The sequence below is a fragment of the Phodopus roborovskii genome, unplaced genomic scaffold (assembly GCF_943737965.1).
Source record: "Phodopus roborovskii unplaced genomic scaffold, PHOROB, whole genome shotgun sequence".
Taxonomy (NCBI): domain Eukaryota; kingdom Metazoa; phylum Chordata; class Mammalia; order Rodentia; family Cricetidae; genus Phodopus; species Phodopus roborovskii.
The window spans coordinates 3,558,565-3,630,653 of record NW_026126625.1 but is presented as its reverse complement, the minus strand read 5'-3'; positions in this window follow the sequence as shown (position 1 = coordinate 3,630,653).

The window sequence follows — 72,089 nt, the reverse complement described above, 5'->3', positions numbered from 1 at the left end:
TGATTAGTATGAATCAACTGCACATTGCTGTCCTCTTTGGAGGAAAATTTTTAAATACACTTTCACAGCCTTCTTCCACTGAGTCTCTTTCTTTATCTTATATATTTTGTAGCATGACTTCCATTAAAAGTGCAAGCAGAGACACAGGCAGTCATAATAACACCTTCCTGAATGCAGCGTTTTCTCTCAGCATCTGCCTTCCCCACATGCACCCTCACTTGGATGAGGATGACTCCTGGCAATGTACCTTTAATGCCTTACCTTATATTTGCACATTAACCTACTGAAATATATACTTCATTTATACTGTTTTGCCACTAAAATGAGCCTGCATTAAGTCCTACAGATTCCTGAACTTCTGTGCTCACTTGTGCTCTCTGCATTGCCTGGCATCTCACTTCTTACTCTCTTCACTGACCCTTGTTTCATACTACTCTCTTGCTTTTGCTTCTTATTCTCTGGTTGTTTCTTTTCCCAGATCCTCCTCCTCCTTCTCCTCCTTTTTCTTTGAGAATTTTCAAAACAGAGATTATTTTTTCATCATGGACCACCACTGAAGTCCTTGTGCCTCACTTAGTATCTGAAACCTCTGAACGTGATAACATCTTCAAAGTCATTCTTCCTGCATTTATTGACTTATCCAGAATTATGGATTTTTATAGCTCTGTGTGTGTGTGTGTGTGTGTGTGTGTGTGTGTGTGTGTGTGTTTTGGGGAGGGAACATTGAGTGACAATGACTCTTTCTAGTTCTCAGCATGGATTTCTTTAAGCCCACCTTTTTCGTTCCTCTGATTGACTTAAGCAGGGATTTATGATTTAATTGTGAGAAATCAAAATAGAATTTATAAGATTTTTCCAAGCAAAATGTTGAAGTATGTTGGCTTTTTACAGTTAGGGCTACAAACTACTATAAGCTAAGTGGCTTATGATAAAAAGGTTTCAGAGCCCCAAGCACTTGAAGTTCAAAGTCATGGATTGGTACTGTTGGTTTCTCTGAGAAATATGATTTCTCTCCTTTGTTTCAAGATAGCCATCTTCCTATTCATGTGACTCTCCAGATGCCTGCTTATCTATACTGAATTTCTTCTTTTTATGAGGGGACACCTAAGACCGAATTTTATCATGATTGCTTTCTTTCTTTTGTCTACATGCTTGTATATAAAGTGTATGTGAGTGAGTGTGTAGAGGGCATGTTTGTGCCAAAGCAATTAGCAAGCAGTATGGCCTTCTAACTTTCCCTTCTTCCTTCCTTCCTTCCTTCCTTCCTTCCTTCCTTCCTTCCTTCCTTCCTTCCTTCATTTTGGGGGAGGGAAGGCTCTATTGTTTGGCACCACATGCATCATGTTAGCTAGTTAGCAACTTTTCAGCAATTCTCTTGTCTTTACCTCCTATGTAACTAAGGGTTGTTACATTAATTCAGCAAGAGCTTTTCAGCTGATACACCTCTTCACCCCTTGATTGATTACTTTTATAAAGATCCCGTCTGAAGTACTGGGACTAGAACTTCATCCTAAAAATTTTGAGGGTCACTATTAATCTTCATGGAACAAGCAATCTTTTTTAGCATCGATGTTGCCTGGAGCAGCAGAAGCCTCATGGGAATCATGAAGAGATGCAGCAGTTACCCAGATCTATATCTCAAAAGTGATCAAACAGTAAGAAAACTCATCAACTACTTGACTCAAAATATTGTCTGAAGAAAAGAAATTGTCCTGTAACCAGTATTCCATCTGGACTGGAAGAGTGTGACTTCATGGACAGGAGACTGGTTATAGGAATATCAAAACATTCCTAGTAACAGCTTGAAGTAGGATAGTGAAAGAAAGGCATAGTCAAGAGTGAAAAGCATCTTACAGGAAGATATATGGTACCCAGAACTCTGCTTAGGACAGTCTCAATCTTCCTAGTGATCAGACCATCAATTCTAGTAGCTAGGGGCATTTCAAGAAGTGTTTCAAAAGCAACAGAGCCAGCTTCTACTAATTATTTTATGACTACAAGGTGCTTGTGAGTTAACTTTCCCTTCTTCCCTGTGGTGCAATTCTTGATATTACCTGACAGTCTAAAAATGGGCTATTACACTGGTGCTTTAAATCAGTGTGCTCAGGAAGTGCTAGGTCTCTGAGCTGTTAATATATCTTAAGACAATCAAAGTTAAGGAAGGAATTGTTCTATGTGGAAACATTAAAAAATTGTTTATAAAAGATCCTGCTGCAGAACTTCTCAGGGCCTTTAGCATTCTGATATAGAGTATGAATTGCTAACATAGGGGTGTAGTGGGCAATAATCTCAAAAATCTTAACTTATGATGTGTCAATAACCATCTTTCCCCTCAGAGTATCTTACAATATATTCTGTGGAACACACCAGGGACTCGCTGTTTTTAAACAACTATATCACTTTGGGCTTTATTGCATTTCCTCTGATACATCCCACCCCAGCTATCCAGCCCCCTTAATATTAAGAGCCCATTACAGATGGAATGGTCAATACCCTGGAGACCTGTAAGCTTCTGTGCAGGAGGATATTGGCATCTCTATAAGAAACACCTCAGTGAATGGAGACATTCCAGGAGTCAGGGAGAAGAAAAGAAAACCTATTCCATCTCAGGTAAGTAGCCCAATATTCAGTCAGCTAGATGTATGGGATGTTGCAAACCCATGCTTGTAGCTGAACTCACCTCCTAAAATGCTCTTTGCTAAAGGCACCAAAGAAGGGAACTATCAGGTGAGAAAATGCAGTGGCAACTTTCCCAGGGAGTCAGACTTTTTCCCAGATTTATATTTCCATATATGCCTTGATCCTTATTTCATGTCCTCAGGTATTGGTAGAGTCGGAACTCAGCAGTAATATATCTGTCCATACCTGAGAATGCCAATGCTTAAACCCCCACAGAAAGTGTGGTGTAAGGATTTTTAAACACATGCTCAACTTGGTTCCAATCTCTGAGCCTTAATTTGTTTATCTATAAAACAAGGATGATTGCAATAACTTCCCTAAAACAGTCCCATAAAAGGCATGTTCAAAAAGTGTAATAAATGATAAGAAATGGCTAATTCTTTATGTCTTCCAAAGTGGGCCTCAAGACTTCCAGATTAAATATTTTCCTAAATGTTCTTAAATAATATTTTTAGAGGAGATTAATATTTACATCATTGGACTTAATAAAGTGGCTTTCCCCTGTGTGGTGTTATTCTCCTGTTCAACTAAGACCTTAAGTAGAACAAAAGGCAGACCCAGGAAGAAGATCTGTCTTTGCTGCCTATGTGCTAGGTGGGAACATCTCTTCATCTCCTCTCACCTTCTGCTGGGATTGCCTCATTGGTTCTCAGGCCTGAATTACATAACTGACATTTCTAAGCCTTCCCTACCTTCATGATTACATGAGCCAGTTGCTCTTAATAAATCTTTCTTTCTCTGGAGTATCCTATAGAATAGAGGTTGGTTTATTTCATTGCATACTACAGTGGTTACTCTGGCAGAAACATAAGGCTGTATGTTTGAACAAAACTTTTACATATGACCTTCACCTTCAGTAACTTGTGTGGCAATTTAATGATGATCCTATACTTATTTACTACTAATATGTCATGGCTGACATAAAAACAACTGAAAATGGTATGTGCATGAGAATGACAATGAGTTAAAATAGTACCCATAAATTGATAGATTTTGTAAGAGAACTAGGGAATTGAATTATCTATTAATTTTTATTATTTTCAAGTAAATATGCTCTTAAAGAATATACCCACAAATCTTACAGCTCAGAAAACTTTTAGGAAGACTATTGTCTTCCTTTTACTATAATATGAACGGTATCTATATGACAATAGAGAAACTATAAACCATGCCTGAAGTTTGTAGGTTTCTATTTTTATATTTTTATATGTGAAAATCCACTTGGTCATATTTGTACTTCTGAATAGACATTGCACATCAGATTTCTTATATTGGCACTCCATATACCTGTAGATCCCATGGTACTTTTTGTCAAGGAATCTTTCCTGTATTCCCTAATGCAAGCATGGTTCTCATGGCTCTTACAAAAGTGAAGTATATTTCTGTTAAAATTACTTGATTTGTCATTGTACATGATCAGTACAATTAATTCCCAAGCTATTCTAACTCTCTCCATATGTCTCTATTATAGTTTTTCTTTGGAGTTCATAGAGGTACCTATCTTCTATGCTAAAGGGGCTCATTTACACCATTTCAGAATTCCCTATATGCCTTTGAGTCTATATCCCTTTGTTACCATTCAAACTAGGTTGCTATGTTAATTAGTCTTTACTATCAACTCAACACAGCCTAGAGTCACCTGAGAAGACATTTTACATTTGGTTACTTTAGATCAGGTTCGCTGGTGGGGATATCTGTGCCTTGGTTGTTAATTGATATAAAGACCTATACACTGATAATGGCACCATTCCTTAGTTGATGCCACCAACAGTATAGGGAGGAAAAAGCTATCTTGGAAGAAGAAAGCAAGCAAGCAAGGGCCAATGCATTCTCAAATATACATGTGATTCTTTAAAGTTCTATCTTGGCTTCCCCATAATAATAGACTATAACCCAGAATGGTGAGCTAAGCAAACCCTTGTTCTTCGTCAAATTGTTTTTTGTCAGGATATTTTCTCATAGCAACTGAAGTGAGACTAGAATGACTGCATCACAAAAAAATGTCTGTTTCTGTATGGATCCCTGTTGAGTCTGTATCTGAACATGTGGTGGGACTTAGCACTCATGGGGCAGGACAGGAGAAGAGAAGCTGCTTGGAATCAGAAATGTGTTAGGAAGAGGACTGACCTTTCAGGGAAAATGTGTTCAGCTGAACACATGCAAAGGGTAAACGGTACAGCGAGAGATTGTTCCAGCTTGAATATATGCCAGAGCCTTTGGGAATTGTGTGAGTCTGTGAACTTTTTATTTTCTACTTGGCAAAGTAAGGTAAGCAATTAAAAAAATAATAAAACCCCAATAAATTCCTGCTTCTCAGAGGGAAACTGTGAAAATTAAATCAATGAACTTACACAAAGCACTTAACACAGTGATTGATACATAATAAGCATCCAATAAATGATGAGTAATATTAGTATACTTTGTAAATGAGAGGTTACAATGAAGTGCTCCTGGATCTTAGAAATAAATTACCCTCCACAAGAGAAACTAGGAAAAAAATCAACATATAAAAAATGAGATTAACCATCTGTGGAATTATGCTCTCCTGTGATGGCTGCCTTCTGTGAGACTATGGAGTCTTGGGAAACACCCTAGTCCAATCAAGCTGGCTGAAGCATCATATTACAAAGGCCCAGCTGGAACATGATTGATGGAATAGAAGTCTGGAGCCCAATCAATTATATTAGCATAACAGAAGAAAGGGTGTCCTAGGAGAATTAATGGACTCCAGAAAAAGGAAGGGTCAAACATGAAGAGTTTGCTATTTTTCATTCAGTGTTGTGGGAGGCAAGAGAAATGAAGATGGACAGAGGCTGGAGATCAAGAAAGATGGGCTGTAAATGAAAGGCAGGATGGCAAGAAAACACAGAAGGTAAAAAAGAGGTAACAGTAGAGAGAGAAGTACAGAGCAAGCACAAGTTCAGGCAAGAGGGACTGCAGAGTGTTAGGGGAGCACAGCTATGGCGCTCTAATTGATTCTCCCTAAAGACAGCCACTCTTCATCCCCCCCTTCTGCCAAACTAGGGTTAAGGGTTATTTGTAATGGATGCTCTCAGAGCATGTGCCACTCAGTAGCTAAACCACAGCAGACCTCTACTGTAGGAGGAGTGAGACTCTTAGGAAAGGCTTGTCCTCCGCTTTCTGGCTCTGGAATAGAGCCTGCTAAGTTTACAAGAGTTCAGAAATGAGGCTGGTAATTGCTGGTCAGTATGTCCAGATTCCTTTGTCAGTATCCTACACCAGATATATAGAAACATATTTCTCTTGCCACAATGTCAACCAGTAATGAAAACCAGTAAATTCATAAGCTTTGGGTGTTTTGTTTGTTTTGTTGTTACTGTTTTGACTGCAGTTTACCAAGTACTTCCCCTTTCCCTTGTTAGCTGGCTGTTGGCAAGCACTGATATTTTATTCCAATCTTATGAATATTAACTCTTAGGCCACACGTTACAAATCACAGGAATTATACTCCCATGTGTCATTGTGGTGACATGTTGTTTATGATTTATTAAAGCCAGTGGAGATGAAAATAGCAAAGCAGTCATACTAGTTAGCTATAGAAGCTAGGTAGTGGAGGTACACACCTTTAATCCCAGGACTCAGGATTAAGAGGCATATGGATCTCTGTTAGTTCAAGACCATACTGACTACATGAAATCAATCAATTCTTAAAAGAAACAGCTCACACAAAGGTGATCTCAGCACCTGGGATCACAGGCCTTTAATCCCAATGCTAGGGAGGTAGAGACAGGATGATATGCCTGGGCAGAGAAAGAAATACAAGGAGGAGGAGACAATCTGAGAGCCTTTTGCCTCTGAGGATTCCTGAAGACAGGATTGCCATTTCAGATGGGTAGAGGTAAGATCTATTGGCTTGGCTGCTTTGCTTTTCTGATCTATAATGGCTTTAATAAATCATAAACAATATATTACCATATGTCATCATGGGTATATATCCATTATAATAAACCAACTAAATAAATAAATAAATAAATAAATAAAAGTGCAAAAAGATGCCTCTTAAAAAATAAAAGGAGGTCTATGTTGGTCAGAAGCCACAAAGGTGTCTGGGAGTTCTCTGTTGATTCCCTGAAACATACATCAGATAGAATATATATATATATATATATGTATATGTATATGTATATGTATATGTATATGTATATGTATATATATGGCTGAAAGCTGAAACAGGGTTAAAGAAGCTATCCCAGGGTTCAGGGAGTTCAGAGAGGCAGAAAGCTGCATATAGTTGGATACAGACATGAGAAGGCTCACTGCAGGTGGCTAAATAATATATGAAGGCATCAGTTGGAGAACTGCTGGAGGCACAGGGCTGACCTGCAAGGTCTCAGCGGCAAGGTCTCAGCATTAAGCACAATCTTCCAAGATATATAAGGTAGAAGATTGTGGAGGTGAGATAAAATATTGAGTCCAGACAGACACATGAGTAGATGTAAAGACAGACAGACAGCCATTTGTGTGAGCCGCATCAAGAAGGGAAGACCTGGTCCCAGCAAGGTGGCTTGATAAGTGAAAGGACATGCTACTAACCCTTAGGTCACGTAATGAGGCCTACACCATAGAGGGAGTAAAGACTCTCTAAAACAATCCTTTGATTTCCACGCACATGCATGGGCACACACATGAACACACACTAAATAAATAAATAAGTGTGCAAAAAATGCCTCTTAAAAAGTAAAAGGAGCTCTATATTAGTCGAAAGCTGCGTAGATATTTGGGAGTTTGCCACCTGTTGTTCCCCAGATACATTTGTTAGACAGACAGATTGTTAGATAATAAACATTACACGTGAGGTGGGCCCCTTGCCAGCCAAGTGTTAACCGTTTTTTACTTTATGGGTGTAATAAGATGAAGGTGTTTCACATCTTTTTTTTTTCCACTAAGTCCTCAGACGTGTTTTTTTTTTTAAATATGCTTTCAACATTCTCATCTTCCTTGAATTTATGTACCCTTCTACCTATAGAAACAGTAATTTTTTCAATTTATGCTTTGTGGTTGGTGCTGGACAGGTGACAGTATGTACATACATAATTAGAATTCATAATCATCCTACCTCTTTATTTGCACACAAAATGGAGTCACCCAGAGCCAAGTACAGCTATAAGTCATTATTTCACACATTATAGAGTAATTTACATAAGAACACAAATGTCCATCTATGCATTTCTTTGAATGTCCAATTACTACACAACACTGGGTCATTTGGAAAATGAGTGACAGATACTTTTCTATAATGTTCAGTTCCAGGGTCTTTAAATGTTTGTATACGAATCTTGAATAATTGATGCCAGTCTTTAGACACTAGCACAGTAGGCTGTATGCAGTAGAGTTCTGTAAAGAGCCACAACTGCTTTTAATTTTATGATTACAAATGAATCACTGGTAACTTTGTGAAGGGAAATGATAGCCCATTTTGTCACAAAGTATTCAGTGTCCTAAGATATGAAGCAAGACAATGACATATTTATTATGCCAGGTGTGACTCAATAATGTAAGGGGATGAAGCAGTCCTGCACCTATATATGGAAAATATATGAAGGAAATCACCATTTTTTTGAAAACTTCCAATGTACTACATACTTCAGTTCCATTACATAGAGCCTCCTAAACATATTTCTTCAACATAGATGCTCTTCTGTCTCTTCTGTTTTGGTTTTGGTTTGGGTTCCTCATTCTGAATTGGGCACCTTGTATATAAGCTGATCTCAGCTGGAGTCCTCTGGATGTGGTTGTTGGGAGGGTTAGAATGTTTGGCTCTACTTGCAGCCCTCTGCCACTGAGAAGAAGGTGTGGGCTGGAGAGAGCAGAGAACTCTGCATAGTATATCTTCTATTTGGCTTTCACTGAACTATTCTTTATGGCAAGCATAAACACAAGTTTCATGATAGTTCTAATGAATTATATAACATGAGGAAGGAATAGTAGGAACCCTCAACTTAGATTGAGTTAGGACGCAGAAATTTGTGGTTGCTATCTGTCAGGTGATGTGAAATGAAGCCATTTGTTGATGAAGTCTGCCTTAAGCCTCAGTAGTCATTATCAGGATTGAACAGTTGTATACTTATGTGGAATTAGAGTTATGGGAGAATATAATAATTAAGAAAGGTTAACACAGGCTCACATACAGAGTAGGTCTATAACAGATCAAGCAAATGCTAACAGAGGAAAACAACTAGACATACAGTCTGGACCTTTGCACACTAGGCAAAAAGTTTTAAAATTTAAATTTTGGTGGGAAAATATAATTTCAGACATTTGTATTTGGGAGAAAATTTTCATATATATTGAAAAACAGAGCTTTCTCTTCTCTCTCTCTCTCTCTCTCTCTCTCTCTCTCTCACACACACACACACACACACACACAGCTGGAGTAAAGGAAGAGATAAAGAACTAAATTTAAGATGAGTCAAATAATTGGATTATTTGAAAACAGCAGGGACTTATTTTGTAGAAAAGTTCTATCACTTATTTTCAAATTCACCATTTTTTTTTCTCAGAATCAAACATTTCTCCTTTGTGCAAATCCTTGCCATCGGGTCTATGTGGGAAGCACTTCTTGACAGAAAGCTGATTCTGGCACAAGTTAACAAGCAGACATATTACAATTAAAATAAACACTTGAGGAATTTCCCCTCCTGGGGAGCTTGAAGATTAAAGGTTTTAAGATGCTGCTTCTTAAAATAAGGAGATGAAGTAACTTTATCTCCTGATTTATAACTATCAATCATCAAACATGCACTGACTGCTTGCAACACAGGGGGCACCACTTCCAGTATGCGGAGGGCTAAGTGAGGGGTAATTCCTAATCTAAACAAGCTTCCTGGCTTTTTATGCCAATGAAAGATGCCCTGAGAGAGAATGTACAAAGCAATAAATTGTACATTTCTCTATCAGCTGGGCTCCATTAGAGCAAATAAAAACCACTCTAGTTATTTTAACATTCGGAACATAATGTAGACTTGGGGAAACAGGTATTGGATGAGCAAAAAGACAAAAGTGCTCCATGAGATTACACAAATATACTAACATAAGGAACCTGATGCTACCAAGTAGGAAATACAATGGAAGAATGAGGGAACATTAGAACCTAGGGCTTAGAAGTAGATCCCAGATCTACAAGGGGGATAATGGTCCAGTTGTTTGAAGGGTTCCACAGGTCTGAGCCTTCAAGTGGTTGAAAATAAGATTTACAAGATTTACATGAAATTCTCCATGGAAGCTTAAAGGTGTGGTGTGTGTGTGTGTGTGTGTGTGTGTGTGTGTGTGTGTGTGTGTTGGGGGGTCTACAAATGTGTGGAGGCAGGAGTGTGTATGGAGGAAGGTGTATGTATGTGTGTAGGTGTATGTGTAAAGATACATGTTCATATGTATAGAAGTGGGTGTATATGTGTATAAAAATGATACGTGGGCAGAGGGCACTGCATATGTTATTATTTGCTTCCACAAGGGAGAAGAACCATTTCTGGAGTATGCACCTAGGAGCAGGAAGCAAACCAAGACATTGTCTTCCAAATCTCCCTTCTTCTTTCTCCTCTAAGGTTCTCTATTGACAAAATAAGGAAGGAAATTGCTAAATTTGAAGTGGGGTTTTCAGAGTCCTGAGTTGACTTAGCACCTCAGAACAGAGTAAAAGAAAAGTATGCTAAGAGATCTAAGCAATACATTAGAAGAGGTTGAAAAAATATGCTTACGGAATGTTTAAATATGATTTAAAAAAAACAATCTATATTTGACTTTTAGGGAAAGTTTCATGGACAATCATGATCAAATAGATTTGCTAAAACTCAAGAACATTCCACTGAATTGCACTCATTCATTCATTCATTCATTCATTCATTCATTCATGTATTCATTGAACAAATATATAAAGCCTTCTAGGTTCCAGTCACATTTTAAACATTGAATAAAGAATGAACAGGATAAAATAAATATTTGTGTTCACAGAATTTTTATTAAAAGAAAGAGAAAAAATTGTGAACAACAACCCAAAGTACAGGTATTAACAAATCCATGCAGGAAATAAAACAGGATGAGGTCATCAAGAGACAGAGGAAGCACTGGAGGCCATGAGAAAAGGAATCTTAACCTAGAATCCAGTTGCAGAGAGGGAGGAGTAATGAGCAAAGGGGGCAAGGCCAGGCTGCAGAAACCCACAGAATCAGCTGACCTGAACAAGGGGGAGCTCATGGACCCTCAGACTGATAGCTGGGGAACCAGCATTGGATCGACCCAGACCCCCTAGACATGGGTCTTAGTTAGGAGGCCTGGGCAGTCTAAGGGACTTCTGACAGTGGAACTACCATGTGTACCTGCTTCATGACTTTGGGAGCACATTCCCCATGGAGGGATACACCACTAACCTAGAGACAGGAGGAAAGGGCTAGGCCCTACTCCAAATGATTTTGATGATCCCTCCTGGAAAGCCTCACCTTCCCTGTGGAGTGGGTGGGGAAAGCGATAGGAGAGGGGTCAGAGGCTTCAGTCTCCTAAGTAGCTGGAAATATAGGCTTGTGCCACCAGGCCTTGCAAATGTGTAACCCCAGTTGGCCTCCAACTCATGGTACTTCTGTGGCAGGGCATATCCTGTCTATATTCAGTACCACAAAGTTTCCCTTCTGAGGCTTTGGAGAAGTGAGATGGTCATGTCTGATGTTTTCTTTTAAAGTCTGCTGAAATAATGAGTTTTTTTTTTATTAAATTTTAAGGGGGCCTAAGTCAACACATAGATTACAATATTTTTGGTAGATTTGAAATTATCTCAAGAGGAAAAGTGAAGTCAGGGTATGTGTGGTAAGTGTATAGATTCGAGGTACCTTTTCTTCAAGTAGAGGAATTTAGTAGCATGTTGATTGTATGGCAAGCACACATTTTATGAGTGATAGAGGGCTGGATTTTGTTAGAAGAAAATATGGAAAGGATTAGCTCACAGATAGGTGGCATATTTGTGTTTATGGCTTCATTATTTATATTAGTCAGGATGTGGAATAAATGAGATGTTCATAATAGATGAACGGATGAAGAAAAAGTGGTACACACAGTCAGTGATGTTTTCTTCCTTCACAAAGAAAAATAAAGTTATAATATGTGTATAGTAATAGATGGAACCAGAGATTCTTATGTTAAGTGGAGAAGTCAGACTCAGAAGTATGAGTATTGCATGCTTAAATGTGGAACCAATTCAAATTACACACACCGATATGTAAACATATAATATACATACATATACAAATGTGTTTGTGTGTTTATAACATTGAAGTAGAAGGGGGTATTTGTAAGGAGGAAAGAGATATGAAGGGAGAAGAGAGGAGGACACCAGACATAATGGAATATATATGAAAAGAAGGCAGAAGGAAGAAGATTTGCGGGGTGGGTAGAATAGTTCAGAAAGGGGGTCATGGAAGGACAAATGAAAACTAAAGGGTTTAAACAAATACAAAACAAAAGGGGGGATTAGCTCTTAGCATCCTTAGTTTAATTTAGCAATAGGAAACTCTCCATCTGATTGGACCAGTGTGAACAAAGAGAGGTCTGGGTGCACTTTGACTTTGCCATTTTTACTGTTCTATGAGTGCAACATTGTGGTTACAGATAGCCAGGGTATTTTGTGCTTTGGTGGGGGGTGCTTAATGTAATTACCACTAAGCAATATAGGTAAATGAAGGAAGCATTTTTAGTGTGGAAAGCCCCTGAGCAGAAAATAAAACAGAAATTAATAAAAATATTCTGTGGAACAGAGATCATGCTGTATCTACACAAGAAACAGAGAAACGGGGTAACTCCTGAGCAACCTATTAATATTATAAAACTTCTTATAAGTAATTCCTTCCAACTTTACATATAGACATGAGGGGCTGAGGTTCTAATCAGTTAATACCCAAGTCAAGCTCACAGTTACTTAGTATCCAAGCAGTGATTCTAACTCCATCCTGTGTTCACCCTCCCGTTAGATCATGAATATTGTATAGTGTGTGCTGTGAAATTGCAGTTTTAACTTCCAGTAAGAGAAAATTAAAAAAGGCATTTAAACATGAAAATGGAACAAGGCTAGTGATGCTCTGTGCAAAATTAAGACTGAAAGTCAGGGAAACAATAAAGATCCAGGCAAACTAAGTGGCTGGCTTTGGTTTGGTCAGGACTCAGGGGAAAAAGCACAAATGAGCACAGCCCATAACCTTGTCAATCCAGGTGCATAGCTCTGAATTAGACCACATACAAGCAAACTGAATGCATGGTCAAATGTGCAATGCAGCTGTTCATCTTTATTGTCATTGTTAACAAATGGAATGCTTCTTTCTTTTGCCACTTATGCAAGAAGGGATGAGCAGATGGAGGAAGATAGGATGAGTTTGGAGAGGACGTAGGAACAGATAAATATCAGGAAGCCATCATGTTCATAGACTATCAACTGAATCTTAGAGTTCTTCCTTTCTAGTAACTTAGGAGAAGGGCTACATTAGTGTATTATCTTAGTTAGGGCTTCTATTACTGTAATAAAACACTGTAATAAAAATAACCAAAATCAACTTGGAAAGGTCGGGATTTGTTTTATCTTTGAGGTCCACAGCACAGCACATCACTGAGGGAAGTCAGGGTAGGGACTGAGGCAAGAATTGAGAGAGGTCATGGAGGAGTGCTGCTTACTGGCTTGTTCCTCTTGATCAGCCTGATTTCTTCTTTCCTTCCTTCCTTCCTTCCTTCCTTCCTTCCTTCCTTCCTTCCTTCCATCCTTCCTTTCTTTCTTTTTCCTTCTTTTCTCTCTTTCTTTCTTTCCTCCTTTCTTACCCTTTTCTTCTTATTTTTTTTTTTTACATGTTGATCCCAGTTCTCTCTCCCTCCCATCCTCCCATGCCCCCCCATCCCTCAGCCCTTTCCCATGTCCTATTCCCCACTCACTCCCCAGGGAGGGTGATGCCTTTCAGGAGGGATCATCAAAATCTGCCAAGTCATTTGGAGTAGGGCCTAGGCCCTCCCTCATGTTTCTAGGTTAAGGGAGCATCCCCCCCCCAATAGAGAATGGGCTCCAAAGTCATTTTGTGCACCAAGGACACATTCTGGTTCCACTATCAGAAGTCCCACCGACTGCCCAGGCCCTACAACTGAGATCCATGTTCAGGGGGTCTGGTTTCCCAGCTATGAGTCTGGGGGTCAATGAGCTCCCCCTTGTTCAGGTCAGCTGTCTCCGTGGGTTTCTGTAGCCTGGTCTTGACCCCTTTCCTTCACTCCTCTCTCTCTGCAACTGGACTCCTAGAGTTCAGCTCAGTGTTTAGCTGTGGGTGTCTGCTTCTGCTTCCATCAGCTACTAGATGAGGGCTCTAGGATGGCATATAAGTTAGTTATCAATCTCATTATTAGGGAGGAGCATTTAAGGTAGTCTCCACTATTGCTCAGATTGTTAGTTAGGGTCATCCTTGTAGGTCTCTGGACATTTCTCTACTGTCAGTTCTCTCTTCAAATCTATAACAGCTCCTTCTATTATGGTATCTCTTTCCTTGCTTTCATCTGTTTGTCCCTGAAATGTTTTTTCTTGAAACCTAGAGTTCATGTTTAGTAGTATGGATAGTTAACAGTTGTCACTAAATTTATAAAGTCCACATTTCTTTCCAGTTTTAGGACTATCATGAGAAAGCATTTTTTTAATAGAAGATTTTAGACTTTGGGATATAACAGACCTGCACACAAATCTCAACTTAGCAAGCAGATTCAGTAACTTTGCACAATCCATTTAAACCTATATAACCAAAAGCTCATCATCAAGTCATTCTTTACAAGGCTAATTTTTAAAACCTTACCTTGAGGGACCACCCTCCTTTCAGAAACTCCATGCTCTCACCCTGTTGTCTATGGCTTGAGTTTGATTAGTAGAGAATAATACCTACTTTCTGAGTTTTTGATGATGGTAAAAGAAAGGCTACATAAAGGGGATATTTTACTTCAATGTGAAATTGGGCTCTGGAGATGGCTCAGTGGGTAAAAGTGCTTGCTATGCAATTCTGATGAGTCAGCTTTGGACCCCAGGATCCACATAAGAGCTGTACAGTATCCAGGAGTGTTTTCCATCATATGGTGCTTTTGGGAAATGGGAGACAGAGAGAGAAGGATGTCAGCAGCTCACAGACCAGCTAGTTTTGTAGAGAAGAAACCCTGTCACAAACAAGAAACCGAAGACTGATATCCAAAAGTTGTTCTCTGACCTTCATACATGTGTTGTGATACTTGTACCCACATACTAGAGCACATTCACATATTTTGTTCAAACCAAGTGTATGCATCCTGAGTAAAAGCACTTAAATAACTAGAAGGAAAATACCAAACTGTCTATATACCTACCTAACTACCTATCTATGTATCAGTTATCTATCTATCTATCTATCTATCTATCTATCTATCTATCTATCTAATCTCTGTATTCATCTTTCTGTCCTTGATCTATCTTCTCATTTATCATTGGATTCATTCATCCATCTTTCCCTATAGGATCCCTATAGGATAAGTAATGCCATCCACGTGACTTTTTCATACATTACCAGTGTGGGCTCTATATAATTATTTCTCTTGAACCACTTTTTTGAGTGTGGAATATGACAGTTTAAAACACTAAAGGTGACAGTAACATTTCAATTAACAGTGACATTGCCCAATAAGATAATTACAATGTTGTTACATACCTACAATGATATTGTAGGTATTATGCACACACATAATAAAATCTGTGTAATTAAATCCACCACTGACTGTAGCAAATGCATTTTTTACCAGGTTTCTGAAATCCACACTTCTCTAGTACCTTAAGAAACATTGACCACATCACACATTCTCAGAGGAAGTCCAATTCTCCCTCTGTTTCTCTTTTTATCTTTGCTTCCTTTTCTTCAAATGCCCTAATATTTTGATGCCATTTTACAGTTCCCATGAATTTTTCCAGTTTACCATTATAGTTGTATATTTATTTTACATAGCAATTGAACTAGAGATCAGAAAGTTTCATAACTTGCTTAACATTTCTTAAGTTACTGACAACATATACCTTTTAGTCTAGGAATTGAAATCAGGAGTAATTTTGTGATATGCTCATCGTAGGGTATCAATGATCATGTATAATGCTAGATATCTTCTCTGATGTGTTGTCTTCTTTTATAAATTGCTTTCTCTTGCTCTCTGTTTTTCACCTTGTGCCAGACTCAGTAGGATTATGTACAGATATACTAGCACTGCCTACATCCTGGAGAACTCTGGACACCCAAATGCAAACATACCACTTCTCTGTTATATAAGTATGATACTTGGACTGATGCTAAAGTTAAAGCTGTCTTCTCTAGGTTTTCTCTTTAATTATTCAGTTATAGAGATGCTCTCTAATGTGAATTTGTCTAATTTAGTTTTCTTTTATTATCAGGTGATTTGAGTGGAGGGCTTAGCATAGATCCTTTTAGAGAAAATGTAGCATTGACCTCTCTGGGCCTCATGAAATATGAGGGTTAGACTACATTACTTTTAATTGCCTTCTGGATTCTGGAATTTGATTGTAAGCTTGCTTAACCTTTTCAGAAAGCAGCTGTGGAGAAGCTGGCTTTGGTCTAAGGCTTCAGAAGAACAGACTCATAGTTTCACCAAGGGCCATATAATCTAATGTTCGAAGTAAGGAATATGTAATCATTTTCTTCATTCTAAGTACTTTGCAGTCTACTAACTCCATTTCATATTGTGCTATCTGGCAGGTCACCCTTTTAGTCTGAAACGAGAACTTTCAGATGCATCACTTGAGCATGCATAGTACTTCCTATGAATTTCTCAGTAGAAGAGAGTGAGTATCACGTAACAATCTTGGGGTTCCTGGCTCTATTTAGCATTGTTTTCAATTATCTTCATATCAATTCACATACCATGGTAGCTTTCGTTTGTTTCTGTGGTTCTATAGCTCATGAAAGCATGAGACAAAGGAATACCAGTTTCCTTGAAGGAGATAACTGTGTTGATGCCCCTTTAATCAGCACAGAGGCTGTTTTGCACAGTCCTTAGCAGTCTGTGAATTGTTGAATGTTCACTTGTGCTCACAAGAGAAGATAGTCACAAATGACACCACCAAGCCTCTATGACACAGCAATCTAAAGATGGTGACTGTTCTGCTCCCCACTCACACCAACACCCCTCAGTCATCACCTCTCACTGCTAGAATACTGGCTAAACCATCCTGAATGAGGTAACCCAGTCACAAAAAGAGGAACATAGTATGTACTCACTCATATATGGATATTAGACCTAAAGCAAAGGATCACCAGCCTATAATTCACACCACCAGAGGAACTAGGATACAAGGTGGATTCTAAGAGATTCCACCTTGTATCCTACAGAACCGGGAAGGGACAAGTTCCCCAGAGCACAGGGGAAGTGGGGGGGGCAGCAAAAGGAGAAAGAAGTAGGAAAAAACGAGGGGGGGGAAGGAAAACACGTGCGACCAGGAAGATTGAGCCCGGTTAGGAATAGAAGATAGGAGAGAGAGAGGGGGGGACATAAAAGAGGGAGCCAATATTGGTTTGAAGATAAAATTGAACACAAAGAAAGGTCTAGAGAACTACAAGACTGCCGCCAACTAACAATTTGAGCTTCCGTGGAAAGGCTACCATAAATGCCCTTCCCGGATAGGGAGATCAACAACTAACTTATCCATGGAGCCCTCATCTAATGCCTGTTGGAAACAGGAGCAAACACCCATACATAAACACTGAGTTGAACTAGAACCCAGATGCAGAAGGAGAGGACAAGACCATGCGGCAGAAGCACATAGAGACAGCTTACCTGAACAAGGAGGAGCTAATGGGCCACCAGATTGATAGCTGGGAAGCCATCATGGGACTGACTCAAGCCCCCCTGAATATGGGTCTCAGCCAGAAGGACTGAGCAGTCTAAGGGACCTCAGACAGTGGAGCCAGGATGTATCCCTGGTGCACAAAATGACCTTGCTAACACATCCCCCATGGAGGGATAACTGTCTTAACCTGGAGACAGGAGAGAAGCCCTAGTCCCTACTTCACATGACCTGTCAGATCTACATGACCCCAACTGGATGGCATTCCCCTACATGTGGAATTGGGGTGGGGGGATGGGAGGGGAGGGTGGTTAGGGTGCATATGAGAGGGCAGAGAGGGTAAAAGGGAGGAAGGGAAGGAGGGAGGGAGGAAGGGAAGGAGGGAAGGAGAGAGGGAGAAGGAACTGGGATGGACATGTAAAGTAATAAATTAAATAAAAAAATGTTTTGACTCCAAAATTTAAGTTCAAGGACAAGTTACTGGGGAAAAGGATTTCTATTTTTGTTTCCACAGAAAATGAAAAGATGTGGATTCCTTCCAGACTAATGTGGTTTGATCAAGCCAGACTGCCTGAAACAGAGTACCAGGTGATCCTACATTCAAAACAGCTGGAAAAAGCAGCCTTGCAGACTACAGCCAGGATTTCTGCATCTTCTTGGAATCCCCCATGACAGCAACCCTTACCAGCAGGAAGTAGTTTGGAAAGAACGATGCACAAATTCCCAAATATTGTCTATAAATGTTTGTCTTCATTTAAATGGACTTGGTTATATAAAATAAATTAAAAAATAAAAAAAGAAAGGTATCTTAGCTACTTTTGTGATGCTTTGAGCAAAATTTTCTTGACCAAATCAACTTAAGGGAGAAAGGGTTCATTTTGACTCATAGTCTCAGAAGCCTCTGTCCCCATGGCAGAAATCCAGGGGGTCACATCTCAGTTCCAAGTGGAGGGATCTACAGTATCTGTTCACACTGTGGGCCAGGGATCAAAGAAAGAAAGACAAAAAGGAGGGCCATATTAAACTTCAAAGGCCCATTCCTATTAACCTACTTCAGATGGCCAGTGTCCCCTTCTGATGTCTCAGTAGACTTCTGAATGCACCTATCAGCTGAGAAATATGTACTGAACATGTGAGACTATGGAAGACATTTAGATCCAAGCCACAATAAAGAGTGTTAATAAATGCATTCAAAATAAACATAAATATTTAATAATAATAGTAATAATAATAGTAATAATAATAATAATAAAAAGATTTACAGTATTCCCAGCTTAGAGAAGACCTGTGCTGCAGCATAATAAAATGCCACTCACTGGGCCTTTGAGATGGAAATTTTAAGGACTTATTGGCTCTAAAATGTAGTTCATCCTTAGGAGTACAGTTGTCAGTCCAACCTGCTCACCACTTTGGCAATGATGGATTAGTGCAGTGGTAATAAGCTGGGTCTGGGAGACAGCTCCCCTGGGCTCTTCCTGACTCCTATTCTAGCAAACTTTCTTTTCCAACTCCATGAAAGGAAAGAACCGTATCATCATCCCACAGGTGAAAGGAAGGTCTAGAACTCTGTGTCTAAAATGTGTCTTTATACATTGCTTCCTCATTCATTTACTCAGTCATACTTCCTTGTAAGGAATTTCTGTGTACCAGGAAATTTCAGTGCCAAGTGTAATAAACCTTACTTTCATCATTGCTCCCATGCATAAGACACTCTGATGGAGAGGTCAACACAAACTATTTTCATTAATTGCAATATTTCAGGGTACATGTTCTGTGCAAAGCTTCTACGGCTTCTCCAGATAGTCAAGCGGGAAGAGACTCATCCTTTCTGTTGAAGTAGGGGCTTTTTCTAACAGAGGTAACCTTTGAACAGTAGCTGCTGTGAAGAACATTAGCTTTGAATAGCTAAGTCCTTTGTCTGTTGTTCCTAACCTACATGCAATTGCACCAATAATTTGACTTCTCCAAGATTCAGACTCCTCATCTAAAAGCTGGATATAGGAAACGTACTTGACACTTTGGGATGAACATGAATGTGAATGAGATATATAAAGCACTTAGCAAGGTGCCTGACACAAAGTTAACTTTTTCAATAATGTTATTTTAGCATCAAAGGACAAATGAATGAGAGAAAAAGGGAAGAACTTCATAGAATATAGAATGACACATTCAAGGGCATGAGGGATGATTATACTCATGCTATCCTTGAACTATCAGAGTTACAAGATCAAAGATCTGAGCAGGCATAGACTCAGAGGGGACTGTTTGGGTATTTACAACATAGCAGACTTACCACATCTGCTGTTCAAAAACCCTATTTTTTGCAGTTCTTACATTGACCTCCAAATTAAGGTATCTTTTCCTCCCTTCCTCATTGGACCATGTCATTCAAAGCCTAAGCTTTCTTCTACCAGAACACTTCCATTAGATTACAAATGGATCAACTGATTGCTATCTCAGTATTTGGAAATCATTATTGGCTTCCTGAAAATGACTTCTTTTTACAAAGCTGGATGTACTTATTCATTTCTGTGTCAAGGAACCTATTTTTCTTCACTCTGTAGAGATTTTCAATTTTGGCTCACAGCAATATTGAGAGAGACACATATAAACACACATACACACACACACACAGAGAGAGAGAGAGAGAGAGAGAGATTTGTATAGAATATAAGAGAAAGTTCCAATGTGCAGTCATAAAAGTAATAAAATCAAACATAACATATTCTGTTGATCATGGGGAAACACTAGGAACATTGATACAAGATTAACCATAGGCTCTTTGAAAGTGCCTACTGATTTTTAACATCCAGAGAGAGCTATATTGTCATCAGCTCCAAATCCTATGCTGCAGTGGATGTTCTGGACAAGAAAGGTTGGGGGAAGAAGAGAGGAGAACATATTTAAAGTGGACAGAGTTTCTCAACAGGAGGCAACCTGGAGTCATATGTCTGGGTACATGTTTTAACCAGCGCTAAGGATGGGATTGTTGAGGAGGACACATAGGTGATTTGTACCAGTGAGGAAAGTATATAATTTTGCACATTCCAGGCAGTTCCTTAATAGTTAAAAGTCAACATGATGTTGGGATAAGAAAAGGTTAATGCCACAAGCAGACAAAAAGAAGTTCTGGTATTATAACAAACCTCCTGAGGTCTAGTCCAGCACCTGGGGAAAGATTTGGGTTAATCTTCTTCAATTTGATTTTATTATGGGTTCCCTTTTTGTTTTTAGATGAGTTCAATTCCTCTTTGGTAGAGAAAGCCTCACTGTATCAAATGCCCTCTCTGGGCTTTAGAACTTTATTAATTAGCATCTTTTAAATGGTTGGGTAATATTCTCTTCTCTCTTTCCAAGCCATTTCCCCAAGCCCTAATTTTAATAAAGCTGCTGTTCATGAACATTTGAATTTTAAAGCCCTTGGTTATAAGAAAGACAGAGGATGCATTTTAAAAGAGAGTCAGTCATGGATGACTCAAATGGAGATCAGGAATTCTGTTTCTGTGAATCTGCTTTTCAAGATCCAATATTATCTTAAGACATTTCCTTCTTTTTCCCTTCTTGCACATACAATAGAGAACAACCTAAAAAAACCTAAAAGATCTGTAGGCTTGATTGGGAATAGGACTCTCCGAGAAAGAATTAGAAGAGTCACTCAGGCATATTTTGGTATCCATGATGATTCTACTTAAAATGAAACAATAACATATTTCTAAGTAGATAAGCACTGTATTTCAGGAGGCAAAGGTGATTTGTTAAAGAGGGGTTTGTGTGTGTGTGTGCGTGTGTGTGTGTGTGTGTGTGTGAGTGTGTGTGTGTGTGTGTTTTGAAAAGGAAATATGCTACTAACCACACTTTAAGATACCAGTTGTTCATAGAATGTATGTAATCTAGCAATGAAAGCATTTGTTTGTATAGATTGTTAGAGGCAGGATGGCTGAAAAACTGACTTCATGGTTACCCATTTACCTTGTTGTTTCCTCAGCAACTGGAATAACATCATAACCACTTACAGTGCTGCAAAGCCTGCAAACCTCCCCCTCCCCTCTGGGCAGCTTCAGGTAGTAGTGATGCTATCTGCTGTTGCTAGGGCAACACAAAACCTTGACCTTCTGAGATCTGCCAGGCAGAGTGGAGAAATACAGAATTTGAGTCTTCTTTAGAGTTCTGCTGTTGATTAAAGGGACAGAATTCTGTATCTAGCTACAACAGAATTATTGAACTCATACACACATGTAAATATATAGTATTAAAATATATACTTGTTTACCAGATGCCACCTTTCTATAGGTAAAGCGTATTCATACATTTATGAAAGTGATGAATTTTTAAAACATCTCCTCCATGGCATCTACCAGTTAGTAGTTGAGTGGGGCTTATTTCTCCTTATCCTGTAATGTCATCAATTCCTCAGGATTTGTTTCCTTTTGGTTCAAGAGGAGATAACTTTGCTGTCATACCTAAAACACTGAATTACACAAAACATTTAAGGTCTGAAGTGTGACAGGTTCTTCCCAAGGTCATAGAATTGGGGAAAGAGAGATGAGGCTGCCTATACCTCTCTTGTCAGTATCTCACCCCATTTCTCCCTATACTGGCAGCTATCTTGGGCTTGAATGAGTTTTTTGTTCTGGACCCCTTTTAATTGACTTATCTGCCGAAAAAAAAAATCCTGTGCTTTGGAGACACCAACTTTTCTGAAATCTTACTAGGTTATTTTTGCCTAATTCATTATTTCTTCTATCTTGTGTGCAGAAGAAGGGACAAGGTCTCTGGATGTATATCTATTGGCTTCTCGTGACCTTAAATGACTCTATATAGGTTTTGGAGGCAAAAGATCAAATTCATTCCCCCCAAAATCATGGTGTCCTTTTGTCACTATGGAAAATTCACAGTTGACTTCAAGAATAATCTCCATGTCTTTTAATATGCTGCTTATTAGAAAACCAGTTGGAGAGAGAGTCATTTAACCATGTCAATGTTCATCAGAGAAATAAATTTGCTGAAGGGTATTTGTAAGAAGTGGTTTAGGGATTGGAAAATCAACCTTTAATGGAGGCCCAATTTCCTATCTTTCAGCAATATACTAGGGGTAATATTTCCATCTATACACACATGCAAAGATACTCAATGACATGTTTATACTTTTTTGGAAAACTGTATTCCAACTCAGTTATTATTTCTCCTTTACAAATGTTATTTTTATTATTGTAGCAACTCTTTAACATAAAATAGGGAAGAAGAATATTGCAAAGCTCACTGCTCAGAACAAACAAATATTAATCATATTTATTTGCAATCACTCTTAGTACTGGTATAACAATATGGGGGTTGCCTAGGAGAAAGGGGTGTGGTGTGTCTCTCAATGCAAATGATAAGGTTCTTTTGCCCTCACTGCACACACAATAGAGAGAATTAGACCATTACTGGGCATCAAAGCAGGATAAACTGCATTTCAAGTGTACCTTGCTTATGGTGAAATATCCTTTTCATGATTCCATTCCTTACAAAAGAGACTGAATTTTTATTCCTCTCTTCTGGTAATTGCATTTTTGGGGCACAATTGCTAGCTATTTCTAGACATCCCACAGGTGGGGATATTGGATTCCATTGAGGATTTGGTATAGCAGCTCAGCTCTAGGCTTCTTTGTGGTGTAAAATGCCATTTTGCTGACTAATCAGCATGTTTTCTGAATGAATGCAGTCTGCCATCTGCAATTTGTTTACCTAACTTCCATGAGACCCATTCCTTCAAAGGTGAAGTATGGTGATTTTAAGCAGAGTTTTGAAATGATTTATCAGATTCTTGCTTGTTACTTACAGAGGCAGGGACTATCAAAAGGCAAAGAACTGGAAGAAAAAGAGAACTTTGTCACTTTGTTTCACTGACGATCATCCCTGAATTGATGTAATTTACTTAAATTGCTAAGTGGAACCTAGAGTTCCTGGTTTTGCATTTAGCTTATAACTATTTTTATGTTTCTGGCACTTAGACTCCCTCTAAAGCCACTGTTTGACTTTCAAAGGTGGATTTAGTGTAGCCTAATGAATGAAAATCCAAATTTTCAAAACAGGTCAATTAATAGACCAGAATTACCACTATAAAAAAATTCCCAGCATGGTTCTTTAAGTAAAATAATTCTTCCCTGGCAAGTTTGACATAGGATTTGATTGCCCCCTCCATTGAATAAGTGAAGAAACTGAGATTAGAACTGTCTCCCAATATAAAAATTTGATTCACACACAACCTTTTAGGCATGCATGCATTATGGAAAAGATGACATGCTTTGCACTGCAGAGAATGATGTCCGTGACACAAATTCTCAGTGGGAAAACTGTCATAGATTTGAGATTCTATTATAAAAATCCATGAGTTCCCCCAAAGTTACTGTTATAAGTGAAACAGACCATTAACATAAAACTGAAGACTGTGTCTCCAGTTTCCTCTTATATTAACACACTAAGAGAAGCCAAACTGCCATCTTCTGGAAATACATTAGTACATATTCACAAACCATAGATTCAATATAGGCAATTAATAATACATAAATTTTATACAGATTGCTACATTCTTGTTTGTTCTTCCTACCAAAACATATCACCATCCAAATTGTTCCCATTGTAATTGATTCCATTTTCTGAGCTTGAGTGTAATAGCCTAGGAGTAGACCTACTCCAATTAATTTATTTATATGTCCCCTTTATCAAATTTGTCTCAAATGGCATAGAAAAAAATCCAGCCATAGTGACTACTGGAACCAAAATATCATGGGGACTTGGAACTTTGAACTATTGTTAATATATACACCCTAATAAGAAATAGAGCTAATGTACAGATGTTTGGAAAGGATGCTTACAGATATGACGTCTAGCATCCATGTTACTGGGAGAGCTCCTGCTTATAAGTTTTCAGTACTTATATGATCATAACTCTACTTCAATGTAGTCATTTCAATTCATGTAGCTTCATGATGAACATTTTGCTGTGTTAGTCATTAAGGAGTTTGCTGTCTTGTGCAATTTAAGGAACATTGTGAATCCTTTATCTTGTACCTTGTTTATACAAAAATAAACTTCTTTATTAAACTTCCAGGGAGTTTTGTCATTAACACACATGTTAATTATAAAATCAGATTATAATGAATATTTTTCACTTGGAGCCCCCTAGATCTTATGAATTAACTTACTCTAGGGACTCTCAAACAATGACTTTGGAATCACCTAATCCTTCATTTTATTTTTTGAAAATACAATAGGACTTACAATTCCTTTAAGACTAATTTTAATGTAATTTAATTTTAATTGTGTGTGTGTGTGTGTGTGTGTGCTTGTTGTTCTGTGGTCCTGTGCACAGGTGCCCACAGAAGACAGAAAGAATTGGATTTCCCTGGAGATGGTGAGCCATGAACCATGGGTACTGGAAACTAGATTCATCCTTTGTAAGAGGACACTCCAGGACTAATGACCTCCCACCTCCTTCCCAGGTCTGGATGTGAAACTGAGCCCTTTGCACTTCCCAGAGATAATTTACTCACAGGAAAGTCCTTCTAAAGCAGATGTGTTCAGCAACTGGATCAAGGAAAGAGTTTCATCATGCAACACTTTAGAGGCCTGATATGCAAGTCTTCTAAATCCTTAAGAACACCATCAAGGATATCCTTGATTCATGAGCTGCCTTACAGACACTCTGCCACCATGATTTCAATTTTATTAGTAATTTTTATTTGTAGGTCTATTCCAGAGAAAGCCTGAATGCAGAGAGCAGTTGGACAACACTAACTGGAGACTGAGTGAAGGAAAAAAAAATACTCAGGTAGGTGTGGACGTATAGGTGAGAACATGGATATGTGAATTGGGGGAAAGAAAGAAAATAGATAAAAGTATATTGAATGACATCTCAGAGATTTAGTAAACCAATTATTGAAATTTATCTTCTTTTTCTTCTATATTTTTATTTAACTTCTTTCCACTCATCAATTCTTTCCCTTTCAAAAGGAATCTTCCCTGTCATTCAGATTGATCCTCTTTGAAAGCTTGACAATATCTGATGACTAGGTAATACTTCCTCAATGTGGATTTAATGGGTCCTTTCTCAAAACCAGTGCATCCCATAAGCAGAAGCTTAACACTAGTGGTTAAGATGACAGTGGTGGAGAAACTTTAGTTTTCCCATGGGAAACTCATGCCACTACTTTCATATGTCTGATAATGTCACTTAAAGTCCATGGTATCAGTTGTGCAACCAGTTCTTCAGAGTGCTAAGATTAAGAATGTGACTGTGTTCACCAGATGTCAGGGAAGACATGGTCCCCTCTCGTCTACCTCATCCAAAGTGTAAAGAGTGAGTTGCTTCACACAATAAAGACCTATGTAAGAATATTTTTGGAGACAAAGATCACACTGCTAAAAATAGCTTATATGCTCCTGGGGTAGGAGAAAAATAGAAGATGATACCAAAGAATTTTAAAGTGGGACAGGGACAAGATTTAGTCTACTGTACTTGGATTGAGAGGAAAGACCTTAGGGTTACAGCCTTTACATACAAGTTTGAGATAACAACCCAGTACGATAGTCAATTCTAAACCGTGGTGACATCTCTCAAGAAAAGAGGTCTGTTTCTTAGGAACAGTTTCTAGATTTAGAGGTCAATGTGACATTGAGATCAAAGTCATAGGACAACATGGCATATCTACATTTTTGAATTAGTGACTAGGAGGTTCTTGTAACCACAGATGATAAGCTGCTTCACACAATATAGCAGGGAACAAATAGGAGAAACTGACTTTGAAGTTTGGGCAGAATCTAAATTTGAATTGAAATATTTAAAAAATCATCTTAATTTCTGGGTAGGCCTCAAAAGATGTCCATCCTACAGCTCAACTTGTGGTCCTCTTGGGTAAGAGAGAGGTTGTATTAGAACCAAAGGTTTGAGATTCACTAAGGAGAAAAGCCATATTAAGAACAGTATAGGGTTTAGATGGGACTTACCCCTGAGAATTTGGGCTCATGAATATTTAGTGCCAGCACAAGAGGCAGAGAGGGAGCAGAGGAGCCAGTAAGACAAGAAGAGAAAACATAGGAAGGTTGGGATGGATAGGGGGGGATTCTAACATGAAGGTGTGTGAGTTGCTCTCTGTTACATGTTTGGAATTGGGCTGTAAAATGTGTTTGCTGCAGAAAACAGTTGAGTAGAAATGTGTCTAGGAGATTCCAAAATGGAAGAAGTGTGTGTGTGTGTGTGTGTGTGTGTGTGTGCGTAAGTATGAGTGCATATGTGTAGACTATGGGAGTTCTCAAAACATCCTTAGGAACATAAGAAAATCAGTGAAAAGAAACAAGATGAGTGAAGAGTGATGAACATGAGGTTAAACAGTTAAATTAACTGGGATTAGAAGAACCACCAAAGGAACTCAGCATAAAGAGGATTTACATATTGAGGAGACATTTGGGGATTTTTACCATGCTTTTCTTTCATTTGCACTCAGAATGTGTTGCTATTATTTAAATGTTTGTGTCTTCTTTATCACCAAATGTGTAAGTTCAAACTTATGTCCCCAATGTGATGGTCTTAAGAGGTAGGTCTTGGAAAATCAATCTTAAGAGCTCTGTCCTTTTTAAAGGGATAAGTCCTTTTGTAAAGGAGCTTGATGATCTGGGCATGTTGGATCATGCCTGTAATCTAAGAATTTCAGGAACTGAAGCAGGAAGATATATCAGGAGTTGGGGGCCAGCCTGAGCTTCATTGTGAGATGAGAGCAAATTCAAGTGTGAGTGGAGTGGGTAACAGAGAGATCTTTTTTGCCCTCTTTGTTATGGAGGACACAGAAGGCACCACCTTTGAGGCAGAGGAAACCCACACCAGTCCCTGAATCTTTAGACTCTTTTGGTGCCTTGTTCTTGGACTTTCTAGTCTCAGAATGATGAGAAACACATTTATACAGTTTGTGAGTTGTCTGGTTTGCTTTCATAGACCAATAGAACTAAAGTAAGTTATTTGAATAGACTCCTTTAAGACACATTGTTACAGACCTGAGTTTATGGCATAATTATGCAAAATAAGAAACTTATCGAAAGAAGCATGATGACCAAGACCTCAATATACCATCACAAGGAGGTGCTTGTGAGTACTTAACATTTTACCCAGCAGAAAAGCCACTCTTGATGGCATTATCCTAGCAACCTATGCAAGCTGAGTGGTCACCAAGAAGTTCAGTGCCAGTCTGGTCACCTGGCAGGTAGAATTTAATTGACTAAAAGAACAGGTCCCATTGCTAGGGTTTCTGAGATAGTTTCAGAAACCCTAACCCAATGGGAACAAATGAGAAATAAGGTTGAGGCTGAGGTGGAAGTCTAAATCAGTTTTTTAAGGGCTGTGGAAAGTGGCCCAAATTAAACACATTAGGGCATTTGTCTTCACTGTCCACACATCTAAAAATGGGTATCATGCAGAAATTGTCACTTTATTTTTATTTTGTATAGTGAGGGATGGCGGACAGAGTAGGGTTGAGAAGGTTTACTGAAGAGAATAGGGTGATCTGATAAAATGGTCCTCACAGAAGTTTAGCTTAGTGATGACAGCAGCACACAATAAGAGTCTCTCATTCTATTTTGCTTAGTCAGGGCAGCCACCATGAAACAACTGGGGATTTGCTTATGACTTCATAATCCACACAGTTATGTGCCTGCCCTTGGCATATCCAGGAATGCTAGAAGGTTTGCTTATTTGGTAGTTTTACAACCAAAATGCATCACACTATTAAAACAGCTAAGCAAAGATTAGTATAGAACATTGTGTTTAAAGAATATATGTGGACGAGGCTTAAGAAATTACACAGCGTGATTAGGTATTTTTAAATTTTGACTTACATTTATCAATACATCCTTCATTAGAATGATCAGCCACATAACCTAGTAATGCTCTTACATGACATTCTGATATTAGACATGATCCCTTGTGCATGCTTCACCTCTGCCAATACCTTCTTACTTCTTGCCCAATCCCAAGGAATGTCAATAAAAAGTCCAAATCCCTCCATGTGACTCCTGACCATTGGATTTTGGAATGCCATGTTCTAATTAACACTTAGAGAAAATGTTTCTACCCTCTTCGGGAAAATTGATCCCATGACCAAGGAACCCTAGTAACTGGTGGTAAACATGCTTCATTGATCAATGGCAGTGTGCTCAAGCAAACATTTGAAACCTAGACAATCAATGGCAGAGCTATGTTTCTGAAAATAGCCTTTTGGCAGTAGCTTCATTTTAGGGACCACCTTTATGAGTCAGTCAATCAGAGCCAGCCTAGTTTGCATGACCAAGCTGTGCCTCTGACATTCAGTCATTCTCTCTACACATCACTGCTGCTTGAAGTCTACAGTGCACACTCATCAAAATCCTGCATAGAATCTGCTCTCTGTCTTGCTCCCTGAAGTGATAACATAAACAGTTTTTTTTCTTGCATAGAGAATATCTGGCTTCTGAGTAATGGAATCTTCCCACAGGACTCTGAATCTCACAAGTGAGAATTAGGCATGTCCAATGATGATACTGGAGGGTGCCAGGCATTTCCAGCATTTCCCTGGAGTTCTTTCTCTTAGTTGACTCATCTGACTACACACTATTTGCTTTGCCTCAGTGTCTCCTTTCTTTTGCCTCCAATTACTGCCCCCCAGAGAGTTGTGAATAAATAAATACCTGATTTTTCAAATACTGTGTGGGTGATAGAGATGGAAATACAAGGTTACTGAGAGCCAGGGACTATTTCAAAGCTGACATGAAGAAACAAGTTGTGTGCCTTCTTGGCTTTTTGATGATAGTTACTGGAGCAAGAGGCTTTGTTGGGAAATACATAACTACAGAGGTAGGTTTCAGAGCATTTTCCTTTTCTTATCTCTACAACATATAATTGTGGCATAGTAACTGATTTTTTCTATAATGGGGTGTGAACGTGTGTGTCCTGGAGATTGATCACAAGACTGTGTGAATACTAAACACCCCTCTTAGGACTAAGTTATGTTTCTAGCTCATGTAATAGGTTTAGATGTTTAAAATCCAGAAGGAACAGTGAACCAAAATATCTGTCAGAAAGGCTGCTGACCAGAGCTCAACAAAAAGGACTAATATGAGAGAAAAAAAACAATTTTAGCAAGATGTCCTCTGACTTCCACATTCACTATGGCATGTACACATACACATGAATAAACATGCAAGTAAATAATGCAATAGATATTCACCTCCTATTAATTCCCATGACTCCTCACAGATCCTCCCCCCTCACTTCTACACTCCCCCCCCTTGGAATTTCTGTAATTTTTCATTAGGAACACACTTAGTCTGTGTTATCTGTATAGTAAGTACTTCTACTGGTGCCTGGTTGACTTAATAGGGACACAGGTGAAAAGAAAATTGACTTCTCCTTTCTTAGAAGTCAGTCATTAATTGTCAGTAAGTCCATCATTAATAGCAGGGTCATGGGTTCTATCCCCCTCCATTGTAGAATGTTGACTGGCCTGATCTTGTATAGGTCTTGTGGAGGCAACCAGAGCTTCTGTTGAGTCCATGGGTACAGAAATTCTGACACATCCAGAAGATATTTTGTCCTGGCACAGACCTCTAGCTTTTACAGTCTTTCTGCCACCTCTTCTAAAATGGTATCTAAGATGTTAGGTGAGGGCGATACAGATGTCCCATTTGTGAATCAGCATTCCATCTACATTTATTCTCTATGCTTTGACTAATTGTGCATTTCTGCATTATGATGCTTGAAATGAAATGGGAGGAGCACTATTAGGAAGTATGGCTTTGTTGGAGTAGGTTGGCTTTGTTAGAGGAAGTGTCTCACTATGAAGTTGGGCTTTGCTGTTCTATATATGCTCAAGGTACTGCCTTGTGTCCGATGCCATTTCCTATTGCCTGTAAGATATAGGATTCTCAGCTTCTTCTCCAGCACGGTGTCTGCCTGCTTGCCATCATATCCCACCATAATAATGGACTAAACCTCTGAAAATGTAAGCTACTCCAGGTAAATGTTTCCATTTGTAAGAGGTACCATGGCTGTGGCATCTCTTCACAGCAATAGGAACCCTAAATAGGACATGCATTAACCACCATCCATTGTAAAAATAAATAAATAAATAAACTTTTCTTATGAGGTCTGAGACCTGCCCTATTCTAGGGATAGAGAGACTGGAATTTAGAAGGAATTTTGATACTATATATATTTAGCAAAATTATAGTATTAGCTTCATCCTGGGATCTGGGAGCTCCACAGCCGTGAGTTTGTGACTGGATTTAAGGTACTAGGCATGTGTTTCTTCCGATAGAATTGCCCTTGCATCTATCAATAAAATAGTTTATTATCCTCATAACATCTATGCCACTATAGCACCCATGGGTATATCTTACAAGGCTAGTCATTATTATAGCTCACAGGCTTCACAGCTGGTGAGATTGTTGATGACTTTAAATTAAAATCAGGAGAAAAATTCCCCTGGGACTACAAACACTGTAAACTGTCCTCTTCTGTAGCTATTCTAGAGCCATCTCCTGAGTTTTAGATTTGTGGAACCTCCACACATTCAAGTTGTAGAATTAACTGAGCACCTTATTTTAGGATTAGTCTGTCTGGACTTTTGCCATCGCTGTGCAATTTTCCTGTTACCTCATTAGAACCTGGGTGATTGTCTCAGAGAAGAGTATTTGGAGATATTTATATAAGTGGCAGGAATGAGGAAACATTAAAAACTCTGGTTAATTTTTAGTTGAGATCCTGTTTAATAAGCACTTGCCCAGATCCATTTCCTCAGATGTTCTGCATGCAGTGAGTGGCAGCAATGGTCCCAATTGCCCAGATGGAGCATTTGGGAGGGGAACCTTTGCTGCCTATTTCTTCATCTTCACTTTTCACTTATTTTTTGATGCTGTTTATTTCTTGAAACTACTTCCAACAGCTTCACGAATGACTGTGATCTTTTCTCACTACCAGCCTGTTTGGACAAATTTGACTTTCTTTTGAACTATGTGCTGGTTAAGTTTTTGTCATCTCAACACAAGCTACAGACATCTGGGGGAAAAAAAGGAACCACACTTGAGAAAGATGCCTCCATTGGATTGGACTGTTGTGGGTGAAGGTAGTTCTTGATTAATGATTGGTGTGGAACTGACCCCACACTGTGGGCAGTGTTATCCCAAGCAAGATATAAAACTGCAAGTTAACTAAGCCAACAAGCAGCATTGCTGCTGGTCTTCGCTTCAGTTCCCATCTACTGTTTGAGTTTCTTGCCTTGGGTTCCCTCAGAGATGGCTGTGACTGAGATCTTTAAGTATAATAAACATTTTCCTTCCTTGAGTTGTTTGTGGTCGGTGTTTTATCTCAGCAGTAGAAAGTACACAATGACAAACTATGAAGAGGTATTTTGGTTTGGTGGGCCATATGTATGTAACTGCAAATATCTGTGTGCATATATGTGTGTGGGCACCTGTGTATGTGTGTATGTGTGCATGTGTGCACGAGCATGCACATATGGAGGCCAGAGATTGATATCAAGTGTCTTCCTGGCTTGCTCAGGGCTTTCCATTTGAAAGGAGAGCTAGCTGATTTTGCTAATCTAGCTTCCAAATTTGCTCTGGTGATCCCAGATACACTTAGGTCTGAGATTACAAGCAGATGCCACATTTGCCCAGAAGTTATGTGAGTTCTGGGGAACAAAACCTGGTCTTCAATCTTTCACAGTAAGTAGGTTCTACATTGAGCTACCTCTCCATCCCTTTATAGTTTCTTCTTGTGTTTCTGACTCCTGTCCTATGACAGAGTCCCCAGAGTGCCTCCTGCTTCCAGAGTCATCTCAGTCATAAAGTGGACTTTACTGGCTTGCCCAAAGCTTCTCATTTCAGTTGTTCCTGCATTATTTTCTAGTCTTTTCACATGATACATATATCTTGTTCCCTTAGCATTTGATTTCTTATTCAAGTCTCAACTTGATGCCCTCCTTGCACTATGTACAGCCTCAGTTTGGACTCCCTTTCATGTCCTTGGTTATGCTTCACTTTCCAGAATGCTCTCAATGGATAACTGTCACTGTGAAAGTAGGTGGGAATGTTATGTGACCTCCAAGGAGATGGTGATTATATCAAGAATCCCCTTGGTTCTAGATTCTCCTGTCACACGGTAAAAATGCTCCTTTACGTGCCGTGGTACATTAGCCAAAAACCCATTTTGAATTGAAAACAGCAAATAAAATGTACTTTGCCTGTGGAACATTCCAGCTCTGCAGCACAGTTCTTGAAGATTATCAGTTGTTTACCTCAGTGGTCATATGAGTAATTGGGAGCACTGGCACATTGCTGTGCTGGACACTGAGAACATATTTTACTGTATATTGGCAGCACAGGAAAAGATCAAAATTTAAAATCTGAATTGTGGTTTATATGGAATTTTTTATCAATTATTTTGGATGAAGCCTCCAAAGATGAGAATGTTCAGTACTTAGTTATTCACAGGGTAGCTTGGAAATGACCAGGCATCATTATCTTTTTAAAGGTCATCAGCAATCACCAGATGAGTCAGAATCTTACAACAATAAAGTGAACCAAAACTCAGGGACTCACTCTGAAATCTTTGTCCAGCCTCTTCCTAAAACCCATTTCACCTCTGTAAAGCTCTCTTTGATTCTTGCCTTTTTCTATGCTTTCATTTAAGCCATTGATTTTCACAAGGGATTTGGAGATGGCCTTGGCAATTGGAGTGATATTCAATAGGAATTCTCTCATAATACAGTCCTATAAAACCGAACAGAGACCCAAGCTCTCAATACTATCCAGTCTCTGCTTTGACTATCATTGGGCTTTAGTGCGCACTCAAATTATGAATATTTCCTTTACAATATGTTCATAATCAGCAACCACACACTTGCTCATTAATTTTCCTAACAGCTATTTAAAATATTGAGGTTATAACAACACCCCCTCTATGTGTGTGTGTGTGTGTACCTCTAAATAAGAATGCAAATTATAAAAACCAATTGTAGTATGATGGGAGATGTCATTCTGTATATGTTTCTCATACTGGTTAATAATAAAGCACTGTTGGCCAATAGGAAAGGAAGATAGGAGGGACTAGGAGACAAGGAGGAAATAGGAAGTAGTTAGGAGGAGCCAAGATGGAGAGTCTGGAGAAAGCTGTATGCCGCCGGCTCCCCGGTAAGAGAAATACATAGATCAGCAGAAATGGGTTAATAATTAAGGCAGAGCTAGCCGATAAGAAACAAGTAACCGGGCCAACAGTATTGTATCAAGTACAGAGTCTCTGTGTGTTATTTGGGGCTGGTGCGGCAGCATGACAAGACCAGAGGCGGCAGGCAGAAAAACCGTACACGTTACAAATGGCGCCCACGTGGCTAATAAGAATTTACACTTAAGTTAAAAAAAAAAAAAAAAAAAGCTTAAAAACACGGTGTTAGAAACAAAAGAACACAGACAAGCAAGGTTTCTTGGTAGCAGCATTTTCTCGGTTGGAATCTGCTTTGCAAGAGACAAACAGATATTTGTGCGGCTCCTTTAAGCGAGGATTCCTGACTCAGCAAAGCCGCAAAAAAGCACAGGGCTTTTAAGAAACTCTGCTAACAATTTATTGGTGTGTATGAGAGATGGCAATGGCAGTGACCACATCTCCAAGCCGGCAGCATGCTTGCTGGGTGGCAACGCAGACCAAGGCGGTGAGCACAGCTCTCAGTGCTGGCAGTAAAAGTACCCGCCACCATCTTTGGTAAACTGCGGCAGAAACAAAGACTTTCATTTTAACAATGTTGTTGTTTAACAGATAAAGACTCATGGCCAGAAAAAGATAAAGATTTACAGTAAAGACAGATTCATATTAAGAAAAACCTCTAAAGGTTTACAGTGTGTTTTAAAATATACGTAGACATGAAAAAAAATGGTTTTAAAGAGACAAAGAGGAACTGGGTGTTGTAGCACACGCCTTTAATCCCAGCACTCAGGAGACAGAGGCAAGCAGATCTCTGTGATTTGCAAAGTAAACCTGGTATGCAGAGTAAATTCCAGGACAGATAAGAGTTACACAGTGAAACCCTATGTCAAAAAATAAAAAAATAAAAGTAAAATAAACAGAGTAATAAAGGCACGTAAAGATGAAAAGCTCAGAGAGAATCTGGTTACTGTATGCTATTGTGTTGTCTCTACATTGTTTGACTGCTGAAAAAAAATAACAACTGATAAAGGAAATGCTGCTGGATTAATTAAATTTATATATTTTAAAAATGCTTTGACTCAAAAATTTAAGTTCAAGGACAAGTTACTGGGGAAAAGGATTTCTATTTTTGTTTCCACAGAAAATAAAAAGCTGTGGATTCCTTCCAGACTAATGTGGTTTGAGCAAGCCAGGCCCCCTGAAACAGAGTCGTTGGTGATCCAACATTCAAAACAGCTTGGACAAAGCAGCCTTGCAGACTACAGCCAAGATTTCTGCAACTTCTTAGGATCCCCATGACAGCACCCCCTATCAGCAGGAAGTAGTTTGGAAAGAACGACGCCCAAATTCCCAAATATTGTTTATAAATGTTTGGTTTCATTTAAATGGACTTGGTTATAAATGGGTAATGATCACAGCCAATTATTTTTAAAGGTAAAAAGGGAATTATGGTATTGATATGATTACTTTGTTTTGGAATGGATTTTCATTTATTGATACAATTTAATGTCAATTTTGTGAGATGTGTATTTCTCCTCTTGTTTAGGTATTGTGTTTATATAGAAATATAATGTAGTACAGATTATAGATAATTACCTATGATAGTCAAAGCTTAGAGTTAAGTTAGTTAGGTTTTTCAAGATACACAGAGATGTATTTGAGATAGATAGGAATTCTTCAAACCTTTCAAAGACCTACAGAATATGGCATTTAAAGTGGTTTAGGGTTTTTGTGACAGTGAGACATAATTGCTCTTGGCAATACCACCTGCACCAGAAAGGAAGATGGACATCGAAGAAATGCATTATGAAATTTGCTTCCAATATGGCAAGACTAGCCATTTGGACAAGATACTGCTCTTGTCTGGACTGTTTGACTTTGTGATGTATAAACTGGACATGCAGGACCCACAGGAAAGTGACTGCTGATTCAAGATGGACATTGCTACAGAGATCCTGCATCATGGAAGAGTCTTCGAGACAGTATGCAGGACACGGAGAAAAGTGACTGACAAACTGCCAATAAAGAAGACAGTTTAAAGTTTTCTGCTTTACTGGAGAGTCTGGCAGACACACTATGGCCTATGGGCTGAAGATGGAAGATTACAGAAGAACTTCGGGTGACTGAAAAGGCAAGATGTCTCTGTCATTTCTAGAGCTTATATATTATCCTTCTGTGGTCTTTGAAGGAGTTGAAGACAGATAGTTATAGTTATAGTTTTCCTTAGTATTAAAGATAAGTTACTTTAGACACACAAAGATAGGATAGATGATGGAATATTTTCTTCAAATCTTGCTAAATGTTAATGGACTAAATAGTGTTAACTGTGATTATTTGATAACTGTTATGTGATATATTTTGCTATGTTAAGGTTAAAACTCTTCTTTTTATTTAGACAGAAAAGAGGAGATGATGGGAGATGTCATTCTGTATATGTTTCTCATACTGGTTAATAATAAAGCACTGTTGGCCAATAGGAAAGGAAGATAGGAGGGACTAGGAGACAAGGAGGAAATAGGAAGTAGTTAGGAGGAGCCAAGATGGAGAGTCTGGAGAAAGCTGTATGCCGCCGGCTCCCCGGTAAGAGAAATACATAGATCAGCAGAAATGGGTTAATAATTAAGGCAGAGCTAGCCGATAAGAAACAAGTAACCGGGCCAACAGTATTGTATCAAGTACAGAGTCTCTGTGTGTTATTTGGGCTGGTGGCGTGGTAGCAGGACAAGACCGGGCAGCAGGCGGAAAAACCGTACTCGTTACAGTAGTATTAATAATTAAGGCATTTTTCCAGAAAAGTTTCAACTTCATTATTGGGTTTAATTAGCAAGTAAGAGGATAGATATAATACAGTGAATGTCCCCAATCTTGACTTTATTAATGCATTACTTTGAGCACTTCACAATACATAGCACATCGGGCACATATTGGACCTGGAGGTGAGAAATTGCAGTGGCTGAAAGTCAGCTGCCTACATGCAGAGAAAGGGGAGCAGAAGTGACAGCCTTTGAAGGACAGTAACATGGACCCTATCTTATTCAGCATCTTTCCTAATGATGTGGAAGGGGAAACACACAGTGTATTAATTAAATTTGACAAGGATGCTGAGCTGCTTAGTAGAGTGAACCTGGAGGGTTTAGAAATATAGTGATGAAATAGAAAGAAGAAAAATAGTTTGGAAAAATGTAAATAATGCATTCTTGGAGAAATAAGCCACGAGAAACACTCAGGGATCTCAAACTCAGAACGAGGGCACAATTAGGGGAGATAGAGATGGAAAGGCCACATGTGTTTTCTTTTCCCAAAGGGAGCATGGAGCGATATTCCTCATGCTTTCCCCAAGGCTAGAAGCTGTGACACTGATAAGGTCTCAGCAACAGATCATAACTCTGCTGAGATTAAGCTATCTGGATCTCAGTTTCTATGGGCTTTACTCACAGCTCTGTGGCTTGGCTATACCCTTCAATCTTTATACATCATTGGACATTTAACCCATCACTTGTCATCCCTCTCCATTATTGCTTCCAGTTAGAATGAAGCTGCTTCTGTTTGCTTCATCTACAGCCAAGCAGGAGATTTCAACAGCCATGAGATTGTCTGCTTATACAACATTTGTTTTTGTTATAATAATTAAAATAGTCAACTTTACCCAGTTATGCTTAGTTTCCTGGCTTCTTATGACCTTCAAAACTTGACTATCCCAGGAAGATTTCAGAAGACTTTGACTTACCCTCCTCTCATCTCTATACCAATTAAAAAACACGGCATGCCTTCTCTGCTCTCTTTCACAGCCTGTTATCTTTCTGTCCCAGTTTCTGTCAAACACTGTTGAGCCTGTTGGCTGAATCACATGGAACAATGTCAATATTATTGGTTCCGGTATTTGTTTTATTTGCTTTAAGACATGTGATCAAGGTTTAGTCATGAGTTTTTTCCAATCTGCTGATGAAGTTCTCTACAAGGTGAACATGAGATAGTGACCCATGGGTTCTAGTAAATGACTTTCTTTGAGAAATCAACAGTACTCACCGTTGATACTTGTGGCTCTGTTGGTGATCTACAATGATTAAATAGGCCAGTGTTAGGGTCCTGCAGACATACAAGCTGCCTCTGATGAGAATGCTAATCCTGTCCCTCTAAGTATAACTACATCAGTTCATCTCCCTCTGCCCAAAGAGGAGGATGGGAGCAGATGGGGGGGACCTCAAACATAAGAAATATGTCTCTGAGCATTACCAAATGTCTATTTTTGTAATTTCATTTTTGTTCCTGTTCTTAGACCTCCAGACACTAGTCAAATAAATATTTAGTAGCATATCACTCTTATTTTCCAATGTCTTTTGTATTCTAGGTCTTCCTAAAAGTCTGCATATACACAACGAGAAAGAAAAGATATGTTAGTTCTTTTGATCTGAAAACAGAATGTATTATGAAATAATTTCTTGGCTTATTGACTTAGCACATGTTTTCTTAAAAATATTTTTTGGACAAGGAATTAAACCCAAGACCCTCATATAATTGAACAAGTACTCTTCCATTGACACACATACCCAGGGGACATTGCTAAATTGTTCTTGAAATTGCAACTCTCCTACACTCTCCCAAGTATCTGCAATTAGAGCCAGGTACCACCATACAAAGACAAAGCTGCCAGTTTTGTAATGCTCTGGGATTCACCAATCCTTATAGTTTACTTAAGTCTTCATATTCATCTGCTTAATGGACACAATAATAACTGACATATACAATATTGAAGATTTAATCAAGAAGTTAAAACTGTATTCTAATTAAGAGTCATTAGAATGTAATGATCTGTCACTCACCTCTTCAGAGACCCCCATCCCCACAATACCATTTTTGTAAAAGGTGGAAAATATTGATAGTACCTTGATTTGGTTTCTTGAAATTGTCTGGGTCAGATTTAGTGACCATGAAAGCAGAAGCATTTCACTCATAAATTAGTTGCATTTGCTGTTCCAAGGTGCTGTAACCACATACCTGGGGCTTTCCCCCTTGGTTTTATTTGAAGAAAGTAAATATGTCCCAGATTAGCTAAGAACATCAAGAATACACTTAACTGTTCTTTTGCAAGTCCTTGAATATTTTCACATTTGCATCAGTGTTGACAAACAGAACAATTTGCTTATCCCCCAGGACTTGGGTTGCTGAGCTTTGATTGGACAGAGTCAATTAGTAAATATCCTAGGTTTGGCAGGCCATAGGTGGTTGTTGGCAAGTATTCGTGTATGACATCATGGTGCAAAAATAAGCATGAGAGCATTTCAACAAAAATGTACTCATGGATTGAGGTGTCAGTTTTGTTTGTGCAAAAGGCACAGTCTGTGCACAACATTGTTAGAGTAATTCTGAAATTATATTATTCTTCATGTATTAAAATCCTTCTGAATAAATCTAGGAAGTGATGGGGCCATCTTTCCTTACACCAGTTCCCCCGGGATGAAGAACTTTGAAATGAGCCCTATGTGGTTGGAGAAGTGTGTTAATGGTCTTATTCATAAAGGTAGATGGGCAAATGAAGGCTGCAAGAAACCTGTAGTGAGTGTTAGGTTTGTGGATTTACAGGGATCCTATCACTTGGATTTCCCTCTGAAACCAGTGCTCCAGGGTCCTGCAGACTCTCTGACACTAAACTTGGGATCATCACTGTCATAGTCTTCTGCAAGCCAGTTTCATGTTCTTTTACCAATAAAGCATATTTAAGTGAGTTCAGGAAGGCTAGGACAAGGCAATGGGAATGAATACATCTCTGGAGAATAAGACTTGTGAAGAGTGCATCTTGTAATTACAGTGACTCAGCTTAGAAAAGAGAACACATGGCATTGAAAGAACATTAGCTATAATATAGTCCTAATGCCCTCTGAGGCCGTTTATCTCATTGGTCCTGTTCCTACTCCCTCATCTTCTTGTTTTCCTTTCCAACTTGTTTCTTAAGAGTCTACTAAACTTAATGAGATTGGGGCAGTTCAAGGGACCATAAGAAGAGAGTTTGACTCCTTAGATACATCATTATATACCACCAGTCTCCCAGGAGATAAATAATTTTTTCTCTGAATCAAGAAACTGGGTCCCATCGTCATCATACAATGTCCTAAAAGGACTCCACTGTCTGATGTCCATGCTCGACTCAGACATTGAAACTCCCAGTTCCAAAGCCAATGGTGTTCAAGTCCAAAGCCAATATTGTCACAACCCCTAAAATGTCTTTTTTAATGGCGTTTGCAGTTATCTGTGCTCTGTGTCTTTAATACCTCTGTTTATTCTCACATTAGTTCTGTGAGGCAGTTAGCCTTGTGGGCTAAGCTTTAGTCAAGGTTTCAAATACAAACAGGGTTTATCATTTACCACCTCAAAATTCAGTTAGCTTTATTCAAATTAAAAAAATATTTAAAACTGTATTTAGCATCAAGACCCTTTGGTTCTGAAAACTTACCAGTTGGGGTGGAGGTAGGCAAGCTAGTTCTGAGGGCATAAGAGCAGGAAAACTGGCCCAGCCCCTTGCTGCCTGCTGCACTAGGACAGTGCTGGAAAGCTGACTCTGGTGGCAATGATTTTGAGAGCTGGTGGGCTGACCAACCCAGCTAAAACTCAGGCCCAAAACCAGGGCTATGTGTTGACCTACCCCAACATTCACCCCATCTATGAATTGCTGGAACTCATAATGGATCTGGACCTGCAGATCTAAAGCTGCAGGATCTCCTTGACACAAGGCAATTATAGGATATCCAAACGAAGGTCCAGTGAGGACCCAGTGGCAATCGTGTGACAGGAGCCGGAGGACTCAAATCAGACCAATGACTCATTGCAATGAACACTTGAAAGTACAGATGTATGAACAAAAGGTTTACTGTGAGTCTTAGTATATCACACTACAGCTCCCATGATGAGACTTTTTTCTTTTAAATGTTACTTTATTTTATTGGGGTGAGGGTAGGAGGGAATATACAAGGACAGGAAGATAAAGGGACTGGGGTGCATAGTGTGAAATCCACAAAGAACCAGTAAAAAGCTAAAATGAATGAATAAATGAATGAATGAATAAACTCACCTGTATTTCTAAGGCTGAAATGTTTATGTTAACAAGATCAGTTTTAACTTTGGAATTTAAAAACAAATTTTAGAGAACAGAGAGAGAAAAAAATGTTATTTACAGAAGATATTTGTACTAAGGTACAAATCTGCTAGCAGAAAAGACTACAGAAAATGCTGGCATCTCAAAAGCAGTCTTCAAGGGCTTTGTGTTCTCAGATTCTCTCAATACCTAAGACTCTTTCATCTTTGATCTTGGAGGCCAAATAGTACTTTACATGACATATGTCAGCAATTTCATACTCCTCAGCAAGGGCTACCTCTGCAGACATACTGGGTGTTACTGTAAGAGACAATATAGTGGCTTTTGTGAAGAAAGCTAGTGGAACTTGCTACTTTATCTCTATGGTAATCGCTTTCTCCTCTTTATCAGCATTACTTGCTAGGGAAAATTTAATGTTCCCTTTTCCAAGTTCTCCACTTGCTGGAAACTTTACCCAACTCTTGCTCAGTTTCTTATAAGAACATCACCAATAAGATTAAGGATTCAGTATATATGAGCAGATTCACCAGAATACATATTTAGAAAACAGCTGTATTCCTGTTCTGGGATTCTAAGATGCTCAATATCTAAATCCATTTACTTCATCTCATACTCTGCAACTTTTTCTTGGATTGGTGTGTAAATATCAGCACTAAAGGATTCCATTATCTCCATTCATTAGTGTAATGAAATGTAATTACTACCACATTGAAGTAGTTTGCACATTCTGGGGAGGAATATATTCATGGCCAGTTCTGTGTAGAAGTGATACCTATCAGAAACTTCAGAGCTCAGAGTACACTGTACCAAGGAGACACAAAAGTCCATGCTCTGCAGGAACACACTCTCTAAGCTATTGTCCCTGAAAAGCTCATAGATGAATTCATTGAGGTTGTTGTGCCTGGTAAGCATCTCCAGGATCTTCTTCAGACCCAGGACAAGTAAATATTTAGACATGGTGTCAGAGTCACAGTGGGGATGAGGAGTGAAGCCTGGCCAACTTAAGGGTCCCAGGTCATGAAACAAAAGCAGGGTAAGAACTCTAAAACAGAGGACTACCATACACTATTACTGTGATCACTTAAATCAATTATGATTCAAAGGCAATATTTAACATCTGTGAACCTCCAGCTTCACTATGGAACCTTGTTATCTTGCCTTGCTATAGGAAGCTGAAGCTATAATACATGTAAGCCCACAATATGGAAGTAAAGAGCCAGCCAAATGAGAGAATTGTAGATTTTAGAGAAAATGCACGCACTCTGAAATGGAGTCAATGGCTATTCAGGATTGGGAGTATAAAAAGGGAGAGCACATGAACTGGCCTCAGTTGGATCCTTCCTTGCCCCATGCTCTTTCTACTTGATTCTCTGCAGAGACAACATGAGAAGGACTATTCTCACTTTTGGGCTGGATTGTGGCTTACTGGAGAGACAACTTGATAATCTATAAAACACTTGCATCTTTTTCATTTGCCCTATGACAGACGAAGTCAATTCTGGGTGTATATGATAAACATTAAGGACATTAGTAGAGGTTAAGTGAGTTGTAAATTCTGGACACATAATACATACAGAAGTAAGTGACATCATGGAGTATTTGCTACACATTAGATATTGTTTTAAGTGCTTCACATGATCAACAAGTTCAGGTTCACAAAACCTGAACTTAAATTCATTTTATTTCCCTTTCACAATCAAATAAACACAGACATAAATAAGGAAGTTTGGTAAATCGCCAGCTTCACACACTTTGGGAGCTTTTTGAATATAAGTATTCTCACCATAAATCTCTCTTTGAAACTGTTCTTAATTGAGACATAAGTAATATTCAGTAAACTGCATGTATCTGAAGCACACAACATGGTAAAGTTTGGCATGTGTACACAATTCTGAAGTCAACAGCACAACGATAGTACAACTAAGATAATGAATCCACCTACGACACACCCTGCACACCCTGGCTTTTCTCTCCTGTCATTCACTAAATGCATGGTTTCGTTCCAAGCCAGCTCAGTTCCAGGCAAAGGTCAATCTGCTTTCTGGCTCTAGCAAACTATCCACATATTATAGAATTTAATGCATGTGAAGTTGTACTAACAGTACCTTTTGTATTTGGCTTCTTTCACTTTGCATAATTACTTTTGGATCCATTCAGTTTTTCACAAGCACAGTTTATACATTACTGAATTGATTTTATACCCCATATGGATATAATTACAATATTTTAAATCCAATCATCTATTGATAAACACGTGAACACTTCTGGTTTGGGGCTACTACCAATGAAGCTTCTATTAATAATAGTTAAAATTCTTTATATTAATATCTGCTTTTATTATTTTAATAACAAAATCCTCTAATGTGATTTTACCTGTTGTGATTTTACCTGTGAACATAGGTTTTATGAGCTTTAAAAGAAGTTAAGGCTAGTGACTGTCCATGAAATTTCTAGTTTGAAATTGCAGAATTTATAGGAGAAAACCCTGCATTTTCATGACCTTGCTTCTTTCCTGGAGCAACAGGAGATGAAAAAGAGCTCCTGTGTTTCCGGTAGTCACATATGGAAACTTTATACGAAAGAAGAGGAGAAAATAATTGGATAAAGGGGCCAAGTAACTGGAATTTTCTTTACTGGAAAGCAAAATACAACCTACTTGTCAAAAATTTCAACCTTCTCTGTTTTTAATGTAGTTATTGGTGACAAATGGCTGGTCGCAACCATTTTACCTGCCAGAAGTTAACCTGCAAGTTCCTGTGACTTAGGCAGGAAATAGATCCAGGATGTTTCCAGGGTCACAGAGTCAATTAATCTGATTTACATGTATTGCATTTCAAGGAAGCAAAATTTCATCTGCTGCTTCTAAGCACTTATCTGGGATGAAGGCCCATTGCTTTAAGTGAAATCCTTCAGTCAAACTGTTTTTAGAGCACACAGTGGCTAACGAGGATGAGAAGCCAATAGAAGATCTCAGAAATCACAGATAACACCAAGATGGGAGAATGAATTAGAAGTGAAGACATGTGAATAAAGGAAGGATGACTTGGAAGGAAGTCCTGTCCAGCAGAGAACACACACTTGATAAGTTTCTAAAACCCAGTGATAAAGTAAAATGTCCAGATGGCAGGGGAAGATAAGAGGCTGCTTCCAAATCAGGGGATGAAATATTATTGGAGATAGAAAGGAAAAAATAAAATGCTTGGATCTTCTGGAAGGTAATCTTTTTTGTTGAGTTGTCCTCTCCTGTAGGATTTACACCCACTGATATGACACAAATAATAAGAGAGTGATGACTAGAGGGTAGGATATAAAATTAACTGTGTCTATAAAGCTGTATCTCAGAAGGTACAAGAAACAGGAGCCTGAAGAGCATCCAGGCTCTGCTCTTCCTAGGGTGGAGATAAGGACTTCTACTGTTACAATTGTCCATGCTCAAGAATCAGTGATGTATTTGGAACTTGCCAGACATCTTCCAGTATTTCTGGTGTAGATACATTTTCAAATTCATACCTGGCTATTTATTACTGCAGATTTGCTTTATCATGTGCTTGGAACACCACCAACTACGGCTTATGATTATTAATCTAGATGTCAGAACAGTGTGGAAAAAAATTCTGTGTTAGTTGTCAAGTAAGTGATAAACCATTATGATTAAAATGCTTTATTAAAATACATTGTCCAGGATGATGTTGCACGATAGAAAAGGCCAAGGACAGGAGCTGTGGCTGCAAAATTATGTCCATATACTGACTGAACTTAACTGACCCTCCAGATAATCCTAAAACTGGAATTTCAATCTTCATTTTAGCAAGCCATCACAGAGAGCATAAAATATGTAGCCATTGTTCCGTAAACAGGACTGATGTGAGAATAGTATGAGCTACATATCTAATAGACCAACATTTGGTTAAAATTAAGAGGTTTCAGTGAAGACACTCCCTACATATGAATGGTCAAGCCTCAGAAAGCAAAGGAGTAGGGGAAGGGCATCTAGGCATACAGCACAGCTGGGTGACAAACTAAAATCCAGCTATAGAGAGAAACGTTAGCTTCAACAGCCATGTAGATACAAAAACAGCAGGACAGAGGTAACAGACATCCTCTTTCTTACTGCCTGATCTCTGACTTTCCACTCCTTCTGATCTCTCTCAATGGCCAAGTCTACTTCACTCCCAAATCCATGTGATTCTTTTCCAAATACTTTTTCTTAAAGTGGAGCCATTACTACAAGCGAGTCAGAAAAGTTGGTGAAGAACTGTCAGGTGACAGCCAGAGACACAGCAGGCAGAAGTACCTGATGAAGACATCATAGAGAAGGATGATTATTGGTTACTGTGTGTTGTCATGATTAAATACCATTTCCAAAGGCAACATATAGGAGAAAGATTGAGTCAGGGAAAGAATAGAGGAGAGCAAGAAAAGATACCATAATAGAGGGAGCCATTATAGATTTAAAGAGAAATCTGGCACTAGGGAAATCTCCAGAGATCTACAAGGATGACCCCAACTAACAATCTAAGCAATAGTGGAGAGTCTACCTTAAATGCCTTTCCCTGATAATGAGATTGATGACTACCTCATATGCCATCCTAGAGCCTTCATCTGTTACATGATGGAAGTAGAAGTGACACCCACAGCTAAACACTGAACCAAACTCTTTGAATCCAGTTGCAGACAGGGAAGAGTGATGAGCAAAGGTGTCAAGGCCAGGCTATACAAAACCATAGAAACTTCTGAACAAGGGGGAGCTCATGGACTCCAGTCTGGTAGCTGGGAAACCAGCATAGGATCTACCCAGATTCCCTGAATGTGGTGTTAGTTGGGAGGACTGGACAGTCTATGGGGCCTCTGGTAGTGGATCGGTATTTATCCGTAGTATAAGAATAGACTTTGGGAGCCCATTTCACATAGAACGATACTCCCTCAGCCTAGACACATGGAGGAGGGCCTGGGCCCTGCTCCAAATGATATGACAGACTTTGAAGACTCCCCATGGAAGGCCCTACCCTCCCTGGGGAGCAGAAAGGGCATGGGATGGGGGTTAGTGGGGGGGGAACAGGGAGAATGGGAGGGTGCAGGAACTGGGATTGATATGTAAAACAAGCTTGTTTGTTTCAAATTTAAATGACACACACACACACACACACACACACACACACACACACACACACATATATATATATATATATATATATATATATGAGTTTATTTGAGACTATGAGCCCAGGTGGATAATGCAGGGAAAGCACAGCAGAGGGGCCAGAGCTTGAAGCTCAGAGATTATATTTGAACACTAAAGAAGCCAACAGAGCATACTGGAAATTGGGTGAAGCTGTAAACTGCCTAAGCCCATTCCAGGTGACATATCTATTTCAGCCAGGCTCCACGTACTAGAAGTTCCATAACTTTTCCAAGCAAAGCTACTGACTGAAGACAAAGTGCTCAAATACATGAGCCTAATTCAAATCACCACATTCTAGGCAATTATGATAGGGTTTGGTTGAGGACAGTATGTCCTTCAGAAGGGATGAGCTGGGAAAGGAGACTACACAGGCTGAGTTTTGTTTTTGTCTTTTTTTTTTTTTTTCACAGCTGTTGATGACATCCATCACACTCTTGTAGTGTGTCTTTTTTAATTTTAAAGGCAATGGCAGATGATTTTGAAAGAGATGAAAATAGGGGGGGGAATCTCACAAAATAAAATCACCAAATCTCTTTAATTTGTGTTTTTGCCCTGCTCCTGCCATGCAAAGAAGAGAAATAGCAGCTCAATTCCTGTTGGTAAGTTGCCATGGAGATGGCTCCCACGTGATCTTCAGTCATGATTTACCACTGCAGGAACCTCCAAACTTAATTATTTATTAATAGGCTTTTACCAGGGCAGTCTCCAGAGGTGGAACATCTTGTTTCCATGGCAGGGACAGCGGTGAGAAACGGAGGGAGAAAATGCCATGTAATTACAAAGAATTAATTAGAACCTCTGTAAACGTACTGATGAACATGCTTTAGGATAAACTGTGGTGGGATCTGAAGGCACTTAGGCATCTGGGGAAAACAGAAATGAGCAGCAGGACTCCAATAACCAGTTCTCCTATGGCACTTGAAGAGCCTCCCACACTATCTGTTTGTGAACTAGAGACTCAAGATGGACCAGTAAACTGTAAAGCTAGGAATAAAATCTACCTATCTTGCATAAACAAAATATACACATGTGGATATAAAATACATAATGTTTCAATCTTTGTACAGATCATCTAGCATAGCATAATAGAGGAACCTGGAAAAACCAATTCATAGTGAAGTGCTTAGTGCATAGTGAGTTAGAAGATATTGTATTAGACATATATTTGGGCAATGTGGTACTCTGAGTACCTGCTTACATGTGCCATCACATGTGAGTACTTTCTTTCATGTTTAAATCAAGAATGGACATACACCAGTAAAAGCAATACTATATTTGAATGTAAACTTTGAATATGAAATACACCCCTAGCTCCTCCCACACACACACCTCCTACTTAAGCTCTGATTGTTTTATCCTCAGTGGATGGAGATTAAGGCTTTGAAGCCTTTAAGAATGGGGGCTCACTAGTAGCATTAAGTCATGGAGATGGGCCTTTGAAGGTTACAGCCTGGATCTCTACCTCCTGGTCTTCAGTATCATGAGGAGTCTCTGCTGTACATTCTCACCTCCTCTGAACCCTTTCATGCCTTCCTCACTGGGATGGATGGAGACTCTCATAAACTGTGAGCCAACATAAGCCCCTTATCCCTTGTTTCTCACAGGTGTTTTGATCACAGGGATGCAAAAGTAGTATATATATATATATATATATATATATATATATATATATATATATGTGTGTGTGTGTGTGTGTGTGTGTGTGTGTGTGTGTAGTATGTTTTTTTTTTTTTTGTTTATAAAATTACTAATTAATTTACTGATTCATCTGGTTTTACATTCAGTCAGGCACAGAACTATTTGCTCACATTCTCATACCTATGTCATATGCATATAAAACAGATACTAATCAAGGATGTTTCAGTCTAGTGAGAGACATGGCAAATGCACATGGGTCATTACATTTATAGCATATGGTTATTAATTGTCTTCAGTGTTAAATGTGTGAAAGGCCACACAAATAGTCAAGTAAATAAGTCACAATGATGTCACAGACTGGTTAGGGATGATTTTTGCCTGAGTTTGAATTAGGTGTCTCTACTATTCCTTGTACTGTTACTTTCTCTAGAAAGACATGAACAAATTATGTTTATTCATCACAGATAGGACACCAAAACCAAACCACTGAAATGAACCCACTTAGGGGGTATCTTCATGAACCAGTGAGTTAATTGGGTTAGTTACAAATTTGTGGATGAGGGTTTACTTTCACGAGCATAGTTGACTCAGAGGTAGCAGTGTTACCAAAAGCCCAGCCCAGCATTGCGGACACCTCTATGTCCCTGGGATCCTATGTCCCTGGGATCCTGACATGAATTGCAAAGAATTCAACTGTTCAGACAGTCTCTTTTTTCAACATTGTTATTGCTTTTATAACTCTGGGGAGGGACAGTGTGGATCTTGTATATTTTAGGAGTTTCCTTGAACTTTTGATTCTTGCTTATTTTCCTCAGCCTTGTATGTTGTGTTTACTTTTTGATGAGCACCCATCTTTACATCAAAGAGGAAATGCTTCATTTCAGAGGAAATAACTACAGGACACATACCAACTTTAAAAATCTCAGAATCTATGTGGAATAGTCAACACATTTTGTTGCTGGTTTGTGAGAATAGCGCAGAAAAACTTACTTCAACCTTATTGTTGAGTCATATTCATTGTTACATGACGGAATTATTTGGTATAAGTAAATTTTTGGAAGTAAAATGGAAAGATCGATTAGTTATTTTGTATCACTATAACAAATGCATTTGAAGCTGAATAACTTATATTAAAAGAGAGGTGTAGTGAGATATTCACTTTGTCTGCTTCTGTGGGACTGACCACACCCTTTGGGGGGTGGAGCCAGGGGCAGAAGTGACCTCTGAAGAGGAACCAGGGAATGCACTTTGGCTGGCAGGATGCAGAGAGGGAGAGCATCCGGTGGAACCGGCTGGTGTTCATCTGTCTAGGTTGTAAGTTATTTCTCCCTGAATAATCATCTGTCCGGCCTATTTGTTTATCCTGATCCTTATTAAACTGCAATATCTGGTGTCAGAAGCAGGATCTGGATTTTCTTTCTTTCTTTTTTTTTTTTTTTATTTTATTTTTTTAATTTATTTTATTTTATATACCAAAGTCCAATTAAATGAAAACAAACATTTATACACAATATTTGGGAATTTGGGCGTTGTTCTTTCCAAACTACTTCCTGCTGGTAAGGGGCGCTGTCATGGGGGATTCGAAGAAGATTCAGAAATCCTGGCTGTAGTCTGTAAGGCTGCTTTGTCAAGCTGTTTTGAATGTAGGATCACCTTGTACTCTGTTTCAGGTGGTCTGGCTTGATCAAACTACACTAGTCTGGAAGGAATCCACATCTTTTCATTTTCTGTGGAAACAAAAACAGAAATCCTTTTCCCCAGTAACTTGTCCTTCAACTTAAATTTTGAAGTGAAAGCATTTTTTTAAAGACCTATATAATAAGAACTTTGTGACTCTAAAGAAAGAAATTAAACAGTATCCGGATTTTCACAGGACCTGGGTTTCACCCAGGTAGCAGACACCATTCCCTTCCCCCACCATCCCTGAACAGGCAGTTGCCTTGCCTAACCAGGTAGACACACAGCAGCTTGTGAGATGTTTGTGTCTGCTGTACAACTCCTTTTATATCCACCGTGGCCCTGAGACCACTGCTCATCTCCTGCCCATTCCCTCACATTGAATTTGCACAGAGCCCTGCTGCGCCTGTCCCTGCTCGTGTGTTCCTGTGCAAGGCCCAGCCTCTGGGCTTGCCCTGTTTGTGTGCTTGCAGCCCAGTGTGTATTCTGGTTATATTACCATCTAAAGAATATCTTTGAGTGATTTTGATGCAGAGAGAAGATATAATACTAGAATGGATATTCCTACCAAATAAACAAAATAAAAAACTAAAAACATATATAGAAAAGATCTCTGACTTGATTATAAAAGGTAAATTAAACTTCGTCAGCTAACAGGAAGGGACCCAACAGAAATTATAGTACATTCAACTAATGAGGACATTTCCTCCTTATGGAAAGATAATGAATATTGGCAGAGACCATGCAGTGTTTTTGGGGGGGAATGATTAGCAACAATTATCCCAAAAGTGAAAGAATCAAATTCATAAAGAAAACGATTTCGATCCTTCCACACATTGTAAGAAAAACACCTATCTCTGGAGTTCATACATTTTACACTGATGCAAACAAATCAGGTAAGGCAGGATATAAATCAGGAAAAATAAGTAAAGTGGTCCAAAGCCCTTACAATTCTGTACTTAATAGATTTTAAAGATGCCCTCAATATAGTTACTGACTCTCAATATGCAGAGAGTCGTCTTACACATGGAGACTGCAGAATTTATTCCTAACGATACAGAATTAACTTCATTGTCTATACAGGTACAAAATATCAGAAAGAGGACTCATCCTATATATATAAAACACACATCAGATCCCATACAGGTCTGCTGGGTCCTCTAGCACAAGGCAATGATGAAATTGATCGGTTATTGATAGGAAGTGTGCTAGAAGCCTCAGAGTTTCATAAGAAGCACCATGTGAACAGCAAAGTTTTAAAAAAGGATTTTTCTATCACTTGGCAACAAGCCAAGGAAATAATAAGGAAATGTCCTACTTGCTCATTCTATAACCAAACTCCTTTAATACCAAGCAGTAACCCTAAAGTTATAAATAGGAATGAAATATGGCAAATGGATGTTTTTCATTTTGCAGAATTTGGTAAATTAAAATATGTACATCACACTTTAGATACATTTTCAGGGTTTCAATGGACCACTGCTCTGAGCTTTGAAAAGTCTGATTCTGTTATTACATAACTATTTGAGGTAATGGCTATTATGGGCATATCTGCACAAATATAAAACTTACAATGCTCCAACATATGTCTCCAGCAAATTGAAACAGTTTTTTGAGTATTATAACATAAAGCACATAACTGGTATACCTACAGGACAAGCAGTAGTTGAGAGATCCAATTGTACTTTAAAAGAAATGCTCCATGAACAGGCAGGAGGACCTAAGATACCCAAACACAGATTACATAATTCTTTATTAACATTAAACTTTCTTAATGCCAATGAAAAAGGAAAATCAGCTTCAGAAAGACACTGGACAATAGAAAAAGCTTCTGAACTGAATCAGCCAGTGTACTTCAAGAATGTATTGACCTCAGAATGGAAACCAGGATATGTGTTGTGTTGGGGTAGGGGTTTCACATTTGTATCTACAGGAGAAGAAAAACTATGGATACTATCTAAGTTAATCAAGATCTGAGTAAGTTTCTTTTAAGATCTAAGATCTCCTCATTTATGACTATTTTTTACATATCAGGATTCCACATTATAGTACCAGCAATGAATTGTCTTTTTGTGAAGTAGGTCACAAATCCAAGCAGAGAGCTGTTTTTTCGTTTTTGTTTATGTTGTTATTGTTTGTTTTGGTTTTTAATCCCCATAACAGTTGTACCCCTATTGCAGCAGTGAATACATTTTTTCCTAAGAAGTAACTACTGCAGTTGGTAGGGTTCTCAGGTGGGCAGGACCATTAATGCCTTTTTTGTCCAATCAATTTTCACAGTAACTTCTGATTCTCTGAAAGCTAGATATGAAGGAAGAAGCTCCATCTCTGCTCTAGATTCATTTACTTAATTTTGCAAAAATGTGCACTCATGTACCTATAAACACATATGTAAAAATGCAAATGTATAAATACAAGTATACACACAGCAGCTGAAATTTAAATTTCCATTCCCTTTAAGTTAGGACATAATTACTTATCAGTACAGACTCTTATGTAATTAAGAAAGGCTGACAATAAACACAGGACACACTACTGGATTTTGGAGGGAGAAATAAATTGTAGTAATCAAAATAAACAATATTTGTCATCCCTTCATTTTTTACTTTATAATGATATTTATGTATATTGGGTCTAATATAGAAAACAATATTGGGTAAATATGATAATCTATACGTTTTCATCAATAAGGAATTTGGGCTTCAATATATCAATTAAGAGATCCAGTATCTCAGAGTAACATAGAAAAGGTAAGCAAAAATAAATAAATAAATAAATAAAATAAATGAATTGTCTTTAACCACAAAATCAGCATTTATTTAACTGGACACTAATTCAATCTTGCCTCAATTCCCTAGTTTCATAGTTAAGGAAATGAAGAGCAAGATATTTAAGGCAAGCCTATATGCATTCCTGATCAAAAGATCATATGAAGCAGGAAGAGTTTGATCAAAAGCCCTATTTAAAATTAATAGCTATCATCATAATTAACAGCTAGCCTTTAAAATAATTCTCATTGAAGTCAGAAGTGATACAAAGACTCATGCATTCACAAGCATTGTTTAACATTGATCTGAGATCCTGATGATGCAAATGAAGAAGCAAAAATTAAGATAGTTTTTAAAAAGCAGTTGGGAGGATCAAAAGTCCATGGTACTTTCTCAATAGATTCAGATGAACCAGATTTGTTCTAACAAATCAAACAGGAGAGTTAGAAATGTGCATTCACTCACTCAAAGTTAAGTTTCGAATGTATAAAGGAGTCAGAACAGAGAAAATACTTTTGAAAAAGAAGAGCAAATTTGGAGAATTCAACCCTTTTGACTTTAAAAATTTTTATAATGCTTTAAAAAACATTTATTAAGATAAACATGGATTGAAACAAAATTAAGAGCTTAGAAATAATCAACTTATTACTTTTCTTTTTCTCTGTAGCCAAGGACAGATCAGTGAAGATATGAATGGTAAATTTTGCTGCTACAGAAGCTGAAAGTACTGGAAATTTACTGTAATAATAATAATAACAACAACAATGACCTGTGAGCTGAGAATACAGTAACATGTTGTCAGAACAGTTGGACAGCATGTGCAAGGCTCTGGCTGAGTTCAATCTGCAACAACAGAAAGGAGAAAAATTGAGTTGGGTATTTTCCTTGCCATTATGAAATATTCAGTATTAAAGATTATATATTTAAATGTAAAAACCAATCTCTAAAACCATTAAGAATATGTATATCTTTCTATTTCTTTTTAATTTTATTTTCTTAATTCAAGTATAGTTTGAGATGGAGACCTTAAGCCTCTCAGGTGTTAGGATTGCCAGCCTGAGTTACCAGGTCTAACTCCCAACAAAGATATAAATCTCTGTGACATTGGATTAAGCAAATCTTAAGTCACCAAAGGTCAAGGTACACAAGGAATAGAGAATTAAACTTCATATAAATGTTTAGAAAACTGTGAGTTGCAAATGATTCTCTCAAGAATATGAAAACAAACAAAAAATAAATAAACAGGAAGAAATATTGTCAAATAATCTGTATAATGGGGGGTTGGGATCTAGAATATATGAAAGACTCTTATAACACTAAAGAAGAAAAATAACTCATATTTTCTCCAAAGAATGTACACAAATGGTCAGAAGTCAAATGAATATATCTGCAACATAATTAACTTATAGAGAATTGAAAACTAAAACCACAATATGATACCATTCCATTCCCAATGAGATAGCAGAATAAAAAGAAACTAGAACCCCTATGTGTGGCAAGTGGTACTGAAACGATGCTGTCCCTTTGCAAAATATTTCACATCTCCTTACAATGTCGAATAATGAGGGATCATATAACCTAGTAATTCTTCTCATATGTACACATATATGATATATATGTAGTCATAAATATAGATATACAATCCATAAGTAGTAAAACTATGAACCAAACTTTACACACAAATATTCCTAACATCATTATTAGCAGCTAGAGGCCAAAAATGTAAACAGACCACATTTCAGTTGCTTGATGGATGGACATATCTATGTACTATATCCTTACAATGAAATGTTATTTGGTAATAAAAAGAGTGAAAGGCTAATACATGGAGTCACATGGAAGAGCCTTGAAAAGTGAAGGAAGTACAACAATTGCCTTTTTGTTACTACATTTATAGTATATGCCCACAAAACCCAAATCTATAGAAACAAAATGAAGTTTAGTTTTTTCCAGGAATTGGAGGCTAAGAGAGTAGCTGCTAACTGGTGTGAATTTTCTGTATGGAGGAAAACTGTTCAAAATTTTAACTTGACTGGCAATTCTACAAATTCAGTAAACCATATATATGTAACTTTTATTATGTATAAATTGCAATTTCATAATTATGTGTTTTTAAAAGGCAACAGCATATGTGTGTGTGTGTGTACATGCAATTATATAAATGCAAAAAAATGCAAAAGGTTAACAAAAACATCTTATTAAAATAAATAATATTATAAGTGTTTATAAATATGCAAAGAGGAGATGCACATATATAGCCATCACTTCTTTTTGTTAATTTTACATTTATTATTTATCCATACTAGTGTGGGTCTAAACTATAGCTTTGATGTAAACAAATTGAGAAAATCTAAATACTCTATTTTTTATTTTAAAACTTCACAAGACTCCATTCGAGGCAACAAATAACACATTTCAAAACAGGAGAACTGTAATTATATTAAAAAAAAAAAATCCTGTTTCCCTGTGTGTGTGTGTCTCTCTCTCTCTCTGTGTGTATGTGTGTGTGTGTGTTTGAATGATTTAATTGTATAATTATAAATTGGGAATTTGATGAGCATATAAAATATACTCACTTAAAAATGTTAAATTATATTGTTAAGAGCTAGTCATGGTAGCACACACCTATAATGTCAGCATTCAGCTGGCCAAGGCAGGACTTTCAGTGAGCCTGGATTATGCTGTGAGGTCCTAGCTAGCTGGGAATACATAATTATACCCCTTCTCATAACAATTAATATTTACACAATTAAGTTTGTTTTAAATATTTGACCAAAATATTTTAATTGCATGTGCTTACTAGGATGGATTGTAGTTGCAAATTCTCCAAACCTTAGATTATTTTTAACTGAAACATAAAGGTTTTTCCCATGAAGTGGAGGAAAAATTAAGGCACACACTCTGCCCAGACCTCTCCATCATTGTGATGGAATTATTAGCAATGAAATTAGATAAAAATGCAATTAAAGCTTGAGAGCTGAAAAGGAAGAAATAAATTCTTACTTGATGATAATATGATTAACTGGAAATTCAAAAATGAATCAATGCCTGCCTATCACAAAAAGAAATAAAATTGAAATATTTGTGCTCATATGTGCACAAAAGCATGAATCTTCAGACATTTTAACAAGGTTGTCTGGAAAATAGTAAAAAGAGGAGAACTTACTCTACTACTAAAAAATAAATATTAAGAAAAATGTGCTAAATATTAAATGAGAAAATTTATAAAATACTCTCAAAAAACCATAAAAGTGCAGTTGAGCAAATAGAAAAATTAACATAGTTCATATTATGAGAAAAAACATTTAATATCACTAAAATATTACTTCTAAGTTAATATACCAAAATTACAGGCAAACTTTAAAACATTGTGAATTTTTTACTAGAGTTAGAAAAGTAAATTCTATTGCAAAAACAAAGGATATACAGCAATGTATTTTTGACTATAAAATTGTAAGCAAAACTATTGTGAAAAAAATGTATAAACGATAGACCACACTCATGCAACAAAATTTAATTTACAATTCTGAACATTTCATACCATGTGAAAAATGTTGTTCTGGTTGAATGGTAAGAGAACATATGAATGGCCAAATGAAAATGATTGGTTTGTTCATCATAGTTTATTTTTAAAATGTTTAAAATCAATTAGAAGTTTTAATATGAAAGTAAAACATTGCACATATTGAAACATAATATGGACAAGTTACTTTATAGATACAACTGAGATAATTCACCCAACAGTGACTGAAAAATTCACATTCTGTATGGGGGGAACTTTATACACATAGATATAATGGATAAAAGTATAATATATTATAGAATCAATAAAAATATCCATCGTACATATATATATATATATATATATATATATATATATATAAAGTATAGAGTATAAAATAAGAGCTATCTGCTTTAAAATGTATAGATGCACAGTTTTTTGCAAGCATCAAAACAACTTTCATTTTGCTTATGTCATGCTGAAAGTGTCACTAACCTGACCATAAAGATTTTCTAAATAATAAAAATAACTGTAAACATTTATGAAATTATCAGAAATATATTTGAAAATAAAAATAAGGAAAATAATCAACTGAAGAATACATAAAAACACAGAGAATTATAGAAAGTAAAAAGTAAATATTTTTAACATATGAAGATATTCAACTTTACTTATTATAAGAAAATAAAAATTAAAACAGCATCACAATACACAATTTCTCTCCTTTCAGATTGTCCAGGATCAAAAAGCTGGTAAATGGCCTATTGGTTGTTAGGTCAAAGACTCATGCAATTGCATTTTACCAATGGAAATATAATATCTTATACTCAACTTGGTAATATTCAGCAAAAATTATTTGTATATTCACTCTGATTAGGCAGGCTAATTTCTATTAGTTTGTCAAATTATACATTCTTAAACTACAGAGAGAGATATTCACAAATATGACCTTCACATATTCATAATGGAAATAGTTTTTATACCCATGCATGTATTAATATGAACTAACTTGATAAAGCATATATATATATATGTATATATGGCATATATATATATATATGCCAGCCCTAAGACTGTATAATTAAAAATCCATTTGTATAATGTTGGCATATGGGAAAGATAGGTAATATTAAATTAAAGAAGGAAAACTTTCCGTTTTCTATAGCTTGCTAATAATTAACTTGCATGAGTGTAATATGTGTTTTCTATACCATTACCTAAGTTAGTACAGGTATATAGCAATAGCCTCAATGTAAAAAATTAGGAAAACTATATTTTGGGTTTTTAGGGGAGGGAAAAGATAGCTAGAAATTATACTTTTCTAATATATCAGTTCTTTAGATTTACTTCTTTAAATATTCTTTTAACTTTTATTTTACATTCCAACCACAGTTCTCCCTCCCACCATTCCTCCCACCCTGCCTCCCATGAGGAATCAACAAAGTCTGACTCAATAAGTTGGAGCAAGACCAAGCCCCTCTCCCATGAGTTAAGGTTGAACATGCATCCCACCATAGGGAAAAGGGATCCAACAAGCTAGCTCACGTACCAGGTTTGTAGTGTGGTCCTTAGTGCCAGGGACTCTTCTCATATTCCAAGCTTCATAACTGTCTCCCACATATGGAGGGCTTAGTTCAACCCCCTGGAGTCTCTACCACTGTCGGTCTAGAGTTCATGAGTCTCCATGATATTAATATGGCAATATGGTATATATAAATGTGTTCTTGAAATAGAATTATATTTAAAAAAAAAACTTATAAGAAGAATTGAAGCAAAGGAAACTGTCAATCAAGTGAAGAGGCAACCTACAGACTTGGTAGGAAATTTACCAACCATATATTTGACAGATGATTAATTTATAGAATAAAAAAGTGAAAAACAGAGTTATCAAAAGAAAAAAAATCAGTAACTAAGCTACACTTTAAAAAGTTTTCAATATCATGTTTCATCAGAGAGATGTAAATTATTGTAGTCACCATAACCAGGAAATCAACTAAGATGTTCATCTACTGATGAATGGATAATGAAAATGTAATAGAAACACAAAATGAGATTTTGTTGAGCTGTAAAAAAAAAAAAATAAAAATATTAAAAATTCAGGTAAAACAGCTAATTAGAAACTACTGAGTGGCATAATTCACACCCAGAATAAATGTTGTCTGTTCCCTCTGATGTGTAGACCAAGCCTTGAATTTTAGATTTCTGTGATTAAGTTGGAGTGAGAGTCAATAGAGCTCAGACAGCAAGAAGCCAGAGGGTAGGAGCAGGCGTTAATAGAGAGATGTAGTAAAATACACCAGATAGTAAAGTGGTAGGGTATAGACATGGAAAGGTTTAAATGGGCATGGAGGCAGAGGGATGAGGGTAAGATGTGGAAGTCGCTAACAAGAGCAAAAGATATATGGGAAAGCAGTTTATAAACCTACTGTTTTTGTTTTCTTTTAAAATCCCCAGGGACCCTCCCAGGGACCCTTCCAGGACTGGATCATGCTATCCAGACCAGCTTTTTCTGTAGGCCCTGGGGACTGAACTCAGATCCTCATGCTTACACAGCAAGCACTTTCCCAAATGAGCCATCCCCCCAGTCCCTAAAACCTAATTTATAAGTTAACACTAAAAACGTAATGAAAAATTAAAAGATCCTGGGAGGGAGGTATCCTGAATAGGTAATTAACACTGGTGCCAGGCTCATGAATTTTTTGTTGTTATTGTTTATTGTTTGTTTATTTGCTTATGTTTTATTTTGAAACAGGGTGGTTTAACTGGGTAGCCTGGTCTGGAACTAGATCTATAGATCAGGCTAGCCTCGAACTTGCAGAGATCTGACTACCTCTGCCTTCCCAGTGCATACATCAATGATATGTACCACCATACTCGGCTCCTCCTTGATGTTCTACTTTGTCTCATTTAGGTATAAGAACATTTTTCTCAAATGCAAGAGTTGAATTCAATACTGAATACAGTAGTCTAAATCACAAAGTGATGCCAAAATGCTGTAAAGAAGAAACAGAAAAGGCTTGTAATGGCAGGAAATAATACTTAGGAGTACCAAGAATTGGGGGATGGATCAATTAGGAAGGTATTTGTCATATAAGCATGAAGACCTAAATTCAGATCTCAAGCATGCATAGAAAAGCCAGGAGTGGCAGTGTCCAGCCTAGTCCAGCGCCAGAGCAGTGAGACTGGAGGATGGTTGAATCGTGTAAGCTGTCCAGTCTAGCCAATCAGGTATCCCCATGTTCAGTGACAGATCCTGCCTCAAAAATAAGATGGAGAAGACATTGAGGAAGTCTCCTGATGTTCATACACACACACACACACACACACATACACACACACACACACACACACACACACACACACACACATCAAAAACCAATCAAGTGCTTTCTTTTTTTGTTTTAGAATGTCAAATGGTTTCTCCCATATTTCAGGTAGATGACTTGAAATCACACCATTTCCTTTGACTCCTGGGGGCATTCACCTCAGCAGACCCCCATCTACATTGCACAACACTAGTTTCTTTCTCATCTAGGACAAGCATTCCCAATGCTGCATATATGACTTAAGGAGTGGCTGCCATATTGCCCTATGTGTCTATTTCATGCAAATGAGTAACAATATGTAGACAGGTCTCTCTGAGCCTATAAATCATTTTCCTTTTGCTCAAAACTAGATGGGGGAAAAAGAAGGCTTAATTAAAAATCCCGAGAAGCTAGGAACCTCTCTGATTTCCTCTATTAACTATAGTGGCTGGTAGGCTGTAGAATCTTAGAGACAGGGATTCTCCTGTCCTCCGGGCATTTGGTTGTCATATTTCCTGCCAAAGCTTATCATTCTTTCCATTCCTGAGACTAAAACTCTCCAGGACCTTTTTGTCCTTATTATCCACCAGAAGTTTTAACACTTGTCTCCAAATGAGTTCAAAAACAAATGAAAGAATGTACAGAAGAGATCCAAAGACACCTTGAGTGAAACCTTTGTCCTGAAATGTTGTTTCACAACTTTGAGATACCATTTTAATTCTGCCAAAATGGCTAAAATTAGAAACACCAATGAAAACTTATGTTGGAGAGGATGTGGAGAAAGGGAACACTCCTCCACTGCTGGTGGGGGGTGCAAACTCGTATAGTCATTTTGGAGAACAGTATGGCAGTTCCTCAGGAAAATGGGAATTAGTTTACCACAGGACCCGGCAATCCCCCTCTTAGGCATATACCCAAATGATCCACATCCATGCAACAAAGACATGTGCTCAACTATGTTCATAGCAGCACTATTTGTAATAGCAAGAACCTGGAAGCCACCTAGATGCCCCTCGACTGAAGAATGGATAAAGAAGATGTGGCACATCTACACAATGGAATACTAGTCTGCAGAAAAAAAAATAATGGAATTTTGAAATTTGCAGGCAAGTGGATGGAACTTGAAGAAACCATTCTGAATGTAACCCAGGCACAAAAAGAGGAACATGGTATGTACTCGTTCATATATGGATTTTAGACCTAGATCAAAGGATCACCAGCCTATAATTCACATCACCAGAGGAACTAGGATACAAGGTATAGTCTAAGAGATTCATATAAGGTTCCACACAGAAAGGGGAAGGGACAAGTCCCCCCCCCCGAACACATGGGAAGTGGGGGGGGGCAGTGAATGAAGAGAGAAGTAGGAGAAAGAGAAGGGTAGGAGAGGAAAACACATGTGACTAGAAAAATTGAGTCAGGGTAGGAATAGAAGACAGAAGATAGATAGATAGATAGATAGATAGATAGATAGATAGATAGATAGATAGATAGATAGACAGATAGAAAATGCACATAGAACAGAAAGCCATTACTGGTTTCAAGAGAAAATTGAATCCAAAGAAAGGTCTAGAGACCTACAAGACTGCCTCCAACTAACAATTTGAGCAACTGTGGAAAGACTACCATAAATGCCCTTCCTGGATAGTGAGATCAACAACTAACTTATCCATCATCATGGAGCCCTCATCTAGTACCTGTTGGAAACAGAAACACCCATAACTAAACACTGAGTCGAACTAGAATCCAGAGGCAGATGGAGAGAACAAGACCAGGCTGCAGAAACACATAGAGACAGCTGACCTGAACAAGGAGGAGCTAACAGCCACTAGACTGATAGCTGGGAAGCCAGCTTGGGACTGACTCAGACCCCCCTGAATATGGGTCTCAGCTAGAAGGACTGAGCAGTCTAAGTGGACCCAGGATGTATCCCTTGTGCACAAAAGGACCTTGCAGACACATCCCCCACGGAGGGATACTGCCTTAACCTAGAGAAAGGAGAGAAGTCCTAGTCCCTACTTCAAATGACTTGACAGATTTACATGAGACCACTTGGATGGCATTTCCCTGCATGTGGAATTGTGGTGGGGGGATGGGAGGGGAGTGTGCTCAGGATGCATGTAAGGGGGGAGAGAGTGTAAGAGGGAGGGAGGGGGGAGAGGGAACTGGGATGGACATGTAAAGTAAAAAAAAATAATAATATAAAAAAAATTGTGAGAACTACCAGTGACAGGAAAGACACTGTATCACACTGCTTAAATCTTTGTTGTGGGACAGTGAATTCAGAGGTCTCCATGAAGGAAGGTGATAGTGGTGGGTTAGAGACACTGGTGCAAGGCTGATTTCCCTCAAAGGACCAAGGCTCTGTTGGCACTCAAGGTTCCTCTGTGTCTGCAATGCTGATTTGCCTCAGTTTCTTTACTTTGAAAACAGGGCTGACATATGCTGATACATGAGATTGCAAGATCATTGTCATTATGTACTTCATCTTGACCCCAGACTTAGCAAAACTTTCTCTAAAACCCTCCCCAGAGATAAGATCAGACTCATGAATTTTTAAAGCAAGAATCCCTGTGGCAGGAGCAGACCACCACCCAGTAAATTGTTGGCCAGAGAGGTCGAAGAGACCTCCCAAAGAAGACAGGGTACTGACATTGTTCTTGATTGCCTACTAGAATTTCATGGTACCATTATATTCCTGGAGACATCATATACTTTGTCTACAAAACATGGATAAATCAAACCTTTCCTTGGATAGAGGCTCCTTCCCTGCTGAATAACATTCATGGTGCCAAAAGGCTACTGGGAGAGAAAACTCATCAGTAGTCTTACTGAGCACCTTGTAGGCTGCAATATTTCCACTGGTACAGTAGTGGCATGCATGTTTGTGAGAAATCAACTCGTCGTAGTAAAGGCCCATTCCATGTGAGGGAATACACACTTGGTATTGTAAGGCAGAACAAAATGCTACTGTTGAGGGGTTCCAGTGCCCTGGGCAGTGAGGAGCCTTTTACTGCTGTTTTGCTGAATGCACATATTGGCTAGCTGCCTTACTTCCAAGTGTTTCTTTTTGTACACACAGGTTAGTGTTGCTCTGTATCTTAGACAGAGATGCTTCTTTTCACAGTGAGTGACAGTTAACACAGGTACTTATATCTAGTGAATTGCTGAAAACAAATGACAGTTGAGAACTCAGCCATAAACAAGACACTTGCATCATCTTACTCTCTTCAGTAATCAAAAAAATACCTTGCAAAAAGGGTGGGAACTGGAGAATAGGAAAGAGTGTTATGAAATACTGCCGGGTGGACATGACATAGTATTTGTATTCAGAAACATGCTACAGCTCTGTGTAACTCCACATGGCTTGCAGAAGATTGGGTCCTTTGGCATTCCATCATGACTTGGGAAAGTACCCAAAGGACCTCACCTCTTCTTGAGGAGCTGTTGTAAGACAATGGTTACCACGGTTTGGGGAGTATTTTCTTAAGCGTTATGAGTTTGCCATGCTCTAGCAAATAAGCCCCCTACCCGTGCTCATGCATATGACTGTAACTGAACTCAATAAACCAAAAAAAAAGAAAAGAAAAGAAAAGAAAAAACAAAAAAAAAAAGAAAGAAAGAAAGAAAGAAAAAGAAGGAAGGAAGGAAGTGAGGAAGGAAGGAAGGAAGAAATGAAGGAAGGAATCCACAAGTAGTTCTGGAAGACAACTAATTTGGAAAAGAAAAGGTTTTAGAGGAAGAGTGAAGAGATTAAGAGAGGGTAATGGTCGGTGAATATAATCATAATTACATGTGTTTGTATGAAGTTGTCAAAGATAGGGAAAATAAATTACAAAAAAATAACCTTCTAATTACTTTAAGTAAAATGAGCTGATAAGCCCTTAAATTGAGTAGCTAGGAAATTTAAACAGGAAGGAAAAAAGAACTTAATAACTTTAAAACAAAGCAATTTCATTGCATTCTTTTAATGGATTGCACACTAAAGATAAAAAGAGCTAAAACATAAAGCAAATATATTGTAATTTATTGCTAGTCAGTTAGGCATGCATATCTACAGAATAAATAAATGCACAAGACCTTCCCCATTTAAGAAGAGACTAAGGAAATGTGAAGAGCATACCCCTACATTTTGTAGAAATGCCATTGTGAAATAATAAATTTTCTTTGTCCAGTGGGGATGGGAGAGTAATGGCCAAAAATTATTCTCATAGTTAACCAATAATTCTCATGTTTTTAAAAGCAAAATGGGTTTTTTATTGTATTATATTAGTGTTTTGTCTGAATGTGTGAATGTGCACCAAATGCATCAAATCCCCTGAATAGGAGTTTATTAATGGTTGTGAGGCACTGTGTGTGCTGGATAGCTAACTAGGGTCCATTGCTTGAACAACAAGAGCTCTAAACTGCAGAACCATTGTTCCAGCCCCAACCAGAATTTTTTTTTTGAAGGGGAACCTTTAGTCATTTTTTTATTTTTGAGATAATAATATAATTACAGTATTTCTCCTCCTTCTCCAAGGCCCCTGATTTCCTTTAAATTCATGGCCTCTTTTCAATAATAGTTATTGTAGTTACTATTCTTAAATATAGCATGCTCAGTCTATACCATGCCATGTATGTATATCTTCAGATCTGACCATTTGGTGTCTAACAACCAACTCATGTGCTTCTTCCTGGGTAAGACTACCTCTCCTATTCTCAATATTTCTTAGTTGCCTATAGTTCTGTTTATGGTTTAGCCTTTGTGGATTTTTCCCCATCCACTCTCACATATCCATCTATCTATTGGTATGATTCTTTTTCAGTTCATGTTCAGGCAGTTATGTTGGTGTGAATTTGGTTAAATTGGTGACATTGCTAGGATACATACTCTCATAGCTAATTCCCTGATTTTCTGGCTCTTGAATCTGAATGGATACATCTACAATTCAATTTTGATTGCTTGTGGTTTTCTGTAGCATTCTCTGCTTATTACAAACATCCATTGATGAGAGATGAAGGTATATGTGGATATAAGGACACATTTTTAGATGGTTTTTGGGGTGATGATTTAGTAAAGTAATCTCAATCAAGAATTCTTCAAGATATGTAGGATTCTGTACTGAGCTAGGAAATGTAGAAAGTGAGTCTTAATCATACACAGTATGGAAACATGGAATTCTCCAGAGTCTGTTAGGATTTATACAAGAGCAAAATCTTTAGGGATTTCTGTTTTACAAAAGTGATAACCAGGGCATCAATACATGAATAAAGAAATCCGTGTTTTAAAAATCCATTGTGTTAGAATAGAATGATACCAAAATACTGTTGTTGCTTGCTTTTGGAGTACTGGTTTTGGATAGCAGTAATTATTCATGAGCTCCAGAAGTAGAGGTACTTCCTATGAAGTCAGATGACCTAAGTTCAATCCTTAGAATCCAGTAGGTATCCAGAGAAAACAGAGCCCTGAAAGATGTCCTCCAGCTTCCACTTCAGTACTATAACTTGCATACACTCAAATACACACTCCTGTGTACACATATAATAAACATTAAATAGAGTAAAATTTAGTGTAAGAAAATGGAAATTCTTTTTAGACTGAATCAGATTTTTCTAGGAAAATCTTTAAAAAGGGTTCAAGAGTGAGATTGCCAAATTTTAAAAATCAGCTCTGTTACCCACCAATTGACATTTGACCTTGGTCAAGACATTGAGAACCTCTGTGTCCCAGTGTCCTTACCTGGAAGTAACAATAATCTATTTGCAGACAAATTTTAGTGAAAAAATAATAATTTGATGCAGTCTGAAAAAAATCCAAGAAACAACATATATGTGAGATAATACTTGACATAAGTTAAAATTGTGCCTACAACTACTTTTTAGATGATTAAAAGTCTAGTATACTTTTACCTAATATAAACATACTACCAAAAATATTTGAGTAATAGAACCAATGAAAAAAATTTTGAAAAATCAAAAATGTATTGAATCAGGCAGGAAAAATTAACATCAAACAAATTCTCATTCATTTAAAATCATTGAAGGCAGTTCTTAGTAATGGAAAGATTACAAATACCTGCTAATCCCTATACCACTCAAAGTAAAGCAGCATTAGCATAATGGTAATATAGAGGTTTGCTGCAGTTTCAAAAGATTTCTACCCTTTATGCATTTGGTAATTATAGTAGAGAAATACTTAGAAAAATAATTTTAAAAACATTCTTTTTAATATGACTTATGTAGTCAAACATCATGTCTAAAGAGCTATAATTGCCAAAGTTCATTTTTGTAAAATTACTTATTATGTTTAGAATAAATGTCAGTATCATAGATAAATTATTTCACGAAGTTTAAATAACTGGTTACAAGGCAATCCTTTTGCTATGATTCTGATTTTGTATAAAACTAGTTCTGTCTACAGAATGGTGTTGAGTTTTGTTGGAGAATCTCATACATGTTCATAATGTTTTTAATCAAATCTACTTCCCATCCCCTCCCCTTGCCATTTCCACCACTTGAACCTACTGACTCTACTTTGTGCTGTCAATATGTAAGTGGTTTTATTTTCTCTTTTTGTAGTTTTTAATTTCTCTACTGTGAATTTGAACTTATTTTTATTTTAAACACAAAAATTCTCCAATGTTTGAAAAAATTAGCTATTTTATCTCTGCCAATCTGAAATGAAGGTGCAGTGATTTCTTTCCCCTAAGAAAGCAATGCTCAAACCATGACCCCTGGAGTCTCTAGAGAGGTATGACAAAAACAAAGAGGTACTCAACAAGAGACTCACAGGATCTGCCCCCCACAGAGTGATTTATATGACATCTTAAGCTGAAATAAAAAGAAATAAATGGTGAGAATGAGTTATGTGGGCTAAGCTTTTATTAACACTACAATGCCTTTTCAATCTCAAGCACAGATTAGTAAACCCTTACCACCTATCAGGGTACCAAATGTCTGCAAAGATCATTCTTCCTAATGGAGTGGACATGGTGGACTCCTGAAGCAAAGGTCATCTCTACTTTAAATCTATTGACCTTCACAGTCCTATCTATTGCTCACCTTTGATCTGTGGGGTTATGGTATTCAGAAACTTGTCTCCCACAAATTGATCATTAATACACTATATTTTTCTATCCTCTCCCAGAGTCATAGCATCATGTAAGCTGCTATATTCATCAGCCTTCCAATTGTATACCAATTACATACTATAAAATTATTGGCATCACTCCAGAAATATTTCATAACAAATATCTGATAAAAGAATAATCTTGAATCTATTTAAATGTATATTTCTTGAAACCAAAAAGATACTAATAAACTCTAAGACAAGATGGATTAAACTTTATCATATTCATACCCACTTCATTGATAAGATAATATGGGATATTAATGAGGGAAGCAAGTTAAGACAGATCAGATTTGAACCATCTTTTCCACTAAGCTAATTGCCTAAAATAAGTCACCCCTTGTCTCTCTGCAATTTTCTTCATCATGAGCAAGTAGGTGGTTGAGTAACACCAAACTAAATATGTGAAAAAAACAACTTTATGAATTGACAAATATCATAGTGATTATTCTTTCAAAAGTATTTCCTGAACACTTGTCTGCACTACATTCAGATTTTCCTAATGTCAGTCATTTATTTGCTCTCATAGAATATATTAAACTAAATTTGGGGGGCTTTGTTTATGGGTTTACATGTTGTTTGTCTTCACATTAGGTTATAAGAGAGGCCAAGGCAATAATTGTTTTCCCTAAGTTCTCAGCCACATCAGTTATGTTTAAGAAAGTCAGAGTGGTATGATGTCAGTCAAGTGTAGATAAACACTAATAGAGGCATGAAAGTAATAATTTCTTGAGTAAAGTAAATGGCAATATTCTTGTATAATATTCAGAAAAAATGTGGAGATCATAGTGTATAAAGAAAAACAATTGTGGAAGAAGGTGGCCAAATTATGAGTCATTGCTGAATTCTAGATCTATTTGCTGGGACACTTTTGAGAAGGAACACTTCAGTGACAAAGACAGAAAACTTGACAATGGATTTTTAATGATTGGAGAAGAAATCTTTGTTGCTCAAAAATGCAATTTATAGTTTCTGGAGGTAGAAGGAAAACATGTTGAAGAGGGGTAGGTGACCATTAAGAATGTTTACCTGACTATGAGCAGGAGAAATAGTACTCTCCAGGGAAGACCACACCAGATCATCAAAACTGAAAACATAAAATAACATTATACAGACTTATCCAGGTTGTACTTATGTATTTTTAAGACCACACACACACACACACACACACACACACACACACACACACACACACACTAATGAAAGAAAAGAGGCTATAGAACATTAAGGAGCAGTAAATAGGAAGGTTTGCAGGGAGAAAAATGGAAGTGACAAATGATGTAATGATAATCTCAAAAATCAAAGAAGTAATTAAAAAGTACTTGCTGAAGTACAGAGCTATTGAATATATCTGTAACACTGACCAGTGTTAGTGTTCTTTTCAATTGGACAAGAAAAATCACACATTTTGATCCATTCTGGAGCCTCATTTCTTCAAGGACAATCTCACAAACATTCCAGTATTAAAAAAAGAAAGAAAGAAAGAAAAGGAAAAGAAACCGCTGTAACATAATACCAAAAGCTAGTGACTTAAGCAACAGAAATGTGTTTTCTTATCATTCTGATGACTACATTCCATCCAAGCAAAGCACTACATGACCAATGCCAAATCAATGCCAAATGTCAAATTCAGCAGATAGAGATATCCAGGAGGGAGAAATAGAAGAAAAAAGGAAAAAAATAGAGAGCAATAACAATGTTCTACTTATGGATGATGGGAAGATCCTAGCTGGATAATAACAGATCCTCTGATGGTGCCAAATACAGCACTAAAGTGATGTATTAAGGTAGATGGGACATGTGCAAGGAAAGTTAGAATCGCTCACATTTGATCGTGGTTAGTTAGCTCTGTGGAATTATAGCTAGTAGAAAGTAAAACAGGAGTGATCTAATGCTAACTTGGGGTGGTTTAAAGGTGATAAGGAAAAAATAAATAAGAAAAAATGAAATGTGCTGAATAGGGTTTAGGATGAACTCATAAAAGCATATTACAAAATAAGCATGATTGAGATGGGGAAAGGACAAAGAGGGAGAGCAAAGGAAGAGATAGCTTGATTGAGAGAGTCATTATAGAGCTAGCAAGAGTCTTCAAATAATCTTCACCCAGCAATTTGTGGATGCAGATGCACAGATTCACAGCTAAGCTCCCAGAGTCCAGTTGAAGTGAGGGAAGAGTGATAACCTAAATAAAGATGTCAAAAACGGTTTTGGGTTACCTACAGGAACAACTGAACTGAGCTAGTGGGAGCTCACTGAATCTGGACTAACAGCTGGGCATCCTGCATAGGACCAAACTAGACCCTCTTAATGTGGGTGACAGTAATGTGGCTTGGGTATTTTGTGGGCCTACTGGTGGCGGGACCAGGATTTATCTCTAGTGCTTGAAATGACTTTTTGGAGCCTAGTCTCTTTGGAGGGATGCTTTTATCAGCTTACATATACATGGGTGGGCCTTGGTCTTGCCTCAAAGTAAGTTGCCATAGTTCATTGACTCACCGTGGGAAACCTTACCCTCTCTGAGGAGTGGATAGCAGGAGGGTGTAGCAGGAGGGAGAAGGAACTAGGATTGGTATGTAAAATGAGAAAGGATTATTTTTTAAATTAAAAAATGATAAAAAATAAGCATATTAGAATACTGGCTATAAGGCTTCAGAAGGGAAGGTTGTCACTTCAAGAATACAAAGTATAATATTTACAAATTGAAAAGTCAAGAAAGGAATGAGTATCAACGTTGTTCAATTGAAAAGAATAAAAAGGGAACACACTAAAATCTTTATGTATTTGGCACTAAATTCCTTCCATGCTGTTTAATTTTTAATATGAATTTAAGTTGTTTTATAATCTAAGAAATTAGAGATGCACCAGATGAATTAGCTGGAAGAAAACCTGAGAGAAAGGATAATCATAATTTAACCAAGATGAAGGTTAAAATCAAAATAAACAAACATAGGACCATGTAATGATGATGGATGAAGTGGATGCAGAAGACATTACTATACCAGACCAGCATGCATATAAATGATGAATATAAAAATATAACAGAAAATCAAGGAGAATTTAATAATATCCAATAAAGCATATTTCATCACCTTTTTTCTGAAGTTAGGTAGATCTACTAGGTATCAATGAGTAAGGACATGAAAGAATTCAGGGATTTAAAATACTAGAACGTAGACTTATCCATGACTAAGTATATGTTTTATAAGGTCATATAACATTTGCATGGATTATGCTGAAATTTATTATAAATAATATTTGATAGTTTACATTCTATAAATTAAACACAATATTTAAAAGATTACTAGTACAATCTCACACAGGAAGTGAACTAATAAATTTTCCTTAAATCAACAGTGAATCAAATTTCTTAATACAAATTACCACAAATCAATACAAAGATTAACAAAACCCATAAAATTTGACACAATGCATAATTTACATTTTGATGAATTTATAAAGATAATGAACACTAAAGTAGTTGATGACATTCATCACCCAATTTTAGAAAAACAACATCAGCAAAAGCATCAATCAGCAAAACAAAACAAAAGCTGGAAAGAACTTAAAAGAAAACAAATGCAAAATTCCCCATGATCTCCTGCACATGGAACCTAAAACTGCTGATTTGGTAGAAGTTGAGAGTAGGCAAGTGATTGTCATCAGCCCAGTGGCATGTGGATATAGATGGCAAGACAGTGGAACAAAGGTATTAAATTACATATGGGCTCCCCCAAAAAACAAGTGCTTTAGAGTACTGTGACCACAGATGGTGAAAGTGTACTGTATGCTTTGCTTAAGAGAGAGAGAGAGAGAGAGAGAGAGAGAGAGAGAGAGAGAGAGAGAGAGAAGAGAGAGAGAACATACTTGGAAGATAATTCAGTAGATAAAATGCTTGTAGTGAAAGCAAGTATACCTAACTTCAAATCCCCAACAGCCATATAGAAGCCGGGAATGACTTCATATACCTGCAACCCCAGCATAGAAAACAAAGACACATGGATCCACAGAGTCTGCTTGGTAGCCAATCTAGCTGAAATAGTGTGATTCAGAGTCAGTGAAAGACACTGTTTCAAGGGCATATGGCAGCAGGAAGATACCTGAATCCTTTCCTGACTTCTGTATGTATTGTGTGAACATGAACAAACACACACACACACACACACACACACACACACACACAAAGGGTAGTGAGCAGGTAGCTAAATGAAAGCATTGTAATACCCTTAAAATAAAGACATGATAAATGAAGAGATACATATACTTAACCAAACTGAACTTTACACAATATTTACATGCTCTATAACTATGGAAATTCAAATAATGAGGGTGGTATTAAAAACACACATACACAAGAACAAACATACTCACAGACAAATATATGTCTATATTTACAACCAAAGAAAAATGAGCCACATGGGAGGATTATAGGTAGGGTAGAATAGGAAGACAGATATAATATCTAGAAGGGACTGGAGGGATGGAATGCAGGTAGCAGATTATGTGATACTATTTCAGGTAAAACATGGAAACATTGCATATTTATAGAGAATGCAGTGTAGAGGAGTATTGATGTGAAAAGCAAAGCCTTCAATAGAAGTAAATGTAAAAATCTGAACAGAACATAAAATTTTCAGTGCACTATAAAAAGGAGATTCATATTTTCATATTTTGGGAAATGAAATAAACACTTTATTTGAAGCAAGAGAATACAAGTCCAACACCAGAAATCTTAGAAAAGAGATGGAAGTTTATATCGTGGAAATTGATCTAAAAAAGAAATATAAACCTAAATTGATCAATTGCCATAGAAACAATAGTAAAGTAATTTTTTCTCAACAAACCATAGTATATTTATCAGAAGCAAAAATAAATAATTAAAAACAAAATCAGTATTTGAAGATACATGTGAGGTGAAATAAATTCTTATATTTTATTATCTGGAATGTTTAGTTATTATTAATGACATACATATGACATATGAATCACTTTGAATACACTCACTTTAAAACATGATAAAAATGTATCCCAAATATGCTGTTAATCCACATCCTTTGTTTTTTTTATTTATTTATTTTATATAACCAAGTCCATTTAAATGAAAGCAAATATTTATGGACAATATTTAAGAGTTTGGGTGACGTTCTTCGCGCTGGTAAGGGGCTCTGTCATGGGGGATTCGAAGAAGATTCAGAAATCCTGGCTGTAGTCTGCAAGGCTGCTTTGTCCAGCTGTTTTGAATGTAGGATCACCTGGTACTCTGTTTCAGGGGTCTGGCTTGATCTAACCACTTTAGTCTGGAAGGAATCCACATCTTTTCATTTTCTGTGGAAACAAAAATAGAAATCCTTTTCCCCAGTAACTTGTCCTTCAACTTAAATTTTGGAGTCAAAGCATTTTTATTTACTTATTTTTTTAATTTATTATTTTACATGTTGATCCCAGTTCCCTTCCTCCCTCCCTCCCTCACTCCCTTCCTCCCTCTTTCTTTCCCTTGCTTTTATCCTCTCTGCCCTCTCACATGCACCCTAACCACCCTCTCCTCCCATCCCCCCACCCCAATTCCATATGTAGGGGAATGCCATCCAGTTGGGGTCATGTAGATATGACAGGTCATGTGAAGTAGGGACTAGGGCTTCTCTCCTCTCTCTAGATTAAGGCAGTTATCCCTCCATGGGGGATGTGTTCGCAAAGTCCTTTTGTGCAACAGGGATACATCCTGGCTCCACTGTCTGAGGTTCCTTAGACTGCTCAGTCATTCTGGCTGAGACCCATATTCAGGGGGGCCTGAGTCAGTCCCATGCTGGCTTCCCAGCTATCAGTCTGGCGGCGGTTAGCTCCTCCTTGTTCAGGTAAGCTGTCTCTATGTGTTTCTGCCGCCTGGACTTGTCCTCTACTTCTGCACCTGGGTTCTACTTTAACTCAGTGTTTATGTATGGGTGTTTGCTCCTCTTTCCAACAGGCATTAGTTGAGGGCTCCATGGATGAGTTAGTTGTTGATCTCACTCTCCAGGAAGGGCATTTATGGTAGCCTTTCCACGGAAGCTCAAATTGTTAGTTGGCTTCTATTTCATTGCGGGTTATAGGTCTATTTAAGTTGTTTGTCTGTTCT